Genomic DNA, 72089 nt, shown 5'->3' on the forward strand with positions numbered 1-72089 from the left:
CACCCCGGAGTCTCCAGAGAGCCGCCCTCGGGCCTCGGGGGCTCCCGCCCATGTCCTAGTGAAGGCGCCATGCTCCGCGCTGGTGGAAGACCAGAATACTAGACTAGGCGCCAGACGCGGCCATTTGCTTTTAACCTCTTTTCTGTAGCCCTGTTTTCTGGCTTGGATTTAAGTTTGAAGTTGAATTTTCATTGGTATGCGCGGGGGGTGTCTTTCTCGTTCGTGCGATTTCTTGCGATCTGGTTCCTTGCCTTGATTCGGAGTTCGCACCTGCTGCCTCCCCCTCGCGAGCGGGGGCTGGGCGCGGTGCATGCACGCTGCGCGCACATCCTGCCATGGCTAGCGCTTGCTTCTCGCAAGGCCTTCTCGAACGGATTGGCAGGCTCCTCAGAAGCTCACGACCTCACGAGCCGGTTCGGACCTTGTCCTGACTAAGGTAAATTACAGCGGCAAGCTCGTGGCGGAACTCGCGGGCTCATGAAAACACTTCTCCAGCTTGGCCTAAGGAGTAGAAGCAGTAATCTGTTTACATGAGGGGCTCCCCCTCTCAAAATGCTCATACAACTTCCAGGGCCGTGCCCGAGCTTTCGCATGTAGGGTCAACGACAAGGAAGCACGGGCTCAATCGGACATGTCGCTCACTGCGTCCTCCGGGTCGCTCTCAGACGCGTCGTTGGCATCGCTGTCACCGTCGCTGGCATCACCGCCACCATCGCCGGCGCCGCCCTCACCATCGTCGACCACGTCACCTTCATCCGCCGTGACCACCACCGCGTCGTCCTCGGAGGTGAAGGCCCTGACTAGAGCATCCACATTGTCTTCCACCCAGCGCGCCAGGTCGCCCCGGATGGCCTCGGGTACAGGGGCAATGGTGGCGTCAAAATCGAAGTCGGGGTAGATGTTCTGGAGGTGGCTGAAGACGCGGGAGAACACGCGCCCGAGCAGGCCATGGCTCCTCTCTTCAACAAGCTCGCGAGCCCTCTCGGATCGATTCTCCAGGCGTGTCACCACATCGGTGAAAAAGCGGAGGTGACTGGCATAATCGTTCGCGTGGGGATGAGGGGCATGTTCGTTGCAGATGGTGCCCAGCGCCACGTTGGCTCTGATCCTAAGGCCTTGGAGCATGGGGGCGTGCACGCGCTCCAGCGTCTGCCGTCGAAGCGCTTCCTCCCTGCTCTGCTGCGCGAAGGACTCGGCGCTGGCGACCGGTTGCTGAAGAGAAAGCAGCTCGGCACGGGCGGAGGCCAGCTCAGCCTGCACTGAGACCAGGGTGGCTGCGGCGGCTTTCTCGCGCTGTTCCGCCTCAGCCAGCCCTGACCTGAGGGCAGAAGTCCTGCCCACAGCTTCGGCTTCCATGAGCTTCAGCTTCAAGTCGAACCTACCAACAAGGACTACGCGGGCCTTGGCCACCCGGCGGTCGACCTCCTCCTGAGCCTTGGCCTCGCGTGCACCAACGGCATCCTCTGCTTGGGCGACCTGGCGCTCCCTCGTCTCCAACCGCTCGAGCTCGAGGCTGCGCTCTGTGGCCTCCAGCAGCAGTGCTTCCTCACGCCTCAAGATCTCCTCCTCGTCGGACGGAGCACCCTTCATCGACGCTAAGGCAACTTTGCGCGCCTCCACCTGCTGCTCCAAGGAGGCGCTCAAGGCCAGGAGCTCCTACATGCGCTCCTCGGCGATCGTGCGGCGACAGTCTGCTTCCCTGGCCTCCTCCAAGGCTCGGGCGCTAGCCTCGTGCGAGGTTGCTAGGGATGCCCCGGCCTTCGCATTAGCATGCTCACGCTGAAGGCGCCTGAAGTTGATAGCCACCTTCACTTGATGCCACTCCTCCACTAGCCGAAGACCCTCGGCTTCAAGGCGCGCGTCAACATCCACGAGTTCTTCGCCGAGCCGGCTCATCGCGCCCATCGTCTCCTGAAAGAGCTCGTGGCGGACGACACCCCGCTCGTGCGCAAACTTAAGCGCGCGACCGGGTCCGTCCTCCACCGCGGGGGTTGCTGACGGGATCTGAAGCGGCTCACCCCCTTTCAGCAGGGGGCTAGGGGCTGGCGCCTCCCGGGTCGCCGACCGGGCTTCGGCGGGGGCCCGGATGGGTTGAGGCCTGTTGCTCAGGGAAGAAGCCAGGATCGAAGCCATCCAGCTACCGTCCATAACCAGAGGAGGAGCCCTTGGCACGCTTGCCGCACCCCAGGCGAGGCCATGAAGGAGAGACGGCAAAGGCGCGGGCTCGAGGCGCCAAGCTAGCGTGTCTGCCTCTCCGGCCGTCCTCGCGGCAGGGGCGGCAAGCCGGCCTGGGGCGCTCAAGGTCAGTGGGGGATTCGAGGCAGGAGGAGGTTGCTTCTCGGGAGACCTCGCGGCCTTAGTAGAAGGGACCCTGAGAAGCCACCGTCAGGAGGGGAAGCAGCACTCGAGAAATTACAAAGATAAGGTACTCACTCGTCTATGGCGATATACTTCCTCTGCTTCAATGGCCGGAAGGCATTACTGCTGCAGCTTGGAGACCCTTTCCTCTTGCGGAGCGCATCGAAGTCCAGACGGAGCCGGCCGAAGCGTGGGACGCGGCAACCAGCGCAGGGCGCGGCTGGTGAGGCACCCGAGGGGACGACCTCGGGAGTGCTGGGCTGAGGGGAGCCCTCGGGTCCCGCCCGATGGTGACCTGCTGAGACCTTGGAGGCTTCGGCCTCAGGAGCAATGGAGTACGTCGCCCCCTCAGCTGTCACCCCAGGGCAAGAGTCACGGGCTCCCGGGGATGGCACCTCGGGGACCTCGAGCGGTGTTGACGCCTCAGCACCTGCGCCTCCGGCCTCTAGCGGTACTCGCTCCCCTGCATCCACTCCTGGGGTGAGTTCGGCGCCGGCGGCAAGGAGGGGGACCACGGAGACAGGGTTCTCGTGGGGCCCTTCAAGGCCGACTGGACGCAGCCCCCATTCATCAAAGGGGGGCATCTGCCCCGCGAAGTCCACCCTGTTTGAGCAGCAGTACAAAGACAGCCCTCCAGCGGCATATCGGCTGGCGAGTCGCCCGTCACGACCGCGAGCACCGTTCTTCGTGCCTCGGGCGGAAGCCCCGACTCCTGAAGCCTCATGCGATCCTGGCCGCCGGACAGGGCCCACTGTCGGTTCAATATCCGGCGTATCTCATAGTAGGGGTCCTAAGCTAGGCGTCTTGGAACGATGGTAAGATGGACACGGGATTTTACCTAGCTTCGGGCTCTCTCGAGGAGATAATACCCTACATGTTGCTTTTGATTGTTTTCATATTGGTGTAGTACAGAGTACATGTATCTACCACGAGATGGTAGTAATGAATATGAGATTTTCTATTGACTAGCCTGGCCTCGGTTTATATATGCACCGTAGGCCGAGGGTTTAGAGAAGTCCTTGTCTTGGGCGCCAAGTCTTGTGGAATCCTCCTTGTATGAGGCATGGGCTGTCCGAATTGGCCCAATAATGAACGGCCATGGGGGTCCTCGGCCCGATCCAGCTGGTCGGAAGACGACGTGGTGAGTACCCCCTAGTCCAGGACACCGTCAGTAGCCCCCTGAACCGGTCTTCAAGTTGGGGACGCTCCTCGATTCTTCCGAACTGTTCTTCATCTTTGGTCGTCGGTCTTGAAAACTGGTTCAACAAATCTTCCCATCTTCGATCTTGAGGATCACCGAAGTGAATCCGAAGAGTTTACACGTCGGGTATCCGAGGAGCCCCTTTAAGTACTCGGCCTTTATCAATGCCTTGTTATTTTTTACACCACACCTCGAGTTTGAAGTTGTTCCCGTGCGGCGATGTCCTCTTGCATCCAAGCTCCAACGCCGGATTGCATTCAAGGTATCTTTTGCAGCCGAGCACCAACGCCGGACCGCTTCCAAGCTCCAACGCCGAAATGTATCCAAGCTCCAACGTCGGACTGTATCTGAAGGGTCTTGTTATAGCCGAGCTCCAATGCTGGACTGCATCCGAGCTCCGGCGCCTGCCTGTATCCGAGCTCCAACGCCGGACTATATCTGAGGTGTCATAGATCACCTTGGTTCAAAAAAGTTGAAGGAGTTTAGCCGAGCTTAATGCCAGAAATGCCCTGTATGGAGCCAGCCACTGGCGCCCGAGCTTTATGCCAGACTGCTTCCGAGGTGGTGCACCACGCCGACTGCGGGCTGATTTTTGTGAATATTTTTTATTGGTGCAATTTATTCTCTGCCGAGATATATAGCCAGTAGCCCTCAAGGTGTGTATCGGTCTAAAACCCGAGATGCACCTGAAGGATGACATAAGACCGCTAATCCCAGTAGCCCCTGATACTCAAGTTGATTCACAAAATCAGCCTGAGGATCAACTCCTACCTCGGCAGAATACTTTGGGACACAAAAAGCGGTGTGCAAACTCCTCGAGACTCAGGTTGGGTGCGGCCGACCAAGCTGAGGATCATAATCTCCTCGAAAACTATATTGCACTTTAAATTTTCTGCATTGGATTTTCAATGCAGTAGCCCCCGAAGGATCAACTCCTACCTCGGCAGAATACTTCGGGACACAAAAAGCGGTGTGCAAACTCCTCGAGACTCAGGTTGGGTGCGGCCGACCAAGCTGAGGATCATAATCTCCTCGAAAACTATATTGCACTTTAAATTTTCTGCATTGGATTTTCAATGCAGTAGCCCCCGAGCCACTAGTCGGGTAGCAACACCAGATCAGGGGATCGATGTGCCCCTTTAATATTAGTGAATGATAAGCCCGAAGCCCAGTAGCCCCCGAGCCGTAATGCGGGCACGGGTGGCCGAATTAAGGATCGATATCCAGAGTAAAATCACAAATTATGTGTAATGATTCTATGTATCCAAGTACTTTACATCATTAATGCCCGGATCCGCATTGTACAAAACTTTGTTGACCGACCATCGGCTTCAACCTCCTCGGCCAGAAGCCGGGGAGTGTTTGTCCCACTTTATAAATCCTTTATGAGGGCAAAGATTTACGGCAAACAAGGCAATCTGGTCATACGATTTTATAAACAAAGGTACACGGAGAGATATGTTATATTACTTTTTAACGTAAGAAACATCTTCCAAAGAAAATAGTCCTGCTATCGGTTCCTTTCTTTGGGTTGTCATGCCAACCATGATCATGAAACCTCACCTCCGATCAATGCAGGAGAAAAATATTGAGGATTTAGTTCGGGGAAAGTTCCCGAACTCTAAGGTCTGAATGGACCAAAATTTTCACTTCCATCGTTGCCGACCAATTATATCCTTTAAGATTGCTAGCTTTCTGCTTCACCCAGTCTGAGGTACTAACCTGGATAACCCGGTAGTAACAATCATAGAGGTGCTCCCTTTACTGCCTAGCCGAACAATCGGGAACGTAGGGGTAAGCACAGGAGCCAGGCAACCCAGCTTGGCGAAAATCTTAAGTCAAATTGATGCATATTTATGGCTTTATAACGATGATTGCGGAAGGCGGCCCTCGTATATTAAATACAAACACCGATGATATGTTTATTTTGACTCCGTTCCGACCGTTTATCAGTTGAAAGTGGCCCATCGTCGGCTTCGACCCCCTTGTAGATACTACGCAGGGTGTTGTCACAATAACAAAACAACCCTTAGCCGATTCCCGAAGGCGGTTGTGTTAGCAAAAACGAGGCAATCAGATATGCGGGCTTTATAACTTTCACTCAGTCATAGGAGCTTAAAGTTGGGAGGCCAGTTACTAGCCCCCGGTTAGTGTTCGGCGACAGTCGAGGTCAAGCCGTAAACACATCGGCCAATGGTATGAACGGACCGTCATTTAACACGGGGTGACCTCTATCAATCTTTATAGTTTAATACAGTCATCGGATCGCGGACCAGTTTACGCTTATTGTGACAGTCAGTTTTTGGCTTTCTTCACTGAGGCGCTTAACCATGCTAGCTGGAAACACAATTGCAGTGGTTCTCCCTTTGCACACCTAGCCGAACAAAGCGGAACGTAGGAGGCAAGCACAGGAGCCGGGAAACCCAACTATTGACCAAAGACGTAATTCGAAACCGATGCATATATAGCAATATCCGAGAATGTTTTTGCTGAATCTCTAAAGGTGTCCGGCGTTGCACTGCGAGACTTATGCTGGAAACACACAAATAGTTTAAAAGTGCCATAGGCTTGGAAAACCAAAAAACTTCAATAAAAACTTGACGTGCGAACTAGATCAAGTGTTTGGTGCCAATCCGAAAATTGGTCTTTAGAAAAAGAAAAAAAATTGTGCTTCTATCGTGCTTTAACATGACACATCCTATCTCAAGACTTCAAGCGGGTCAGCCTACGGCTTCAACCTCCTATCCCAAAGGCGGAGTACTTCTCGTTAGGCCAGTTTAGCAAACTAAACTCTAGCGGCTTTGAGAGAGAAATTAGGCTCCCCAGCAATTGACCACATACTCGCATTAAAAAAAGGAGTGATAGGAAAAGACTTTGCAATGACTAAGAAGAAGAACACTTATTATAAAACGGCTCATATAAATTTAAGAGCCCCCAAGTGATTTGGGTAAAAGAATTTTATGTATAATGATTGTATGTACCGAAGTACTTATATCATATCTGTGTTCACCCGAACTTTAAACGCGTCTTAACCAACCGTCGGCTTCTCCCTCTTCGGTCAAGGGCCAAAAAGTGTTATGTACTCCACCCGTCGAGAATATCGACGGTGTTTCCGATAACCAGGCAATCAGGCCATTAGGCTATAATAGACAAAGCGCGCTCAGGGAACTTATGCTATATTACTGACGAAGTGTAAGAAGCATCTTCGAAGAAAATAGTACCCCCGCCGATACCTTTCTTCGGTTGCTCATTGTTACTATGAGACTTGTGCAATAGATTTTTTGTACTCATGAGTTCCGTTGTGTGCCGAGCATGATTGAAAACAATAAGAGCGCTAGCTTTCGGCTTCACCCAGTCTGAGGTCCGAGCTCGGATGACCCGACCGTGACAATCGCAGAGGTGCTCCCTTTACTCCCTAGCCGAACAATCGGGAATGTAGGGGGTAAACACAGGAGCAAGGCAACCCAGCTTGCGGAACACTTAAGTCAACATGGTGCATATTGTGGCATATTACACGAACAAGGAATGAAGCCATACAAGTATAATCATATGCAAGAGGAAAGGCTTCATAAAGGAAGCCCCCAAGTAAATGGGGTATTTGAATTTGTGTGTCACAAACAAAGTTTTGACAAGGAAGTTTTTCACAAACAACTTTTTGCCAAAAAAGTATAATGCTTGGTCAAACCGAACAAAATTTAAAACTGAAAGTTTTCGAGCATGAAAGCAACTTAGCTGGTTAATGTGCTCGGTGTTGATGACGCGATTCGGGCTTGTGGCGGGACGAAGACGCCCATTGATCTATGATAGATCCGACAAGGTTCGCAGTCCTCGGCATGGCGGAGGTCCCAGCCCCCAAGCCTGAGGTGTCTGAGCAAGGAGTTCGGCACTTCGGAGTAGTGACACGGCTCGGCCGATGTGGTGAGGTGAAGCCCCTCACTACTAGGAAAAGGGCTATAGATGGAGTGGCCACTAATGGCGCACCAGACACGTGGTGCGCCATTGCTATATAGCAGTGGCGCACCATGTGCTGGTGCGCCATTAGTGTGAAAGACTGGCGCACCAGCCACACGGTGCGCCATTAGTAACAAAATTTTTTATTTTTATTTTTCCAAACATACTAATGGCGCACCAGGGCACAGTGCGCCATTACTAGTTCTAACTAGTAATGGCGCACCAGCCAGATAGTGCGCCACTACCAAATTGTTTTTATTTTTTATTCTTTTGCAAAACTACTAATGGCGCACCACCAGCAGGTGCGCCATTAGTAACCAGGGTTACTAATGGCGCATTAGGTGGTGGTGCGCCATTAGTAACCTGGGACGAGCTAGATATTTTGGACAGCCACACCTACCCACTCACTTTCCCCACTTCATTCTCTCCACCTCCTACTCCAAGCTTGTCTCGGCTGCCTCCTCCTCCTCACCTCATTTGCACCATAAATTCATCCAAATTAAGTGGTTAAATTACCTTTTTTTGATAGGTAAGTAAGGGGGAAGCTATCTTTATGTTGTTCTCCCTCTCGAACAACGTGCACATGCACTTTTTATGGCCTAGCTAGATCTATGTATGTTTGTGGTGTTGCATATATGTTTGTGTTTGCAGGTACCGGTATTTGAAATGCGATAGTTGCCAATATTTTGCCGGAATGTTGATTCATTTCCGTTTCGGCGAGAATTTTGGCACTATGCATTCTTTTTGGTCCTATTTTTAGGGAAAGTCATGCCAAATTTTTTCTTGGTTCTAAAATATCGTTTTGCTCTACCCCGCAGGCGACCATGGTCCGCACGATGACCGAAGGCATCGTGAATAGGTTTTTGAGCTCCGCGAAGGCCGAGATGCTTGAAAAGAACGAGACGGAGATAAGATGTCCGTGTCGAAGATGCAAGCTGAAGAGCCTTATTGCGGACCCGGATTCCGGGCAGGTGCGGGACCACCTGCTCTTGCGTGGTTTCATGGATGGCTATCAGTGGCAAGGTGATGAAGATGACTACGAAGTCGTCCATGGGGGTCGGGCAAGAAATGAGGATGGGCAGCAAGACAACCACCGCGGCTCGGGCGGGCGAGAAGACGAAGAATCTCCAGGACATGATCACGACGGTGATGCTGTACACAGTCATCATGTAGAAGATCCCGGACATGATGATGAGGAAGATGCAGGAGCAGACGGAGGGCATGATCATGAAGATGAAGATGCTGGCGGAGCAGACGACGATGGACCATCGATGGGCTGGGTGTAGGACCCTCATATTCAAGAGCTGCTTCTCAAGCAGACGGATAATGCAAGAGCTGCCGCCCGAGAGAAAGCCAAGCTGGATCAACTGGAGATAGACGTGGTTACTCCATTGTATGAAGGATGCAGGCCCGAGGATACCCGCCTGAAAGTAACGCTCATGGCTCTGGAGATGAAGGTAAAACACAAAATGACCGACGCATGCTTCGACGAGAACATGTCATTCTGGCACGAACGTCTTCCCAAGGGGAACAAGTGCCCGACCAGTTTCGAGGAGGCGAAGAAAATCGTGTGTCCTCTGGATTTACCGCACGTGAAATACCATGTGTGCATGAACAATTGCATCATTTATCGGGACGAGCACGCGGAGTCTACCATATGTCCGGTGTGCGGCGTCACTCGATACAAGAAGAGGAAGAAAGCTCCCCGAAAAGTGGTGTGGTACTTTCTGATCACTCCTCGTCTGTAGCGGTATTTCGCGGACCCTAAGGTAGCAAAGCTCCTGCGTTGGCACGCGGATAGGGAGTAGAAGAAGCGAGAAGATGACGCAAAAGACAAGATGCTGAGTCACCCTAAGGATGGGAGCCAGTGGCAAGCGTTGAACTTCGAACAACCAGAATTTGGGAAGGATCCAAGGAACATCGTGCTGGGCGCGAGCACCGATGGACTCAATCCGTTTGGCAGCCAGAGAAGCACACATAGCACCTGTCCTGTGTTTGTGTGGATGTACAACCTTCCCCCTGGTTGTGCATGAAGAGGAAGTACATTCACATGAGTATGCTAATTGAAGGGCCGAAACAACCAGGGAACGACATCAATATGTATCTGGGGCTGCTGAAAGAGGAGCTAGACACGCTGTGGAAAACGCCAGCCAATACGTGGAACGCCGGAGAGAAAGAATATTTCCCTATGAGAGCCGCACTGCTCACGACGGTGCACGACTATCTCGGTTACGGATATCTCGCGGGGCAGGTGGTCCACGGATTTTCTAGATGCGTCAGGTGCATGGATGACACAACGTATCGCCAGCTAGATAGAGATCCCGGGTCTTCGAAAACCGTGTTCATGGGACATCGAAGGTGGCTTCGCGACGATGACCCGTGGAGGAGACGCAAGGATCTGTTCGATGGTGAAACCGAACCTCGAAGACGCCCGCGTACGAGGAGCGGCGAGGAAATAGACGAGCTGTTGCAAAATTGAAAAGATTGCCCACTGCCGGGAAAGAAGCAAAAGGCGCCAGAGCCAGGAAAGAAGCGAAAGGCGCCAGAGCCACTGCTGAAGGTATGGAAAACGAGGTCTGTTTTCTGGGACTTGCCGTACTGGAAGATCCACCGTGTGCCTCACAGCCTTGATGTCGTGCATATCACGAAGAACGTGTGCGAGAGTCTGCTTGGTACCCTGCTCAACATGCCAGAGAGGACCAAAGATGGGCTGAAAGCAAGGGCAGACTTGAAATCAATGGGCATCAGGGAGGAGCTTCACGCTAATGATGATGATGATGATGATGAGGCGAAGCAGGACACAGAAAGTCGTCGCAAAGGCAAAAAGGCCAAGAAGACCGGAAATGACTTCCCTCCCGCGTGCTTCACTCTAAGTCAGGAGGAGACCGATCAGTTTTTCACCTGCCTCGTGGGAGTAAAACTTCCTTATGGTTACGCGGGGAAGATAAGCAGATACCTAGACTTAGCGAAGCAGAAGTTCAGCGGGATGAAGTCTCACGACTGTCACGTGCTGATGACGCAGATACTTCCAGTTGCAATCCGTGGGATCATGGACGCGCACGTCCGTGAAACGCTATTTGGCCTATGCAACTTTTTCGACGTCATCTCTCAGAAGTCGGTTGGCGTGAGGCAACTCAGAAGGCTACAGGAAGAGATCGTGGTGATACTATGCGAGCTTGAGATGTACTTCCTCCCGCATTCTTCGACGTTATGGTGCATCTGCTGGTCCATATCGTGGAGGATTTCATCCAACTCGGGCCGACGTTCCTGCACAGCATGATGCCGTTCGAAAGGATGAATGGTGTCATCAAAGGATACGTTCGCAACATGTCACGTCCAGAGGAAAGCATAGCCAGGGGCTTTCTGACCGAAGAGTGCATCTCCTACTGCACGAATTATCTAGGCATCGAGAACCCCGTTGGTCTGCCCGTCAACAGGCACCTCGGCAGGCTCGCTGGATGGGGTCACCGTGAGGGTCGCCGCGAAATGCATGTCGACTTCGATGGTCGACTCACCGACTTTGAAAGAGCAAACCTAGTCGCGCTACAACACATAGACATGGTCGATCCTTGGGTGGTACAGCACAAAACGTTTATTGAGAAGACGTACAATGACCGAGGCCAACAGAGGACGGACAGAGATATAATCAAAGAGCACAACTCATGTTTCACGCGTTGGTTCAAGCAGAAGCTTCTGTCGTACCCTTTACATGAGGATTCTTCCGCGGAAGAACAACTCATATTCGCCTTGTCATAGGGCGCCGAGCACAACCTGATGACGTATGAGGCGTACGATATCAACGGCTACACATTCTACACCGAGGACAAGGACATGAAGAGCGATGGTTATCAGAACTCCGGGGTAACGATGGAATCCTACACCGGTAACGACAAGGACAGATACTACGGAAGGATCGAGGAGATCTGGGAGCTGAGCTACGCTGGAGAGAAGGTCCCGATGTTCCGTGTCAGATGGGCCAAGAGCGTCATAAAAGAAGACCGGTATGTCACCACCATGGTTATACCCGAAGCCAAATCCAAGACCGCAGGCGCGAACGTCACCACGAAAAATGAGCCATGGGTACTGGCTTCCCAAGTGGACCAATGCTTCTTCATTACCGACCCGTCAAAGCCCAGTCGTGTTGTCGTGAGGAGAGGCAAAAGGAAGATCATCGGAATGGATGGAGTTGCCAATGAGCAAGACTTCGACAAGTACGGCGACCCGAAGATGGAACATGACGACGACGATGAAGTATCAGCATACACCACAAGAAGAAGCAGGACCACCCTACCTAAAGGACGTCCGTTCAAGAGAAGAACTCCATTTACGAAAAATAAGGGCAAGAAGATTGTGAACAGATAGCTAGCTAAGAACTCCATTTCTCGATTGTATTTTGACATATTGAAATGATATTTCTTCTGTTCTAGTGTCCTCATGAATATTTATTCATGTTTATTATTAATATTTTTTGAACTCATGAATATTTTTAAATTTCATGGGCACTTTTTGAATTCATGAATATTTTTTAAATTTGATGATATTTTTTCATATTCAATATGAAAAAATATTGAATATTCATGAGGTCGACACTCGATCTCGATCCCCCTCCATCTCGATCGCTATCCCCCCCTCGCCGCCGAGCACCGCCCCACCCTCCCCCGCTCCACCGCCGCCGCCGACCCCCCGCACCCTCCCTGCTCCACCGCCGCCGCCGACCCCCCGCACCCTCCCCGGCCCGCTCCACCGTCACAAATGAATGCAACTAAAATTGCAAAAAAAAATTGATTATATTTTCAAATAATAAATTTGATGATTTTTTTCATATTCATAAATATTATTACTGTTTTTATAAAAAAATATTACAGTTTCATATTCATATTCATTTTCTAAAAAATTATTACATCCAACAAAAAATAATAATAAAAAAGTTTACTAATGGCGCACCTGTGGCTGGTGCGCCATTGCTACATAAAAAAAAGTTTACTAATGGCGCACCGATCGTGGGTGCGCCATTGCTATATATAAAAACATTCTAATGGCGCACCGCTTCGTGGTGCGCCATTAGAATGTTTCCCCCTATAGCTAATTCCTCCCTCTCCCTCGCCAGTTCCCCTTCGTCCCTCTCCCTCGCCAAGATCCACCCGCGCCTCGCCGCTCCTTCGCCGCACTGCCCCAGCACGTACGTCCCCTCCCTCCCTTCCCCCATCCCCCGACCCACTGCGCCGCCTCCTCGACGCGCCGCTGCCCGCAGCCTCCTCGACGTCGGTGTTCTCCTACGGCAGCCTGCCGTTCTCCCACAGGTGATTCCTCCCCTCTCCTCCCCTCCCCCTTCCCCCTAGGTTTTCTTGCCTCCTCCCACCATGGCTACCTCCGGCGAGCACGACGCTGCACCAACGCCGACCTAGCTCCCGGGCTCCGCCGCCCCCACCCACCCCCTCCCTCGCCTTCGCCGCACCCACCCACCCCCTCCCTCGCCTTCGCTTCCCCTCGCCCTCTCCCCCAGAGCCCAGAAAGCCGCCAGACCGCAACCGCCGCCGCAGCCATCCAAGGTTTTCTGCTTGATTTTAGTTATCAGCATACTTGTAGTTAGGGATCCCCTCCTGTTATTTTTTTGATGAGATGCTTAAGGCAGCTAGTGGGTTCTGTTGTTATCAATCTTAAGGCAGCTAGTTTTTGTAAATCTAGTCTGAAACTAGTAGAGCTCTTGGTGATTTGCAAATTCAGTTTAAATAAAAATTTGGTACATGACTGCTGATCATGTATGAAACATGTTGCTACTGGATGAGCACAAGAACTACTGTTATATTGCTTGTTTTTTATTTGATGATTCTTAAATTGTTTTCTGAAGATTGCTGAAGAGCACAACTTTCTGATCTTTGAAGACTGCAAATTCACTGACATTGGGAACACAGTAACTACGCAATAGGAAGGGTGAGAGCAGAGTAAAAATAAACCACCTATTAAGTTTCTTTATTTTATATTTACTGGCATAAGATAACTAGGGCTTGATGTATGGAGGCTTGTCTACTTGCTGCTAATACAACATAATATTTGATATGAGCAGGGTGAACAACCTTCAGGTCCTGGGAATCTACTCAAGGCTACACAGTTGCTGTAAGTACTCCATTTTCTAAAGCTTATCACATAGTACTAGCATTTTCTTCCGGTGCAAAAGAAAAGGGCTGTTGTTTGTCTTTTGTATAAAATGAACTGAAAACACTTAGATACTTATTAATGTTTCCTAACACGAATACTTCCTGTAAAGTTGATTTTATAAAGATGTGTGATCTTTGTTTCTGAGACTGAAAGTGCTTCTATCTCAAAAAAAGTAGAAGCAAAAAATTAAAAGTGCTCATTCTAGTGGCAGGCACAGCTCTTGTCACTTGTGACCATTGCTGCTGGGAGCTTGATGGCATCTTGCCGCACGCCCTTCCCTTTTAATGCAGCTCCTTAGAGATCTACACCACCTTGTATACTATTCAGAGAAATGTATAACACTTATGTACCCAAATTGTATTTGTTTTCTGTGTACCCAAATATGTACCACCTTGTATACACCACCTTGTATAGAGGTACCCAAATTGTATAGAGGTACCCAAATATGTACCCAAATTTTTTGATGGTTTTTGTTTTCTGTGTTACTGACAAAAATGCATTTTCTGAATTTTTGCTGTCAAAAACTGTATGTGCAATCTCCAGAACAATTATGCTTATGCTGAGAACTTCATGTATGTGAAAAATGCCATAGGTGCTGTGTTGTGTGATTCTTCATGCTCATGTGAAAACTGTATGTGCAATCTCCAAATGTGAAAAACTGTATGTGCTGTCATAGGTGCTGTGCTGTCAAAAACTGTATGTGCAATCTCCAGAACAATCATGCTTATGTGAAAACTATATGTGCAATCTCCAAATGTATCATCATAATGTAGGTGCTGTGTTGTGTGATTCTTCATGCTGAGAACTTCAGCCTTTTCAACTTGCTGCTGTATCATCATAATCTAGGACTTGTGATGCTGCTGCTGTACCCCGAGAGGCCCTTGAGTTTGCCGGAATGTCGATTAACTTCCGTTCCGGCAAATTCGGGTACTCCATATGTCCTATTTTCAGCAAAGGTCATGCTGAAATTTTCCGTGAATTTTAGCATGACTTTGCTAAAAATAGGACATATGGGGTACTTGCGATTAATGCATGGGCCGGGGTATCTTAGTACTTAATTAAGTAGGATCAACTGCCCCTTTATTCTTGCTGCATTAAACCATAGGTGGCAATAGAGCCAAGTGATTAGGCCCAACTTAGAATTCTCCTTCCCAGCTTAGCTTTTAGGATGCCTCGGTGTCGATGAGAACCTAAATGATGTACGCTTAGGCTTTTAGGGTGCCTCGGCGTCGACAAACCCTAAATGATAAAAGCTTAGCTTTTAGGATGCCTCGGTGTCGACAAACCCTAAATGATGAGACCATGATCTTGTTCCTTGACAATAACCAACTTTTTGACCAAACTTTTTTTCCTATTTAGAGCAAAACATGGCCCACAACGATGAGGCCGGCGGTTCGGGCGGCAAGCAATTCTGGGAGCTATCCCAGGAGATGGAGGAAGAACCTCACCGCTATGAGGACGCCGCCGCGGAAGACACCGATCCTGATTACACAACCCCTAGTGGCGTCGGGGATGACACCACTGATGGTGCCGCCGAGGATCCCACCACTGATGATGGCGGCGCACACACAGATGGCAGCCAACCGAAGAGGCAACGGAAGGACCGGCGCCCGAACGTGCTCGGCACCGTCAAGGAGGAATTTACTGAAGTGAACTCCGACAGGCATCCAACGGCCCCCAAACATGTATTCAAGGGGTACTCGGTTCAGCTCGGGTGCATTCTCCGGAGCACCGTCTCGATCAACACCGAGAACCTAAGTCATAAGGACCGAGGGAATTTGCGTAGCCTCCTCTTCACGAAGCTGCACAAACGATACAAGTTCCCCGTTGAGTTTGCAAACACACGCCTCTCAGGGAATAAAGTGAACAGTGCCGCCCTCACGAGGATGAGCACGGCCCTGTCTACATGGAGAAGCACGGTGAAGGCAATGATTGAAAAAGGTGATAGTTATGAGAAGATCAAGGCGAAATATCCTTTGATGAGCGAAGATGACTACAAGGAGTTCAAGATCAAGTGCGAGAGCAGCGCAACCTCCGAATCAAGTCAGTGGGGGAAAGAAATGCGGGAGTTGAACTTAGGGGTCCACCAACTCGGTCCCGGCGGTTACAGAGTGGCGGAGCCTATATGGGACAAGGAGGACGCGGAGCGTGCCGAGCAAGGCCTACCGCCCCGCTTCGAGAAATTACGTGACAAGCAGACCAGGAACTTTGTCAGGGGCCGGTACAAGGAGGACCCGGTAACAAAGGAGCTTACCACGGATCCGAAGACCAGGGCGCTTGAGCTTGTTCTGGTAAGGAATACACCCCCGCGTAATTAGCTCCATATGGTTGCATTCTAATTAATGAAGCCAAATTTCTAAATGGTTCATATTCCTTCCGCAGGAGGCTGAAAGCAGTAGCGCGGGGTCGTCTCAGAGCTCCCCTTTTGACACCCCTTTAAATAGGGCGTTGAACGTAATGAAAAACAAGGATAAGCTCAGTAAGCCGTCGTCAGCTGGTCGTGTGGCCGGCAAAGGCTTGTCCACCAAATGGTCATCATACTATACCGCTGGTGGGCGAAAGGAGAAAAAGACCAGCTCGGAAAGCCAGTCGCGCGAGGTTCAAGAACTCAAGGCACAAGTGGCGCGGATTTCGGAGATTGTCCAAGAGCAAGTGTAACAACAACTGGGAACGACGCTCACCGCCATTGTGCCTACCTTGATTCAGGGGCTGACGACGTGGATTGCGGGCAGCCAACAGGGGCCTCCCCCGGTTCCCAGCTTCACGGCCAGCAACTCGCACAACGCGCAGGCGACGCCATTGGTGTCTCCGGCGGAGGCGGTATTCATGTCTCCGGCACCGGCACGGGCATTGGACCTTAATGCACCCGGGTGTACGCCGGCCGGCACCTCGCCAGCAAGCGGCCCCTCCGTCAGTTGCACGCGCACGCCCGCCGTTGGCGGTGCCTCGACATTAGCCGAGCTCGACGGCATCACGGTAACTAAGCCTCTCGGCCGATGACTTCATCTCCTTGCCTTTGACTGGGCATCCCTGATGCCCTACATGTTTTCGCAGGGTGCCATCGATGTTCCTTGCACTCTCCTGCACTTCGTGGGCGGCGAGTTGGTCGATGTCTCCAAGGGCAGAATCGTTCAACCGGGCAACCGCGTGTTCCACGGTAATCCGATGCCACCCACCTTGTATAGGGTTGAACTAGTTCGGGTGCTGCCAGGCTGCGACGAGTTGTTACCTCCGATTCGACCCGCTGGGGCCGACGAAGATGATGTGATGACCCTCAGCGCCTGTGTAAGCTGGCCCCTGCTTTGGCCGAAGAGCCAGATTCGTTTGGGGGCGGGGGAAACCACCCCACAGACAAGACCGTCAGTCGTGCCAGCGCCAAGCCATGGCAAGAACGCCGCAACGCTACCGGACATGCCGGACATCCCTATGGCACAGGATCCGGACATGCATATGGCACAGGATCCGGACGACGACGACAACGACGGCGGTACATTTTCCAACGTTGATAAGTACTTTGCCGAACATGGGTACGGTGACGAGTTCTGCGGGCCTCCTTCTCAAGAACCCAACCCTGAAAAGGACGACCGCGATCTAGCTGGTACGGCGGAGAAACCCAATTGCAACAGGCGTCGTCTGGCGTTCAGTTCTCAGGAGACGCCTCCAGCTGCCGCCTTCACCGAGCCTCAGATAGCTGAGGTGCCAAATATTATCAGCCCCAACACGCTCAAGAAGGCGGTCTGTGAGCAGAACTCGATCCCATTACAGCAGATCAGGAAGAAGGGACGGAAACGAAAGACTAACAAGGGCGCCAGTGCGAGCCAGCCGGCACCGAGTACGATCCGTGCTCAGGACGGGCCACCTTCACCTAAGGATATCTCGAGGAGGGTGCATGTGGCGGGTAGGCCGATGCTATCGACAAATATGCTCAATGCTGCAACCGGTGCTATGCGGAGTCTCCATGACAGTGTTCTTTCTTTGGAGAAGCGGCGTCTCAGAGAGAATGATGTGGCATACCCGGTTTTCGTGGCCAAGGTGCCAGAGGGCAAGGGCTTTGTGGATAGCGCCGTCGGGGGTACGATCGTCCTGCGGTTTGATGACATCTTTGCTATGCTTAACCTTCATCCGCTGCACTACACCTTCGTTCGGCTGTTCTCGCTGAGTATGGAGATGCGGATCATTAGAGACAAGACCCCGGACATTGTGATAGTCGACCCCTTCTACATGTGTGCCAAGATCTTGGGCAGCGCTGGGGACCGGCAAGTCGCGAGTTCACACCTCGAAGGCGTCATTCTGGCAAACCCAGATAAGGATAACTTCCTCGTGCCTTACTTTCCCGAGTAAGTCATCTCCTAACCGCCCCGTAACATATGATTTCTTAGATTTCGATCGTTCTTTTTTTTCTAACATTCTGTGTTCTGTGCAGTGACACACATTGCACACTCATCCTCTTAAGCCCGAAATATTCCATGGCCACGTATTTCGACCCTGACTGTGACCCCAAGATGGACTACACAAATATCAAGAAAGTTCTTGATGATGCTCTCCCTGGCTACGCCGCATCTGGAGGCACCTTTAAGAGGCCATCTCGTAGGTACGGCAGGCATGTGTTCACCCACAATACGACGTTCCCCTGCGTCAAGCAGCCGCCTAGCGGTCAGAAGGATGCCTACTACGCCCTCCATCACATGTGGGCGATCGTACGGGACCATAATCACCTTCTGCTACCAAATAATCTCAAAGATTGGGCCGCAAGCTTGGCGGCAATCTAGGACGCGGACATCCGACAAGAATTCTTTCGCATCCAGTCGGAGTTTGCAGAAATCATCCATCAAGATGTCCTTCGTACCTCGGGGCAGTTCTACCTCAAATTTCAACCGTCCAACAGCGAGATAGACACAACGCTACAAATGCAGGCTGACAACGCCCGCGACTTCATGACCATCACGACTGACGGCGGCTTCATCCACGCTCCGGTCCCATGAGTCGAGTCGAAAGTAGTGATGCTATGTGTAGTTCTGAAACATTGATTAGCTCTTGTTGTAATTAAACTTTAATGAACTTGTATGTATCTTTGGTTTGGACAGTCGTTCAACTTAGATGTAATCGATGCTATTTATTAGTAGGACCATGAATCGTGCTATTAATGTCTTGCTTTTCTCTTCCGATCCTTTTGTTGCATACTTATATATTGCTTATGTATTGTCTGTTGTTTGGCTAGTGCATAGAGATGCCGTCGTATGTCGTGTACAAGGGTAAGGTTCCCGGAGTCTACGACGACTGGGAGGAGTGTCGGAGACAGGTTCACCGTTTCAGCGGTAACAGTTACAAAGGATACACCACTAGGGCGGAGGCGGAATCTAGATACGCGCGCTATCTAGCGGGAGAGAGGAGGGAGCGTTGGAGGAACCGGATGAAGACCAGTTTCATCGCGATGATGCTCATCGTGATGACCGCAGCTCTCTTCTATGTGATGGTAGTTTAGATGATCGATATCAACTTGTAACGTGAAGACAAACTCGCTACTCGCGGTCTCAAGACTTGTAATGTTCTATCTTTGTTCGGTCTTTTGAATTCGGAGACTAATATGATGAATTGTATTCGGAGACTAATCTTCTATTGTATTCGATGAATCTGCTGTTGCTGTTTGGTGCTGCTTATATTCTGTCCAATAATACATTTTGTAATAAGTGCAAAAATCAGAAAAGAAAAAAAATCCCTAATATACATACTAATGGCGCATCACACCACAGTGCGCCATTAGTATGCCAAAGGATACTAATGGCGCATCACTACGCAGTGCGCCATTAGTATGCCAAAGGATACTAATGGCGCATCACCACGCGGTGCGCCATTAGTATGGCTAGGCACATGGGTAAATATGGCCCCCTGGGAGGCTTACTAATGGCGCACCGTGGCCTATACTAATGGTGCACTGCCTGGTGCGCCATTAGTATACCAGATACTAATGGCGCACTAGTGGTGCGCCATTAGTAAAAAATACTAGTGGCGTGGTGCTAGTGGCGCACCAGTAGTGCGCCATTAGTAGGCAAAACTGGTGCGCCACTAGTAAGCCTTTTCTAGTAGTGCCTAGTCTAGCCGAGCTGGCGGAGTAGGTCGGCAAGGTGACAATGAAGCCCCCACGCCCGTCGACCTGTTCGGCATGGTGGACGTCAGTTCGATGAAGCGACGACGCTGCGCGGCCGATGTGGCGAGATGAAGTTCTCGGTCCAGTTAACATGGCGAAGCTGTGATCGGCGGATGCCCAAGTCTTGAGCAGGTCGGCTGGTGATGCCGAAGTGACCGCGTAACGCAGTCAAAATCGATTACCTGCACACATAAAATAGTGCAAGCAAAAAAACAATAATAATTGAAAGAAAAATTGCATAATTAATATATGCGAAGCGAATCATGAGGCAAGTTTGGCCTGTGCGCTGGGGTTGGTTCGACGGAGTGGCAGCGCGGACCCGTCGATGCAGGTCGGCATGCGCAGGGCGACAACATCGGCCTGGTATGATCCGAACTCATTGTGCGGAGGTGTCGGCCGGTACGGTGGCTGTCAGCCTAATCCGCATGTAGCAATTGTTGTGAAAGAGAAGCCCCCGAAGTACTCATGCAACTTCATGTGGAAGGTACAACGTAAGGTGCTTGTCGCATCAATCCAATGTCGATGGACGCGAAACAACTGGTAGTGCTAATTGCATCAGGGAAGCACATGAAAGTGAAACCATTAGTGAAAGTGTAGACGGCCTCCAAACTTAAGTAAATGATGGAGAAAAGAAAGATCAAATCTCCCGGTGACTGCGCTAAGACTGGTCAGACCGACGCCCTGCAAAAATAATGCAGCACAAAGAAACAGAAAATATTCTCTGTATAACAATTTTGCGTACCAAACAAATGGTTAGAAAAAATTAAACATGTTTGGCGAACGACGAATGCAGTATATAGTATATACCAAAGCAAATAAAAGAAAACGGTGCGTACGAAACAAACAAACACGAACTAGTTCAATGAAAAGTTTCACCTTGATCCTTACGTGAAGTAGTATTTTAGATTACTACAATCCAGCCACGTCTAGGGCACGGGCTCCAAAACTAGTAGTGACTTAGGTTAGTACTAGTTGTCAATTACGTGAAGGTTTAGTGTAGCTCCAGGTCTATGCACTTTTTTTGGAAAGAGTAGGAGAAGACCAGCGGCCGAGCAGGAGATGAATTAAAAAAAAAGAAGGAAAACGAATCTCCCTGATGTATGTGTTCCACAGCTGTTTGATCGGCCGATGGGTGTTGTTGCCGTGCATGAGCAGCACTCAGGGTCGCTCCTCGGCTAGGGCACCGCTTGATGGATTATTGCATGCGGTCCCGTCTCTTCAACACCTCCATGGCGCGCGAGAATGACAGCGGAGCTCGGACCTGGTGTACTACTGGTCCCCGAACACTTTTTATGATCTCGATTTAACTGTGTACAGTGTATCCAAAGGCAGCAACCATAATTTTGCAAGAAAGATAGTTTACGCGAAACAGATCTAACTGAAAAGATATCACCTGATCATCTCATCGATCCGTGGTGATCGCCCAGCAGGCTCTCAATGAAAGCACCAATGTCGGTTCAATATCCCGCGTATCTCGTAGTAGTGGTCCTAAGCTAGGCGTCTTGGAACAATGGTAACATGGACACGGGATTTTACCCAGCTTCGGGCTCTCTCGAGGAGATAATACCCTAAATGCTGCTTTTGATTGTTTTCATATTGCACTAGTGCAGAACCGGGCTTTAGCGCCGGTTAGTAAGGGCCTTTAGTGCCGGTTCTGCAACCGGCACTAAAGAGTGGAGACTAAAGCCACCCCCCCTTTACTACCGGTTCGGCACGAACAGGCGCTAAAGTGCCACCACGTGGCACGATGGCACGAGCCAGGCCCGGGTGCTGGTAGACCATTAGTACCGGTTGGTAGCACCAACCGGTACTAAATGTTTTTGGGGGGGGGGGTGGTTTTAATTTTTATTTTTCCATTAATTTTGTGTTTTCCATTTAATTCTTTTTTGTTTGCTGGTATTTTACGATACTACATACTGTACACGTTATGCATATATATAAATATATTTTCTCGTAGAACCGATCATATATATATATATATATATATATATATATATATATATATATATATATATATAATCGAATGTCTCACAACCACCATTAATTATTCACAAATACACATGTATATATATACAATTTCTGCTACATGTTGCCTTGGTGCCTTCGGAGCACAATGACAAGTGGTTCATGGGGGCGGTAGCGGGTAATAGTATTCTCCTTTGGGATCTATGACCTGGTCGAGCAAAAATCCCGCTATTTCCTCTTGAAGTGCTCGTATGCGCTCTGTTGGTAGGAGCTGGTCCCGCACGTCTTTGAACTATTAAGAAGGAGATCAATATGCATGTGTATTAGTTGTGTGACTAGATATCGACAATCATGTAAGATTTGTGAATAGTGTTCTGGCAAACGTACCTATTGCTGTCTATCAGATTTGCTCCTTTCGGACGCCATCATGCGAATGTTCTCGCAAACGTACTTTCGGACGCCATCATGCGAATGTTCTCGCAAACGTAGTATGCACACACTTCAGTCCCCGGCGCCTGCTTCAGGGCCTTTACGAGAATAGAATTTAATCAGATATTAATTAATCAAGCATGTTAATTAATTAATGGTATTGAAACAAGAATTAAAGAGATGGTAGCTAGCTAGCTAGTACTACTTAATTACTTACCTTGGGTCGATACCAAATTAGCTTTTGTTGCCGTTTTTCTGGAGTCACCTTGATGTACTTTGCCCAAGCCCTGCCCGTCGGCAAAGAAAAATTAATAAAGGGGTTATTAAAAATAGTTCATATCAGGAAATGACGAACTAAATAGGCCGAGATATAGTTAATAATGATTAAAATTACCGGTTGACTATCCCCTTCACGATGCTGTAGTCACTATCTTTTTTAAGTAGTGAGTTCAGTACTTCAACTTTTCCTTCGTCAACTTTAATGTCTAACAAGATCCAGTGGAACCTGCATGCGCATACGTTTGCATGTATAAATTAAGCGGACATGTGCATAACACTAATCAACTATAACCCTAGACCCTATACACTTATTAACATCTAGCTAGTAAGCAAAAACAGAATTTGTAGTACAAGACAGTGTGACTCACTCGAAGTTGTAAGGAAGTAGTATATCTTCATTGCTATTGAGCCGCTTCAAGAACTCTAGCATGTTTTTCTCTACATCTTATCTACACCATTCCAATTTCCATGTGTATTCATTAACGGTATTTGGGTCAATGAACCCAATGCCATAGCGTCCAGCTTTTTTCATTTCATACATCTTCATCCTGCATAATACCACAGAAAAGAATATATAGTGAGGATATATAATTACAGGTAATTAATGATCAATCAATGAGCACTAGAGCTAGCTTGAGACTTAAATTACAGAAAGAAATCACTTACAGACAATAGCAACTGACGATAGATTTGTCGAGTGCATCTTGATTGAATAACTGAAATAGTTCTGAATACTCAACGGACAGAGCTTTCTTATTGAAGTAATGATCTTCCTCGACTTGCACCATGAGGGACTCTCGATTGGAAATCTTGGTAATTTTCATGTACCAATCATGCAATTCATACATTCTCGTTGGGAGGTTCTTGACCTCCTCGGGCTCGACCAAAGGTTGGCCCCGGACATATTTCTGTTTTATTTCCTCCTCTCTAAGCGGAGACATGGGCTTGATATCGAGGAGTTGTCCAACAGTGATCTTGAGCATTTCAGCCTGCATTATATGCTCCTCGGTTATTACCACATCGCCCAGCTCGGGAACGTAAACGGTTTGCCCACAATAATATTGGGCGCACGTACTCTCATGTGTTGTTGGCACAACAAGCGGGGGGATCGATTGCGCCGCCTGTTCTCCCAGCTGGGGAACGGTTTTCCCGCATTTTTTGACAGCTGCTTGTTGGCTCGAGCTCGCTTCTTTCTGTAGTCGTGCTCGATGTGCCTTCCTGATTTGGCGCTCATAGTCTGAGTCAACAGGCTTGGGAGCTGGTGGTCTAGCCATACGAATGAAGTGGTCAATCTTTTCCTCAGGTACTTTCTCCCTCGGCGGCGTTGCTGGTTTCGGTCCAAAATGGGCGTCCACTTCGGCCCGCACTATGGCATCGTTTTGCTCCTCGGTCATGTCGTAAGGCCTCTGAGGAAGAGCAGCGAGGCTGCTTGGACCATATTTATTTCGCTTGTCTCCGCCTGTACTTCCTGTACTACCTCGACTCGTACCGCTACGCACCATAGCTGCGGCGTGTCTCTTCTGCGATTGCTTAGGCGGCGGAGACGGCTGACGTGGCTTAGTTGGAGCAGGAGGAGTGGCCTGACGCTGTGCCGGACTTGAAGCAGGAGGTGTGGCCTGACACGGTGTCGGACTTGAAGCAGGAGGTGTGGCCTGACGCTGTGCCGGACTTGAAGCAGGAGGTGTGGCCTCACACGGTGTCGGACTTGAAACAGGAGGAGTGGCCTGACGCTGTGCCGAACTTGAAGCAGGAGTCTGCTCACGTGTTCGTGGACTTGGAGGAGCGGGAGTCTGCTGACACAGTCGCGGACTTCGAGGAGGAGTCGGCAGATGCGGTGTCAGTGGACTTCGAAAGATGATGCAATCCTTTCTCCATAGGATGATACGATGTATGGCCTCTCCCAGTGTGTGCTCGTCGTCACCTCCAGGAATGTCAAGCTGTAGCCCCGAATATGGGTCCACCACCTCATCAACCAAGACACGAGCATAGCCCGCTGGAATCAGGGCGCACTGGAAGGTTGCTTCGGGGGTAATTGTAAAAGCAACGGCGTCCGCCACCTTCATGGATATGTTCTTCATTTTGAAGTGTAGCTCACAGTTAGTGTTCTCTATGATGTCATCCACAGGTTATGTATCCAGCAGTGCGTCGCCTGGGGCGGAACCAACGCTGCTTCTCGGCATGGATGGACGGTGCTATCCAATGCTGGATGATCATCCGCTTGCTGCTGCCGCTGCTGAGACCCCCTTTCCTAGCTAAGTGAGTCGATCTGCTGCTGCTGCTACTACTAGAATTTGAGTGCCAAGTCCGCGTGCCTTGCTTCTAGGCCTTGAAGGCGTTCCGCGTCCTGCTTCCTCTGCTCCTCCTCCAGCTTCTTCTTCTTCTCCTCCTCCATCTTCTTTCTTGCACGGGTCCTATAGTCATCGTTCCATTCCGAAAAGCCCTCATACCAGGGAATAACGCCCTTGCCTCGTGTTCTTCCCGGGTGTTCAGGATTTCCCAGGGCACGCGTAAGCTCGTCGTTCTCTCTGTTGGGCGTGAACACCCCCTTTCGAGCATCTTCTATTGCGTCAAGTAACTTTTGTTCTGCTCCTTTTAGACTTGCCTTCTTCGAAACCGGGCATGTCTTCAGGTCCAACGCCCCCCATGCGCATAGAACCAAGTTCTGCACCTGGGGGGCCAGCTCCTAGTAACCGGAGTGACCCCTGCATCCTCCATCTCTTGCTCAGACTTATCCCACTTAGGCATTGCCACCGCGTAGCCACCTGGACCCAGCCTATGGAATTGCGTCTTTTTTGCGGCATTGGCCTTGTTTTTTCTCGACCGTTCCTTAGATAATTATGATTCCTTGAATTTCATGAAAGCGGGCCGGTGTTCTCTTTGCTTCTCCAGTGTTCCCTTGAATTCTGGAGTCTTCCTTTCTGCAGCGAGGTAGTTGGCCCATACAGTTTTCTTGTGGGTGTTGAATGTAATTGCCATCTTCTTAAGAGCAGCGTCCTTGACTTTCTGCACATCTGCATCAGTGAAATAATCTGGTAGGGTGAAATGTTCCATCAGAGATTCCCAAAGCTTTTGTTTTGCTCTGTCGTCGACCCAAGTAACATCTGGGCGTTTAGTTTTTGGCCCTTTCCATTCTTGAATGGAGATCGGGAGTTGGTCCTTCACAAGAACTCCGCACTGACGAACGAACTTGTTCGCAATGTTCTTAGGCGTGAGGGGTTCGCCACTAGCTTTGATGGAATCGATGTTGTACTTTACACCCTCCTTCAACTTTTTGCCCGGGCCGCGCTTTGTCCTGCTGTCTGTAGAAGCAGATTTGCTCGATCCGAAGGGCTGAAAGAAGAAAGATCGATTTGTTAATATATCTTCAAATAAAAAAACATGTGATGATCACTACATGCCTGCTTATATAAATATACCTCGCCGGTAGTCTTTGTTATTTCAAGATCAACATTGTATTCGTCATCATAATCATTGGCTGTGTCATCATAATCATAATCATAGTTCATGACTTCATCAGCTCGGTCGTCGAGATCGAATATCTTATCATCACCCTCCCCGGTATTGTTCAGATATTGGGAGCCGTCATTTGCTTCATTCAGATCATCTGGCCTGTTAGGGCTGCGTATGATCTCGAACAGGGCCTCTTCTCCCTCTCTGCCGGTATTGTCCGCCATAGCTTTTATTTAACTAATACAGAAGAAATATAAAACAATTTAGTATTCAAATTACAATGCATGGATGCAATCAATAAGGAAAAACTGAATCATATAGTACATAATATGCATCGTCTCGAATAATATATAATCTCGAATACATCGTCTCGAGTAATATATAATCTCGAATACATCACTGGCTAGGTAGCTAATAAAGATCGAATACTATAGATGAATCTAGGCCACTCGCGGTTCCTGGGGCGCGGGCGGTGGACACGCAAAGACAAGGAACCATCACAGGATCCTATCTCCGGTCATCTGCCCAAAGAACCTGCCAGGTATTGGAGAACCTGACGTCCATAGCAGCCATGTAGCGATGGACGTGCTCGTCCTCCTCCCTGACACGACGACGCACCACCTCCGGTGGGGCCGGCTCCCTCTGCACCGAATGTGGCCCACGCGAATGCCACCAAAGGAGATCAGGGTCGACGACGGGACCCGAGGCCGGGTTCCTCACCAAGCGGCGCGCCCCTCCAGGTAGCACCTCCCAGTGCCAGCCTGGCGGAGCCCAGTCCCGGACATGGGTCAGCCGGACGTCGTGGCGAACGGGTCGAGGATGCGGGCCGGGCATCGTCGAGAACAAATACTATATGCCCGCAAAAAGTAACTTTTTAAATGATTGGATTGTGATAACTAAAATTCTATATGCAAATTCCAACAATTTGACATTAATCTAATTCATCTAGCTAAAACTAACTCTAAAATTTCTAACATTTCTATATATATAACTAACATTTCTAATATTTCTATAACTAAAAAATAGAAAAATTGCTAACATTTCTATAAATATTTCTATAACTAAAAAATAGAAAAATTGCTAACATTTCTATAAATATTTCTATAACTAAAAAACAGAAAAATTTATAACATTTCTATATAACTAACATTTCTAATATTTCTATAACTAAAAAACAGAAAAATTGCTAACATTTCTATAACAATGTGTGTGTGTGGACATGGCGGCCGGGGCAGTAGCTCACCGGCGAGGCGCGACGACGGGGACGGAGATGGGCGGTGACGACGGGGATGGGGACGGGGCGGCACGACGGGGACGAGGACGGGCCGGGCGGGGACGACGGGAGGACGGGGCGGGGCGCGACAACGGGGACGGGGACGGCGACGGACGGCGACGGGGACGGCGACGGGGATGGTGTCGGACGGCGACGGGGGCGGCGACGAGGGGCGGCAGCGAGGGGTGGCGGCGACGGGGCAGAGGAGAAAGAAGCAGAGGGAGAGATGAGAAACTGATTTTTTTACGTGTTTTCTTATATAGAACAACCTTTAGTACCGGTTGAAGCCACCAACCGGTACTAAAGGTCTGTTTTGGCCAGGCCAAGCGGCGGGAAGCGCACACCCTTTAGTACCGGGTGGTGGCTCCAACCGGTACTAAAGACCCCCCTTAAGTACCGGTTTGAGCCACCACCCGGTACTAAAGGGGGTGCGCTGGCGCAGGTGCGGTGCGTCATGTTTAGTCCCACCTCGCTAGCCGAGGGGCGTCCGCACTGGTTTATAAGCCCCAGTGCGGTAGCTCTCTCGAGCTCCTCTCCAAAGCAGGCCTACTGGGCCTAAATGTTCTGTGCTGCCCTGTGGGCCTACTAGGCCTTTGCGGGCGTGCATCCTGGCCCAACAACAGGTTGGGTTTCTAGTCGTATGTAGGCCGCTGTGGTGCAGTAGGCGGGCTTTTTTATTTTCTTATTTTTTTGCTTTATTTATTTTTGTTTTATTTATTTTTGAGTTGTTTTTTGCTGTATTTAGAGTTTCTTTGTGAATATTTTTGCTTTAGGTACAAAAAATTACAAACTCTCTATTAGTGCCGGTAGTTTACAAATTTGAATAGTTTACATTTTGAATTATTTGAAATTTGTGTGAATCACTAGTTTGTGAATAACTTAACTTTGAAAATAGATTTTTCAGTGATTCTTTTTTCTTATGTTTAATATTAGTGTGTTTTATCATTATATTCAATTTGGTAATGCTTAGGTTATTTAAAAAATGAAATGCCTATGTAACGGATGAGTTTTCGTCCGAAACACTGATACTTCGAAAGAGATTGTCCATTTTGTACACGAAGTGCATCCAGTTTTTGCGGTAACCCTCTCTACTTTTTTTGCACATGCTATGTGGGTGAAATTATGATACCATGCCAACTTACAACCTTTTCTGAGTTCATTTGAAATGCTTTTCAATTTCTGGGTCATTTAGCTGAAAAATTAGTAAATGCATGAAAGAATTTGTTTGCACATAAAATTTCTTCGTGTTTCAAATGCCAAAACATATAACTACCCTAACTATCACACAGATTCCCTCCTGGGTGTGAAACACAGAAGAAAGTGATGATAGTGAAGCCGATCACATCCCAGATCTTTGGGTGTGAAACTTTTTCTTCGCGTGTGTCCTTTTGCGCCGTTGCCATGGAAAATCTTCATCATTTAACTAGATGCTCGGGTCAATATTCACTGTGAATGGAGCAATTTTATCAAACTTTTCATAATTTTCTGACATGTCTGTCTTTTCATCCACTCCCACGATGTTTCTCTTCCCAGAAAGAACTATGTGGCGCTTTGGCTCATCGTATGATGCATTTGCTTCCTTATCTTTTCTTTTTCTCGGCTTAGTAGTGAAGGAAATATGCCCTAGAGGCAATAATAAAGTTATTATTTATTTCCTTATATCATGATAAATGTTTATTATTCATGCTAGAATTGTATTAACCGGAAACATAATACATGTGTGAATACATAGACAAACAGAGTGTCACTAGTATGCCTCTACTTGACTAGCTCGTTGATCAAAGATGGTTATGTTTCCTAGCCATAGACATGAGTTGTCATTTGATTAACGGGATCACATCATTAGGAGAATGATGTGATTGACTTGACCCATTCCGTTAGCTTAGCACTCAATCGTTTAGTATGTTGCTATTGCTTTCTTCATGACTTATACATGTTCCTATGACTATGAGATTATGCAACTCCCGTTTACCGGAGGAACACTTTGTGCGCTACCAAACGTCACAACGTAACTGGGTGATTATAAAGGTGCTCTACAAGTGTCTCCAAATGTACTTGTTGGGTTGGCGTATTTCGAGATTAGGATTTGTCACTCCGATTGTCGGAGAGGTATCTCTGGGCCCACTCAGTAATACACATCACTATAAGCCTTTCAAGCATTTTGACTAATGAGTTAGTTGCGGGATGATGTATTACGGAACGAGTAAAGAGACTTGCCGGTAACGAGATTGAACTAGGTATCGAGATACCGACGATCGAATCTCGGGCAAGTAACATACCGATGACAAAGGGAACAACGTATGTTGTTATGCGGTCTGACCGATAAAGATCTTCGTAGAATATGTGGGAACCAATATGAGCATCCAGGTTCCGCTATTGGTTATTGACCGGAGAGGTGTCTCGGTCATGTCTACATAGTTCTCGAACCCGTAGGGTCCGCACGCTTAACGTTACGATGATAGTTATATTATGAGTTTATATGTTTTGATGTACCGAAGGTTGTTCGGAGTCCCGGATGTAATTACGGACATGACGAGGAGTCTCGAAATGGTCGAGACATAAAGATTGATATATTGGAAGCCTATGTTTGGACATCGGAAGTGTTCCGGGTGAAATCGGGATTTTTCCGGAGTACCGGGAGGTTACCGGAACCCCCCGGTAACTTAATGGGCCTTAGTGGGCCTAGGTGGAAGAGAGGAGAGGAGGCCAGGGCAGGGCCGCGCGCCCCTCCCCCCAGTCCGAATAGGAAAAGGAGAGGGGGCGGCGCCCCCCTTCCTTCCTCCCCTCCACCTCTTCCCCCTTCCTCTCCTAGTCCAACATGGAAAAGGGGGGAGTCCTACTCCCGGTAGGAGTAGGACTCCTCCTGGCGCGCCTCTCCTCCCTTGGCCGACGGCCTCCCCCTTGCACCTTTATATACGGGGGCAGGGGGCACCTCTTGACACACAATTGATCAACGATCTTTTAGCCGTGTGCGGTGCCCCCCTCCACCATATTACACCTCGATAATATCGTAGCGGTGCTTAGGCGAAGCCCTGCGTCGGTAGAACATCATCATCGTCACCACGCCGTCGTGCTGCCGAAACTCTCCCTCAACACTCGGCTGGATCGGAGTTTGAGGGACGTCATCGAGCTGAACGTGTGCTGAACTCGGAGGTGCCGTGCGTTCGGTACTTGATCGGTCGGATCGTGAAGACGTATGACTACATCAACCGCGTTGTATTAAACGCTTCCGCTATCGGTCTACGAGGGTACGTGGACAACACTCTCCCCTCTCGTTGCTATGCATCACCATGATCTTGCGTGTGCATAGAATTTTTTTGAAATTACTACGTTCCCCAACAGTGGCATCCGAGCCTGGTTTTATGCGTTGATGTTATGCACGAGTAGAACACAAGTGAGTTGTGGGCGATATAAGTCATACTGCTTACCAACATGTCATACTTTGGTTCGGCGATACTGTGAGATGAAGCGGCCCGGACCGACATTACGCGTACGCTTACGCGAGACTGGTTTCACCGTTGCGAGCACTCGTTGCTTAAAGGTGACTGGCGGGTGTCTGTCTCTCTCACTTTAGTTGAACCGAGTGTGGCTACGCCCGGTCCTTGCGAAGGTTAAAACAGCACCAACTTGACAAACTATCGTTGTGGTTTTGATGCGTAGGTAAGAACGGTTCTTGCTAAGCCCGTAGCAGCCACGTAAAACTTGCAACAACAAAGTAGAGGACGTCTAACTTGTTTTTGCAGGGCATGTTGTGATGTGATATGGTCAAAACGTGATGCTAGATTTTATTGTATGAGATGATCATGTTTTGTAACCGAGTTATCGGCAACTGGCAGGAGCCATATGGTTGTCGCTTTATTGTATGCAATGCAATCGCCATGTAATTGTTTTACTTTATCACTAAGCGATAGCGATAGTCGTAAAAGCAATAGTTGGCGAGACGACAACGATGCTACGATGGAGATCAAGGTGTCGCGCCGGTGACGATGGTGATCATGACGGTGCTTCGGAGATGGAGATCACAAGCACAAGATGATGATGGCCATATCATATCACTTATATTGATTGCATGTGATGTTTATCTTTTATGCATCTTATCTTGCTTTGATTGACGGTAGCATTATAAGATGATCTCTCACTAAAATTTCAAGATAAAAGTGTTCGCCCTGAGTATGCACCGTTGCGAAAGTTCTTCGTGCTGAGACACCACGTGATGATCGGGTGTGATAGGCTCTACGTTCAAATACAACTGGTGCAAAACAGTTGCACACGCGGAGTACTCAGGTCAAACTTGACGAGCCTAGCATATGCAGATATGGCCTCGGAACACGGAGACCGAAAGGTCGAGCGTGAATCATATAGTAGATATGATCAACATAGTGATGTTCACCATTGAAACTACTCCATCTCACGTGATGATCGGACATGGTTTAGTTGATTTGGATCACGTAATCACTTAGATGATTAGAGAGATGTCTATCTAAGTGGGAGTTCTTAAGTAATATGATTAATAGAACTTAAATTTATCATGAACTTAGTACCTGATAGTATCTTGCTTGTCTATGTTAATTGTAGATAGATGGCCCGTGCTGTTGTTCCGTTGAATTTTAATGCGTTCCTTGAGAAAGCAAAGTTGAAAGATGATGGTAGCAATTACACGGACTGGGTCCGTAACTTGAGGATTATCCTCATTGCTGCACAGAAGAATTACGTCCTGGAAGCACCGCTGGGTGCCAGGCCTGCTGCAAGAGCAACACCAGAAGTTATGAACGTCTGGCAGAGCAAAGCTGATGACTACTCGATAGTTCAGTGTGCCATGCTTTACGGCTTAGAACCGGGTCTTCAACGACGTTTTGAACGTCATGGGGCATATGAGATGTTCCAGGAGTTGAAGTTAATATTTCAAGCAAATGCCCGGATTGAGAGATATGAAGTCTCCAATAAGTTCTACAGCTGCAAGATGGAAGAGAATAGTTCTGTCAGTGAGCATATACTCAAAATGTCTGGGTATAATAATCACTTGATTCAACTGGGAGTTAATCTTCCAGATGATAGCATCATTGACAGAATTCTTCAATCACTGCCACCAAGCTACAAGAGCTTCGTGATGAACTATAACATGCAAGGGATGAATAAGACAATTCCCGAGCTCTTCGCAAATCTAAAGGCAGCGGAGGTAGAAATCACAAAGGAGCATCAAGTGTTGATGGTCAATAAGACCACTAGTTTCAAGAAAAAGGGCAAAGGGAAGAAGAAGGGGAACTTCAAGAAGAACAGCAAGCAAGTTGCTGTTCAGGAGAAGAAACCCAAGTCTGGACCTAAGCCTGAGACTGAGTGCTTCTACTGCAAGCAGACTGGTCACTGGAAGCGGAACTGCCCCAAGTATTTGGCGGATAAGAAGGATGGCAAGGTGAACAAAGGTATATGTGATATACATGTTATTGATGTGTACCTTACTAATGCTCGCAGTAGCACCTGGGTATTTGATACTGGTTTTGTTGCTAATATTTGCAACTCGAAACAGGGGCTACGGATTAAGCGAAGATTGGTTAAGGACGAGGTGACGATGCGCGTGGGAAATGGTTCCAAAGTCGATGTGATCGCCGTCGGCACACTACCTCTACATCTACCTTCGGGATTAGTATTAGACCTAAATAATTGTTATTTGGTGCCAGCGTTGAGCATGAACATTATATCTGGATCTTGTTTGATGCGAGACGGTTATTCATTTAAATCAGAGAATAATGGTTGTTCTATTTATATGAATAATATCTTTTATGGTCATGCACCCTTGAAGAGTGGTCTATTTTTAATGAATCTCGATAGTAGTGACACACATATTCATAATGTCGAAGCCAAAAGATGCAGAGTTGATAATGATAGTGCAACTTATTTGTGGCACTGCCGTTTAGGTCATATCGGTGTAAAGCCCATGAAGAAACTCCATACCGATGGACTTTTGGAACCACTTGATTATGAATCACTTGGTACTTGTGAATCGTGCCTCATGGGCAAGATGACTAAAACACCGTTCTCCGGAACTATGGAGAGAGCAACAGATTTATTGGAAATCATACATACAAATGTATGTGGTCCGATGAATATTGAGGCTCGTGGCGGATATCGTTATTTTCTCACCTTCACAGATGATTTGAGCAGATATGGGCATATCTACTTAATGAAACATAAGTCTGAAACATTTGAAAAGTTCAAAGAATTTCAGAGTGAAGTTGAAAATCATCGTAACAAGAAAATAAAATTTCTACAATCTGATCGTGGAGGACAATATTTGAGTTACGAGTTTGGCCTACATTTGAAACAATGCGGAATAGTTTCGCAACTCACGCCACCCGGAACACCACAACGTAATGGTGTGTCCGAACGTCGTAATCGTACTTTACTAGATATGGTGCGATCTATGATGTCTCTTACTGATTTACCGCTATCGTTTTGGGGTTATGCTTTAGAGACGGCTGCATTCACTCTAAATAGGGCACCATCAAAATCCGTTGAAATGACACCTTATGAACTATGGTTTGGCAAGAAACCAAAGTTGTCATATCTTCAAGTTTGGGGTTGCGATGCTTATGTGAAGAAACTTCAACCTGATAAGCTCGAACCTAAATCGGAGAAATGTGTCTTCATAGGATACCCAAAGGAGATTGTTGGGTACACCTTCTATCACAGATCCGAAGGCAAGACATTCGTTGCTAAGAATGGATCCTTTCTAGAGAAGGAGTTTCTCTCAAAAGAAGTGAGTGGGAGGAAAGTAGAACTTGATGAGGTAACTGTACCTGCTCCCTTATTGGAAAGTAGATCATCATAGAAATCAGTTTCTGCGACACCTACACCAATTAGTGAGGAAGTTAATGATAATTATCATGAAACTTCAGATCAAGTTATTACTGAACCTCGTAGGTCAACCAGATTAAGATCCACACCAGAGTGGTACGGTAATCCTGTTCTGGAGGTTATGTTACTAGACCATGACGAACCTACGAACTATGAAGAAGCGATGGTGAGCCTAGATTCCGCAAAATGGCTTGAGGCCATGAAATCCGAGATGGGATCCATGTATGAGAACAAAGTATGGACTTTGGTTGACTTGCCCGATGATTGGCAAGCCATTGAAAATAAATGGATCTTCAAGAAGAAGACTGACGCTGACGGTAATGTTACTGTCTATAAAGCTCGACTTGTTGCGAAAGGGTTTCGACAAGTTCAAGGGATTGACTACGATGAGACCTTCTCACCCGTAGCGATGCTTAAGTCTGTCCGAATCATGTTAGCAATTGCCGCATTTTATGATTATGAAATTTGGCAAATGGATGTCAAAACTGCATTCCTGAATGGATTTCTGGAAGAAGAGTTGTATATGATGCAACCGGAAGGTTTTGTCGATCCAAAGGGAGCTAACAAAGTGTGCAAGCTCTAGCGATCCATTTATGGACTGGTGCAAGCCTCTCGGAGTTGGAATAAACGCTTTGATAGTGTGATCAAAGCATTTGGTTTTATACAGACTTTTGGAGAAGCCTGTATTTACAAGAAAGTGAGTGGGAGCTCAGTAGCATTTCTGATATTATATGTGGATGACATATTGCTGATTGGAAATGATATAGAATTTCTGGGTAGCATAAAGGGATACTTGAATAAGAGTTTTATGAAAGACCTCGGTGAAGCTGCATATATATTAGGCATCAAGATCTATAGAGATAGATCAAGACGCTTAATTGGACTTTCACAAAGCACATACCTTGACAAAGTTTTGAAGAAGTTCAAAATGGATCAAGCAAAGAAAGGGTTCTTGCCTATACTACAAGGTGTGAGATTGAGTAAGACTCAATGCCCGACCACTGCAGAAGATAGAGAGAAGATGAAAGATGTTCCCTATGCTTCAGCCATAGGCTCTATCATGTATGCAATGCTGTGTACCAGACCTGATGTGTGCCTTGCTATAAGTTTAGCAGGGAGGTACCAAAGTAATCCAGGAGTGGATCACTGGACAGCGGTCAAGAACATCCTGAAATACCTGAAAAGAACTAAGGATATGTTTCTCGTTTATGGAGGTGACAAAGAGCTCATCGTAAATGGTTACGTTGATGCAAGCTTTGACACTGATCCGGATGATTCTAAATCGCAAACCGGATACGTGTTTACATTGAACGGTGGAGCTGTCAGTTGGTGCAGTTCTAAGCAAAGTGTCGTGGCGGGATCTACGTGTGAAGCAGAGTACATAGCTGCTTCGGAAGCAGCGAATGAAGGAGTCTGGATGAAGGAGTTCATATCCGATCTAGGTGTCATACCTAGTGCATCGGGACCAATGAAAATCTTTTGTGACAATACTGGTATAATTGCCTTAGCAAAGGAATCCAGATTTCACAAAAGAACCAAGCACATCAAAAGACGCTTCAATTCCATCCGGGATTTAGTCCAGGTGGGAGACATAGAAATTTGCAAGATACATACGGACCTGAATGTTGCAGACCCGTTGACTAAGCCTCTTCCACGAGCAAAACATGATCAGCACCAAGACTCCATGGGTGTAAGGATCATTATTGTGTAATCTAGATTATTGACTCTAGTGCAAGTGGGAGACTGAAGGAAATATGCCCTAGAGGCAATAATAAAGTTATTATTTATTTCCTTATATCATGATAAATGTTTATTATTCATGCTAGAATTGTATTAACCGGAAACATAATACATGTGTGAATACATAGACAAACAGAGTGTCACTAGTATGCCTCTACTTGACTAGCTCGTTGATCAAAGATGGTTATGTTTCCTAGCCATAGACATGAGTTGTCATTTGATTAACGGGATCACATCATTAGGAGAATGATGTGATTGACTTGACCCATTCCGTTAGCTTAGCACTCGATCGTTTAGTATGTTGCTATTGCTTTCTTCATGACTTATACATGTTCCTATGACTATGAGATTATGCAACTCCCGTTTACCGGAGGAACACTTTGTGTGCTACCAAACGTCACAACGTAACTGGGTGATTATAAAGGTGCTCTACAAGTGTCTCCAAAGGTACTTGTTGGGTTGGCGTATTTCGAGATTAGGATTTGTCACTCCGATTGTCGGAGAGGTATCTCTGGGCCCACTCAGTAATACACATCACTATAAGCCTTGCAAGCATTTTGACTAATGAGTTAGTTGCGGGATGATGTATTACGGAACGAGTAAAGAGACTTGCCGGTAACGAGATTGAACTAGGTATCGAGATACCGACGATCGAATCTCGGGCAAGTAACATACCGATGACAAAGGGAACAACGTATGTTGTTATGCGGTCTGACCGATAAAGATCTTCGTAGAATATGTGGGAACCAATATGAGCATCCAGGTTCCGCTATTGGTTATTGACCGGAGAGGTGTCTCGATCATGTCTACATAGTTCTCGAACCCGTAGGGTCCGCACGCTTAACGTTACGATGATAGTTATATTATGAGTTTATATGTTTTGATGTACCGAAGGTTGTTCGGAGTCGCGGATGTGATCACGGACATGACGAGGAGTCTCGTAATGGTCGAGACATAAAGATTGATATATTGGAAGCATATGTTTGGACGTCGGAAGTGTTCCGGGTGAAATCGGTTTTTTTCCGGAGTACCGGGAGGTCAACGGAACCCCCCGGTAACTTAATGGGCCTTAGTGGACCTAGGTGGAAGAGAGGAGAGGAGGCCAGGGCAGGGCGCGCGCCCCTGCCCCCCAGTCCGAATAGGACAAGGAGAGGGGGGCGGCGCCCCCCTTTCCTTCCTCCCCTCCACGTCTTCCCCCTTCCTCTCCTAGTCCAACATGGAAAAGGGGGGGGGGAGTCCTACTCCCGGTAGGAGTAGGACTCCTCCTGGCGCGCCTCTCCTCCCTTGGCCGGCGGCCTCCCCCTTGCACCTTTATATATGGGGGCAGGGGGGCACCTCTTGACACACAATTGATCAACGATCTTTTAGCCGTGTGTGGTGCCCCCTCCACCATATTACACCTCGATAATATCGTAGCGGTGCTTAGGCGAAGCCCTGCGTCGGTAGAACATCATCATCGTCACCATGCCGTCGTGCTGACGAAACTCTCCCTCAACACTCGGCTGGATCGGAGTTCGAGGGACGTCATCGAGCTGAACGTGTGCTGAACTCAGAGGTGCCGTGCGTTCGGTACTTGATCGGTCGGATCGTGAAGACGTACGGCTACATCAACCGCGTTGTATTAAACGCTTCCGCTATCGGTCTACGAGGGTACGTGGACAACACTCTCCCCTCTCGTTGCTATGCATCACCATGATCTTGCGTGTGCGTAGAATTTTTTTGAAATTACTACGTTCCCCAATAGGTAGACATATCCTTCACATAGAAAACCTGTGCCACATCATTAGCTAGGACGAATGGTTCGTCTGCATACGCAAGATTGTTGAGATCCACTGTTGTCATTCCATACTGCGGGTCTTCCGTTACCCGCCTCGTGTCATATTGACCCATTTGCACCGAAACAAAGGTACCTTCAAACCACGTCCATAGTCAAGTTCCCATATCTCCTCTATGTAACCATAATATGTTTCCTTTCCCGTCTTGGTTGTTGCATCAAAGCGGACACCACTGTTTTGGTTGGTGCTCTTCTTATCTTGGGCGATCGTGTAAAATGTATTACCATTTATCTCGTACCCTTTGAAAGTCATTATATTCGAAGATGGTAACTGGGACAGCGAGTACAGGTTATCTTCAATAGAGGCGTCATGCATGGTACGTGTCTGCAACCAGCCGGCGAAACTCCTTGTTTGTTCACGTGTAATCCAGTCATCAGACCGCTCCGGGTGTTTGGAGGGTAGAAAATTCTTGTGTTCGTCCATATACAGAGCCACCAAGGCGGAATTCTGTAGAACTGTGTAGTGTGCTTCATTGAGAGAATGTCCGTCCATACATATTTTTTGATTCCCTCCTAGCGTGCCTTTTCCATCCAGTCTGCCCTTATGCCGCGATTCAGGAACACCAATCAGCTTAAGGTCAGGAATAAAGTCAATACAAAACTCAATGACCTCCTCATTTTCATGGCCCTTGGAGATGCTTCCTTCTGGCCTAGCACGGTTATGAACATATTTCTTTAAGACTCCCATGAACCTCTCAAAGGGGAACATATTGTGTAGAAATACAGGACCCAAAACGTTAATCTCTTCGCATAGGTGAACTAGGACGTGCGTCATGATGTTGAAGAAGGATGGTGGGAACACCAACTCGAAACTGACAAGACATTGCACCAAATCATTCTCTAACCTTGGTATGATTTCCGGATCGATTACCTTCTGAGAGATTGCATTGAGGAATGCACATAGCTTCACAATGGCTAATCGAACGTTATCCGGTAGAAGCCCCCTCAATGCAACCGGAAGCAGTTGCGTCATAATCACGTGGCAGTCATGAGACTTTAGGTTCTGGAACTTTTTCTCTGCCATGTTTATTATTCCCTTTATATTCGACGAGAAGCCAGACGGTACCTTAATACTGAGCAGGCATTCAAAGAAGATTCCCTTCTCTTCTTTGGTAAGAGCGTAGCTGGCATGACCCTGATGTATGCCGTCTTTTCCATGCATATGTTGCTGGTCCTCCCGTGCCTCAGGTGTATCTTTTGTCTTCCCATACACGCCCAAGAAGGCAAGCAGGGTCACGCAAAGATTCTTCGTCACGTGCATCACGTCGATTGCAGAGCGGACCTCTAGGTCTTTCCAATAGGGCAGGTCCCAAAATATAGATTTCTTCTTCGACATGGGTGCGCGTCCGTTAGCGTCATTCGGAACAGGTTGTCCACCAGGACCCTTTCCAAAGACTACCTTCAAATCCTTGACCATATCATGTACATCAGCACCAGTACGGTGGCGAGGCTTCGTCCGGTGATCCGCCTCACCTTTGAAATGCTTGCCTTTCTTTCTTACGGGATGCCTGCTCGAAAGAAATTGATGATGTCCCAGGTACACATTCTTCCTACAATTGTCCAAATATATACTGTCGGTATCATCCAAACAGTGCGTGCATGCGCGGTATCCCTTGTTTGTCTGTCCTGAAAGGTTACTGAGAGCAGGCCAATCATTGATGGTCACGAACAGCAAGGCCTTTAGGTCAAATTCTTCCCCCATGTGCTCATCCCACACACGTACACCTGTTCCATTCCACAGCTGTAAGAGTTCTTCAACTAATGGCCTTAGGTACACATCAATGTCGTTGCTGGGTTGCTTAGGGCCTTGGATGAGCACTGGCATCATAATGAACTTCCGCTTCATGCACAACCAAGGAGGAAGGTTATACAAACATAGAGTCATAGGCCAGGTGCTATGGTTGCTGCTCTGTCCCCCAAAATGATTAATGCCATCTGCGCTTAGACCAAACCATATGTTCCTTGCGTCATCTGCAAACTCCTTCCCGTACTTTCTCTCGATTTTTCTCCACTTCGACCCGTCAGCGGGTACTCTCAACTTTCCGTCTTTCTTACGGTCTTCTCTGTGCCATCGCATCGCCCCGGCATGCTCTTTGTTTTGGAACAAACGTTTCAACCGTGGTATTATAGGAGCATACCACATCACCTTGGCAGGAATGTTCTTCCTGGGGCGCTCGCCCTCGACATCACCAGGGTCATCACGCCTAATCTTATAGCGCAATGCACTGCATACCGGGCAAGCGTTCAAATCCTCGTACTCACCGCGGTAGAGGATGCAGTCATTAGGGCATGCATGTATCTTCTGCACCTCTAACCCTAGAGGGCAGACAGCCTTCTTTGCTTCGTACGTACTCTTGGGCAATTCGTTGTCCTTTGGAAGCATATTCTTTATCATTACCAGCAACTTTCCAAATCCCTTGTCAGATACACCATTCTCTGCCTTCCATTGCAGCAATTCCAGTGTGGTGTCCAACTTTTTCTTGTCAGCTTCACAATTCGGGTACAACAATTTCTTGTGATCCTCTAACATGCGCTGCAACTTCTTCTTCTCCAAATCACTTGCGCAGTTTCTCTTTGCATCAGCAATGGCCCGACCTAGATCATCAGCGGGCTCATCTGATGCCTCTTCTTCAACTTCTTCCCGCATTGCCGGCTCAGCTTCTTCCCCCATTGTTGTATCATCGTATTCAGGGAACCCATGGCCAGGATAGCTGCCGTCGTCCTCTTCTTCTTCATTGTCTTCCATCATAACCCCTCTTTCTCCGTGCTTGGTCCAAACATTATAGTGGGGCATGAAACCGCACTTAAACAGGTGGACGTGAATAGTTCTTGACGTAGAGTAATTGTGATCATTCTTACAGAATAAACATGGACAAGGCATAAAACCATCCGCCCGCTTGTTTCCCTCAGCCGCAAGCAGAAAAGTTTGCACGCCATTAATGAACTCGGGAGAGCATCGGTCATCGTACATCCATTGTCGGCTCATCTTCATTACACAACACCGAAAAGACCAAATTAATACAAGTTCATACATAAAGTTCATACAAGACTTAAATGCAACAAACAAATAACTCTCTAACTAAAGCATTTAAATGCAACAACAAATGCGATCAAGATCGCAACTAAGGTATCAATTGATCCAACAGCATAATGATACCAAGCCTCACTATCAATGGCGTATTTTCTAATCTTTCTAATCTTCAAGCGCATTTTCTCCATCTTGATCTTGTGATCATCGACGACATCGGCAACATGCAACTCCAATTCCATCTTCTCCCCCTCAATTCTTTTCAATTTTTCTTTCAAATACTCGTTTTCTCTTTCAACTAAATTTAACCTCTCGACAATATGGTCGGTTGGAATTTCCGGTTCACAAACCTCCTAGACAAAAATATCCATGTCAACTTGATGGGCATAATTTGTCATAAACACGAAATGCAACAACTAGTTTTAAAAGAGAATATACCACATCCGAATCATAACAAGGACGAGGTCCGATGGGGACGGATATCAAAACCATGGCACTATGTATAACAAACAACGTATGGGTAAGATAATTATACGAGTAACTATATATCCAAATCACACAAACATAAATTTAGTAATGTAAAACATTCATGAACAAGAGGCTCACCACAAGGTGGTGCCGGCGACGGAACGGTGCGGGCGATCGACTGTGGTTACGACGGAGATTTAGAAGGCACTAAGTAAACCACACCTACATATGCAAACTAAGTGTTATTTTTGACCTCAAATTGCATATCAATCAAATACTAGCACATATATTTCCTCCCAAATTACTAAACTCATAAATTAATCACTATACAAAACATTGCAAGAGCTAATCTAGCAATGAGAGATGAAAGGACAAAGTTGCTAACCTTTGTGATCATTTGAATGGATGGGGGCCTTCAAATCTTGACAAATTTTGGGCAAAATGTGTGATGAGCTCGAGAGGAAGAGGGGAAGAACAGAGAGGAGAGGGGAAAGGGGAAGAACAGAGAGAGCTCGAGTGGATGAAGGGTTTATGTAGGACGTCATTTAGCACCGGTTTGTGCCACGAACCGGTACTAAAGGTGCTGGAGGGGCCCCGGACTGACAACATCCTGCCACCACTCACTTTAGTACCGGTCCGTGGCACGAACCGGTGCTAATGGTCGGCCACGAACCGGTACTAATGAAAGCGGCCGGCTAGCCGTTGGAACCGGCACTAATGCACACATTAGTGCCGGCTCAAAAGCAAACCGGCACTAATGTGCTTGACATTTGACCCTTTTTCTACTAGTGTTGGTGTAGTACAGAGTACATGTATCTACCATGAGATGGTAGTAATGAATATGAGATTGTCTATTGACTAGCCTGGCCTCGGTTTATATATGCACCGTAGGCCTAGGGTTTAGAGGAGTCCTTGTCTTGGGCGCCAAGTCTTGTGGAATCCTCCTTGTATGCGGCATGGGCTGTCCGGTGACGGGGGTTCTCGGCCTGATCCAGCTGGTCGGGAGACGACATGGTGAGTACCCCCTAGTCCAGGACACCGTCACCCACATCGGCCGGGAATGGCGCTGGAGTGGGGCAACGCGGCGACGGAGGAACTCCTTCATCACCATGGGTGCAGTCACGTCGAGATCTTTCAGCCTCTTCAACCGGAGCCAGACGAAGGCAAGGCGGGGGTCAGCGAGCTTCTTGTGGCTCCAGCCGGAGCTGGGAACAGCGGGCGCCAAGGGGAGCGAGAGCAAGGGGCTGAGCACACCAACGTCCACAAACACCCACCGTGTCCGAAACTCACTTGAGGATGGAGGAAGCTCAAAATCAATCCCCAAGCCAGCCGTCGCAGCCACGGCTTAGAATCTCAAGCATCCCGAGCACTGCCGAGGGCTAGTCAGGTGCAGCGAGAATAAATGGCGCAGTAGGGCCACGGAAGGGGGAATGCCCACCATTGCCTCGTAGACGAAAGCGAAAACGGCAAGAAGGGAGACTGGTTGGGGGTCCAGGTGCAGCATATGGATCTGATAATGGGAGAGTACGGCGTTGAAGAAGGCGGAGAAGGGAGGAACTAGGCCAGCCCATAGGGCGTCAATGAAGAATTGGACCTCGATGGTTGTCCTGTCGACGGAGGCGCGGGATGATGGCCAGGCCGCTGTCCTCCCCATTCATTGAAGTCAGTGGCGAGCGCAGGGCGCACCTTGTCCATGGCTTCCTGGTTGAGCACCAACGACCGGCCCACGGCGGGTTCAGCGCCCGGGAGTGGCCCGGCTAAAGACTGAGACTTCTTCTTTCCCTTCTCCGTTCACCGGGGTGCCATGGAAACAAGGAGGGCCGAGCTCGGGATAGATTGGAAGAGGAGGTTATTGTTTCGAAAGGGCTGGAGGGTTGGAGGAGCGCGTCACTAGCAATGGGGGGATAACCGTGTAAGTCACGGTGGCCGCCTAGCCAAGCGGATATCAAGGCTGTGTGGGGAAGCGGAGCGCCCACGTCCCATCAACCGCCACGCGTCAACCAAGGCCGCAGGCTGTTGGGGCCCGCGGCGCTCCGCACTTGCCATTTGGCTTCGCCTAAAGCCAAGTCCGAGCGCGCCTTGGGCCCGGGGGCTACTGTCGGCGTCCTGGGAACGGGGGTCCCCAGACTTGCCTGCCTGCGACCCATGGCGTGGCTCCACCAGCGGCCCTGAACGACCCATCTTCACCAGCAAACACTCATGTCCCTCACGAGGGGCCAAGCCTCGCGAGGCGGACGACGCAAGACCTTCCCGAGGGCGGCCTCACCAGGCTGGCTCACGAGGGCGGAGAGATCAAGGCAAGGGGCACCTCACGAGGTTCCTGTGACGCAAGCCATGAAGACCATGGCCAGGCAGGCGCCAGGCGCACGCCAGCGTGCGCAGTGTCCTCGTTTCCTCTTTGGTGCTAAAGAGGCAAGCGCAGGCGAGGAGTCCTAAGGCATCAGGCAAAGGTTTCCATATCGGTGCAACAAGACCAAGACCAGCAGGACGGAGGTCACCATGGATCCCAAGACGGCGTCACCACCAGAGCCTTTGGCAGGCGAAGACCACCTTTAGTCAGGATAACTTGCACTAGTTGTCTCCCTTCGAATTTGGCCGCTGTGGCATCCCTTCCCGCTCAATATTTGGGAAGAGGACCAGGGCCTCTATAAATAGGACTAGCCACCACAGTAGGAGGGGGGACGGATCGAACGGATCATTCAAACCACTCACACACACACAAGTTCACCAAGCACAGGAGCACCGCTCCTCAGGAGGCTGTTCTTCCCTTGTAGCTATTCATCCTCAGCCCAAAAGGCAATTCACCACACCACACTGGAGTAGGGTATTACACCACATCGGTGGCCCAAACCAGTATAAACTCTTGTGTCTCTCATTCTTTGGGTTCGTCGAGCTAGGCCTTGTGATTGTTGTGAGAGCGAGCTAGGGAGAGAGAGATCTTCATGCGCACCCCAGTGTTCGAACCACAAGGGTTTGCCGGAACCTGAAATCCGACAGGGTGCATAGCGTAAGTACGCAGGTGCCGCTGGCGGTTCATATCTGAAGGACACGTGGCCTGCATGCAACTTATTGGAAGTTGTTCCATGTTCCCACGCACGCCTAGATTGTCGGGTGGTCGTTCTGGATTCTCCGGTATTCAGGCAAAAGGGATATGGCATGGAAAACAGATTTAAATGTTTGTCTCTGTGTCTTCTGCTGACAAGGACTCAGTGAAGACATTTGACAGGTTTCAACAGAATGCATATGACTTAGATAGATAGAATTTGAGGTAGAAGCACAGAAGGGGTTAGGGTCCGATCACATTCACTTAGGTCAGCAAAATTCAAGTATGAAGACATAGCTATAAGTGAATGTTGTAGAGGATAGAACACACATATGTATGTATGTGTCTATATATATATATATATATATATATACCAGTCTAAGACCAACTCAACAATTGCGAAGATAAACCATTAGGTCAAATCAATGTTGAAGAAAAACCAAATGCGAAGACTATGCAATCGTGACGCCAAATGAAAACTTCAAGAAGATTTTGGTGGTGGCGTTACCCACCGTATAGGAAGTATTAGACCCAGACACGGCACACAATTATCGTGGCGCTCCGAAGTCAAATTCCGTGTTAATGTATTCACACTTAGAGTGTATGTCTTCATTGATTGAAGATATACGTTACTTCGTGTGTTGCACATCTAAGTCATCAACATGCATAAGCGTTAGGATGTGTGTCCAATTACAGGACATTTGAGGATTCTAAGATATTTAGCTCACACCGCAACTTGCAAAACCTTTTCTCATCCAAGGGCTTTGTGAAGATATCTGCCAATTGCTCTTCAGTGTTGACGTGAATGATATCAATATCTTCCTTCATGACATGATCTCTGAGAAAGTGATGATGGATCTGAATGTGCTTTTTCTTCGAGTGCTGAACTGGGTTGTTGGCAATCTTGATGGCGCTTTCATTGTCACAGTAGAGTGGCACATGCTTCAGGTGGATGCCATAGTCCTTGAGAGTTTGCTTCATCCATAGAAGCTAGGCGCAGCAAGATCCAACAGCAATGTATTCAGATTCAGCAGTAGAGAGGGATACGCAGTTCTGCTTCTTTGAAGACCAACAGACAAGAGATCGTCCAAGAAAGTGACATGTGCCTGATGTGGACTTGCGATCAACCTTGTCACCAGCATAATCAGCATCTGAGAATCCAACTAGATCTAACTCTGAGCCCTTTGGATACCATAATCCTAGAGTTGGGGTGTAAGCTAAATATCGAAGAATTCGCTTCACAGCTAAGTGATGCGATTCCTTTGGTGTCGCTTCGAATCGAGCACACATGCAAACGCTAAGCACGATATCTGGCCTAGATGCACATAAATAGAGTAAAGAACCAATCATGGAGCGGTATACCTTTTGATCGAACTCTTTACCATTGTCGTCGGGGCCCAATTGACCACCATCTCCTGCATCTAAAGAGACCCTGATCTGGAGATTTTGGCCACTCCAAGAGTTCCCTAAATGCATTTGGCATTCTGTCGAACACCTGGTGTGCACAGTCTGTTTTGGCATGAGTTCTTTGTTTGCACTGTGGACTTGCTCCAATGACCCAACAACCCTGTCCACTAAGCTCCTAGCCACCCCTACCCTTGTTCTGTTCTTTGCCAGCCTCACCCAAGCTCTCTAGAACGCGCCGGCATTGCGTTGCACACCTGCCGTGCGTGCTCTGGGCGCGCCCAGAGCGCACGTTTTGCACGCGCGCGCACTGAGCCGACATGCCGCACTGCCGCCCTCGACGCGACCCGTCCCTGGCCCCTACTGCGTCGCTGAACCGCGCACTAGCCACTCCCTGCTCCACGGCATCTCTGGCGCCCTGCGGCGCCGCTGGCAGCGCCCTTGGAGGCACGCCGGCGTCGGCAGCGGCCTCAGCCATGTTCGGCACCGCCCAAGCCACACCAGTGCGCCAGCTTCCCCTGGGAATAGCTCGTGCTTATCCTCATGCTCGTCGGAACGCGTTCGTTGCCGCCACGACGCCCTGCAGCTACAGAAACGGCTGTCGCCGGTGATCTTATCTGCAGCCGCCGCGGTCCTACCTCGTGCGCCTATACAAAGGGTCCCCGAGCTCGTTCAAGGCTTCAGACGACATCAGACCCTCCCCGTAGAGCTTCCCGCGCAGTGGATCGACCCGTAGTAGCCATCTTCCTCAACTCCGGCCAGTTCGGCCGCCGCTAAGCTCCGGTGCGATTCGTCGCAACCAGCCACCCTTCCGCCCAGGCAACGCCACCAGTAGTTTTCTCTAGTCCATGCGGAGCTACCCAACTACCCAAGCTCGATCGGAGATCACCGGAGCCCAAAAAGCACTTCGCCACCGTAGCCTTCTCCGCCGCGGAGCTCGCTGCCGGCGATTTCTTCCACCTCCGACGGCCCAGCGACCACCCAGAGGACCGCCTCGGTCTGGCCGTTTCATCCCCGCCCTTGGATGCCCGTGAGGCGCTGCCGTTCGTCGACGGCGATCGCCGGAGCCCCGCTCCCATCGGGTAGAAGAGAGGAGAAGGAGGGAAGAACGGTCAAACCTGACCAGTGGGCCCTCTGGACCCACTGTCAGTGACCCGCGCAGCCGTCCTCTCTCTGTTTAAGTGAAGGCGCATAACTCCCGAGTGCGTCTCCTCTGCTGCGAAAGCGTATTTCTTCTGAATCGTTTTCTTTTCTGGTTTTTATTTAAAAACAGAGTTTGACCAGACTTTGACCAGCTATAACTTTTAAAATAAAACTCCAAATGAATTGATTCTTTTTCCTACCTCTCTAAAATTTCATCTAGTTTATTTTAAGATTTATTTCAAAAATATTTGAGACAACTTTTGGTACTGTGTTTGAAATATTTGTTATTTGTATATTTTGCAAAATAGGATTTTGGAGAAAAGGGAAAGCTTCCAAAAAGTGCATCCTTTGCATACTCTTGAAGGCAAGCATTTCTGAACTCTGGCATAATGTTTTGTTGTGGTGTTCTGATTCGATCACAACACCTTTTGACTTGGAGTATGCGTTTGCCTTATGTATCGATATAGTCTCGTACATGAGTACACTTTGGAGTTGCTTTGTGGTCAGCAATGGATACACTAATGATTTGGATCATACTCGTGAGCTTCTCATGCATACCGGTAGGAAGCCGGGAAAGTCGTGGTCTTGGGTAGACACGAGCTTGTCCCTAGTCCCTCGTCGAGACGAGTATGCCCGGTATGGCATGGTGAGGCTTGAGGGTTGGTGATTTATTTCATTAATGATAATATTGTTGGAGGATACTTGGACCACCTGAGTCGGTTGTAGACCGAGTCTTGATCAATCGCTTCCTTATTTGTTGGTACCACCACTTGTCCCTGCAGTGGATAGGGTATGGTTCATTAGGTTGTCAACCCCTTTCCAAAGCACACACCGTACAGAGAGGCCATGGTGGAAGATACCGGGTGCATCCGGTAGGCAGGCCACCTGGTCCGGGGGCATGGGTGTTTCCGGTTGGGACCGAGAGGGGGGGGGCACCCCCTTAGAGCGCGCGAATAGAAATTTGATCCCATGCTACGTCGAGGTTGTAGCCTCCCCACTTAGAGTTTTGCTTGGCCGGTGTCGTGGGTGATTCCAGACACCGGTGAGTTAAGCTGGTGTGTGCAGGTCAGGCGTGTTTTCAATTAAAAGACCGTAGACGGAATTAGTCCCGATGGACTAAGTAAACCCGTTACTCGTGGGAAAATGGTACTCCCTCTGCAGAGGATATATCCTGTTGGATAGTCATGTTCTTGAGTAAGGACCACAGTCTGAGTTGAGTCTAGTAACGGTATTCGGATGGAGAACGGTTTAACTAGAGCTCAGTGACGGTATTCGGATGGAGACACGGCTAACTAGATCATAGTGACGGTATTCGGATGGAGATACGGCTTGACTAAATTATCGGTTTTCGGATGGAGAAACGACTAAGCTAAATATTATTCATGATTATGGCACATATGGATTATGATCTTTATTATTTTGGACTAACCATTTATATTATGTATTTTTATTGAGTATCCCTGGGATGGTTCTACCTCCTGGATATTCACTGTGATTATTCTTTTATAAGCCCTTTCTGTGGTGTCGCTCAGACGCCCGACTGTGGCATGCTTGTTGTTCATTTATTCTTTATAAGCCCTTTATGTGGTGTCGCTCAGACGCCCGACTGCGGCATTATTATTCTTGCAGTTTCTGCTCGATGAGTCATTCAGACCCTCGTTTGGCACCAGTATTATTATTCTTGCAGTTTCCTCTCGAGGAGTCATTCAGACCCTCGTTTGGCACCAGTATTACTATCCTTGCAGTTTCCGCTCGAGGAGTCATTCAGACCCTCGTTTGGCACCCAGTACTTTACTTTGGATTAATTTTTTTAACCACATGTGTGCATCTTGGTTTTTCGTACTTTTCGTGACAGATGAGTGATCACATAATAATCCGGAGCTTGTTTGATATATTATACCCGTGTTCTTAATGTTTGCGAGTACATTCAAACGTACTCACTGGCTTGTCCCAGGCTATTGTCTTGGCCAGATTCTTTGCTAGGAGATAAGCATCGCGGTGACAACCTCGGAGCCTACGTGTTGACGATAGCAGCCTCGCGAAGATAGGAGTTATCCTGGTCAGCTGTTCTTGTGGGAAATGGAGTCCCATAGACGCAGATGTATCTAACCGCTTCCGCCCTCAACCATTAGAAACCAAATGTTGTACTCGTAGGCCACAATGGTCTTGTACTATATATTTTTGTCCTTTGCTTGGAATTCTTGTATCGAGTTGGTGCCTCATCAGCTAACAGTAATCCTGGGGCTGGTGAGCACAAAGGCCGTTTTTCTGGGAAATTATTATCCCAAAAATCCGGTCGTGACAGACTTGGTATCAGAGCCAGGCTGACCATTGGCTAATCCTATCTTAGCCAGGTCAATAACCTAGGTTAACCCAAACCACCAGACCTTAGCCTAACCCCGGTCAAGCTTCTCGCGTAAGATAGCCCCACAGTGACCCGACGCCCTTTTCGGCGGACGGTGCCCAACCTATCAGCCTAGCCCGTCGATCACGCGCCAGTGACCGACACCCAACCAGTCTCTATCGCAAGCGTGCGGAGGAAGACTCCGTCCCCTTTCCCTATAAAAAGGGTAAGCTAGCCTCGATCACAGCACAGCCTCTTTCCCCCAAACCCAGCCACGATGCCTGGTCCCATTGTTCACAATGAGACCACAGCGACCAACCTTGGAGGTTTTGTGACCGTGCTCGCAAACCTCACCCGCCGTGCCTATGCGTTAGAAGAGCCTCCTGAGTATGTTGTGTACCAGGGACCCATGTACGGTGAGAGCCGTCAGTACTGGGCCACTGTGCACATCTACGGTAGGGGTCTGTCGCCAGAACGCCCCTACAGGTTCACTGGAAGGACAACTTCCTTTGAGCCACAAGCCATCCAACTGGCAGCCCGAGAAGCTATAGTTCAACTCCGGCACTTGTCGCCCAGAGTTAACTGTCGGTCGTTCTACTACTACCCCAGTCGTGACGGGTATGGTAGGCCGCCCCAAGTTGCCAACGGAGACCACGAGACAGATCCTGCGCTGTTGCATCTGGTGCGCTATGTAAGCGCACTAGAGCAGCTGTTCAATCAGGTCACTCTTGATCTGATCGCAGCTCGTGGAGAACTGGTTCGCCGAGCCCCGGCGAGGAGAGAAGTGGAGCCCGACGCCGACAACCCAGTCGTGCTGTTCGGACACCCAATCGATCCCTTGAGGTCTGCGCCAGCCCTCAACCAGAGTGCTTTGGTGACCCCAGAAGCGCTTCGTCGCCTTTTGGGAACCCATTCCAACGGGATTGTGGCCAACAACCCCCGCGATGGTCATCACCATTTCCCCGACCCTGCAGCACCTCAGCCTCAGCCAGCAAATACCGACGGTGAGAACCGTGGAGAAGCATCGGCGGCCGCAAGGCCAGCGCACTTAGACATTAACGTAGTAGACTAAGTCGCCCGAGTTGTATCGAGCCTTAGTTTTCCTACGCTTTGTAATGGTGTGGCCTTGTATCGCTTTTATTGCATGAGGTCTGTTTGAGCGCTCCTATTTTTGGAGTAGTAGCTATGCATGTGTACGTTAGCGTACAGATGCATTTTTAAATTTCGGGCGCTACTACCCAGACCAACCTCGACGGCACCCACAGTAATGCGTCACTTTTATGTGATGTGTATATCTGTGGCTTTGACCCGAGTACAGGATCGACAGCCAGTTACCCTTCACCCCGGTAGATAACCCAGCCCCGGTGCTATATAAAGGCCACTCCGTGACCTTGCCGAGCACCCCTCACCTTTGTGCGCAGCACTCACAGCCATTCCTTGCCATGTCGACCCCCAGTATTTATCTGAGAACCCCAGACGCAACCCCGGGCAGTTTTGTCAGATTATTGTGGGACTTTACCTGCAGTACTATGAGTGCCACCCGTCCACCCCAGTACGAGTTGCTCAAATCGAGGATCACACCTTCCACCTGGAAATATTAGGCAGTGGTGCACATCCCTCCCGCATACCCAAACCAAGACCCAACGAAAGTCTCCTTCATGGGGAAATCCATGCCGACTCCGCATATGGCTATAGAAGCTGCTGCGTACGAGGCGCTCACTCGTCTTCGATTCGCAGTACCCTATGCCAGCGAGCGAGGATACTATTATTTTCCGAGTCGTGCAGCACCCGGAGAAGTTGCATCTTTTCCCGGTGGGCGCATTGAGAGAGATCCAGTACTGGCCAACCTTGCCCAGTACGTCATCGCTCAGGAGCGTTTAACTCAGCGAGTAATGGGTTATCTCCAGAGCCTCGCTGATTTAAATCCTCGGATCGCCATTGGCAGACCACTGAGGCCTGACCAAGAAGGGCGCATTCATCGACTGGTCAACCCGCTCCCCCCGATAGAAGAAGAGTGTGCCCTAGTGCTAGATGCGTTTTCTCAGGACTCTGTCTTTTTGCCGTTTTCCTTGTAAATGCCTCCGATGTATTTATTGTCCCGGTACTTGTATTTATGTGTTGCAGCATGTTCGTAAAATTTTTGTGCGACGGATCCGACTTTCTTTAGTTCCTGTTATGTGAGCAGTTTTGCTGCTGTTAGTTTTGTTTTAAATTATTTTTCTCTCGCAACATGTTTTTGAGGAGATTTCTTTCCCCGAGTCACCGCTGCATATTTTTCTTCACGACACAGATTTTTATTCGCGCTACATCGTTACAGCAAGCTCTCAGCAACCACCACTAGACCTTGAGCACTATTACAAATCCTCGAGCACATTTTTGCGCCTATCTAACCACACTCGAGGACACCACAGTCTCAGTGAGGGAGATTTGTGAGTGACCATTCGGGCACGAGTTGCCCCAGCACCCCGACGGCAGTCAGCCCCGAGGCCGCGCCTAATCCACGTGATCGCCGCCACCGCGAAGAGCTAACACTCGTGCGGCAGCATCCCGACGATCATCCAGGATCATCGCGCACAGGAGCACAGAGAACCCCAGCAACACCGCCAAGCCTCCACACACCAGGACCACATACCAGTCCGGCGTTGCCTCCGCCATTAGAGCCTCGGCTTGAGCTCCTGCCAGCAGCTATGAAGGAGAAGGAAGGAGAAGCAGAAGCGAGGCCAGGTGTGAGGAACAAGAGAGGACCACCGCGATCATTTTATAGCCCGAGATCGGTGTACGGTGGGCGAGGTCCACCAGCGCCACTCGCCGCTCGACCGCCGGTGTTCGGGGATGAGCCCGTGAGGAGTGCCGACAGCGCCCTGGCCCGCGAGGTGAGTGCACGCTGCACCGGCAGCTAGCACGCCGCGCACTACCACGGTACGGCCTCGATGCCCTACGAGCTAGGCATCGCCGGTGGAGGAAGCGCGGGAGAGCGCGCGAGAGAGAAGAGAGAGCCAGAGGTAGGAGAAGAGGCCGACAGTGGGCCCTGGGTCCACCTGTCAGCCAAAGAGAGCACTGTGCTCTCGGGTGCGACCAGCGTATTTTTAGTAATTTAGAATTTATTCTAAATTACTGTATCTGCGTAGAAATATATCGTTTTCCCTAACCGTGGATTTTTCCACACTACGCCAGTGTAAAACACTGTGGTTTTACATCACTTGTTGCCCTCTCACTGTAGCCGTTTTGTTTTTATGCAAATTGAAGGATTCCTTTGATAAAAACAAATTGCATTTTTTAAACAATTTTTGTTCAAAACAGTTTTTAACAAATCTCGAGGACAAGATTTTTCTTAAGGGGGTAGTGTTGTGACACCCAAAAATTCTGGCCTTGTTTTTATTTATAAAAGTGTTGCCAGGAAATAAAACTTTTTCATTTGTCAAGATTTACCCTTTTGTTATTGTGGAATTTTTACTTCAAGTGGAAAAAAAACTCTCAAAGAGTGTGGTTGAACTTGAATACTCTCCATGATAAAACAACTTCTTTATCAGTGGATTTAAATTTGCATTAATTTGTTTTCTCAGAGTTTTATTCATTTAAAATGATTTCTATTGCATTTGGAGCCTGTTTTGCACTACAACCTTTTGACAAATGCATTCAAAATTTTCCACCAAAATTTGGGGATGACATGTGATGTTTCCACATCACTTTTATGCAAAAATACCTTTTGGCCATTGGAGATTTTGAGCTCTACACCAACTTTTCCAATCTGGTCCAGTAGGCACTTTTGCACTACAACCCATTTAAATATTTCTTTAAAAATTCTTCCAAGTGTTTGGAGATGTCAGTGGATGCATACAGTTCATCTTCAAGCAAAAACCCAGTGATGTTCTTTGGAAAATTTGAGTGGACCAACCTCTTTTGCATTCTGGTCCAACTTGGTGATTTGTACCGCAACCTTATTTTTCTTTGCTCTAGCAACCCTGAGCTTTTTCCTACTTGTAGCCCTCCCTTCAAAACTCTTAAGTCCAGGAGATTGGACTCATTGGAGGTTTTGAAGTACATGCTTTAAACCCTTCTGTTTTCTGTCCAAAACTGGAGTTTTGCAAAACTTGCACTAACAAGTTTCTGGTTTTGCCCAAGTGATCTTACCACCATCTCCTGCATCTAAATAGACCCTGATCTGGAGATTTTGGCCACTCCAAGAGTTGCCTAAATGCATTTGGCATTCTGTCAACACCTGGTGTGCACAGTCTGTTTTGGCATGAGTTCTTTGTTTGCACTGTGGACTTGCTCCAATGACCCAACAACCCTGTCCACTGAGCTCCTAGCCACCCCTACCCTTGTTCTGTTCTTTGCCAGCCTCACCCAAGCTCTCTAGAATGCGCCGGCATTGCGTCGCACACCTGCCGTGCGTGCTCTGGGTGCGCCCAGAGCGCACGTTTTGCACGCGCGCGCACTGAGCCGACACGCCGCACTGCCGCGCTCGACGTGACCCGTCCCTGGCCCCTACTGCGTCGCTGAACCGCGCACTAGCCGCTCCCTCCTCCACGGCATCTCTGGCGCCCTGCGGCGCCGCTGGCAGCGCCATTGGCGGCACGCCGGCGTCGGCAGCGGCCTCTGCCATGTTCGGCACCGCCCAAGCCACACCAGCGCGCCAGCTGCCCCTGGGAATAGCTCGTGCTTATCCTCATGCTCGTCGGAACGCGTTCGTCGCCGCCACGACGCCCTGCAGCTACAGAAACGGCTGTCGCCGGCGATCTTATCTGCAGCCGCCGCAGTCCTACCTCGTGCGCCTATATAAAGGGTCCCCGAGCTCGTTCAAGGCTTCAGACGACATCAGACCCTCCCCGTAGAGCTTCCCGCGCAGTGGATCGACCCGTAGTGGCCATCTTCCTCAACTCCAGCCAGTTCGGCCGCCGCTAAGCTCCGGTGCGATTCGTCGCAACCAGCCACCCTTCCGCCCAGGCAACGCCACCAGTAGTTTCCTCTAGTCCATGCGGAGCTACCCAACTACCCAAGCTCGATCGGAGATCACCGGAGCCCAAAAAGCACTTCGCCACCGTAGCCTTCTCCGCCGCGGAGCTCGCCGCCGGCGATTTCTTCCATGTCCGACGGCCCAGCGACCACCCAGAGGACCGCCTCGGTCTGGCCGTTCCATCCCCGCCCTTGGATGCCCGTGAGGCGCTGCCGTTCGTCGACAGCGATCGCCAGAGCCCCGCTCCCGTCGGGTAGAAGAGAGGAGAAGGAGGGAAGAACGGTCAAACCTGACCAGTGGGCCCTCTGGACCCACTGTCAGTGACCCGCGCGGCCGTCCTCTCTCTGTTTAAGTGAAGGCGCATAACTCCCGAGTGCGTCTCCTCTGCTGCGAAAGCGTATTTCTTCTGAATCGTTTTCTTTTCTGGTTTTTATTTAAAAACAGAGTTTGACCAGACTTTGACCAGCTATAACTTTTAAAATCAAACTCCAAATGAATTGATTCTTTTTCCTACCTCTCTAAAATTTCATCTAGTTTATTTTAAGATTTATTTCAAAAATATTTGAGACAACTTTTGGTACTGTGTTTGAAATATTTGTTATTTGTATATTTTGCAAAATAGGATTTTGGAGAAAAGGGAAAGCTTCCAAAAAGTGCATCCTTTGCATACTCTTGAAGGCAAGAATTTCTGAACTCTGGCATAATATTTTGTTGTGGTGTTCTGATTCGATCACAACACCTTTTGACTTGGAGTATGCGTTTGCCTTATGTATCGATATAGTCTTGTACATGAGTACACTTTGGAGTTGCTTTGTGGTCAGCAATGGATACACTAATGATTTGGATCATACTCGTGAGCTTCTCATGCATACCGGTAGGAAGCCAGGAAAGTCGTGGTCTTGGGTAGACACGAGCTTGTCCCTAGTCCCTCGTCGAGACGAGTATGCCCGGTATGGCATGGTGAGGCTTGAGGGTTGGTGATTTATTTCATTAATGATAATATTGTTGGAGGATACTTGGACCACCTGAGTCGGTTGTAGACCGAGTCTTGATCAATAGCTTCCTTATTTGTTGGTACCACCACTTGTCCCTGCAGTGGATAGGGTATGGTTCAGTAGGTTGTCAACCCCTTTCCAAAGCACACACCGTACAGAGAGGCCATGGTGGAAGATACCGGGTGCATCCGGTAGGCAGGCCACCTAGTCCGGGGGCATGGGTGTTTCCTGTTGGGACCGAGAGGGGGGGGCACCCCCTTAGAGCGCGCGAATAGAAATTTGATCCCATGCTACGTCGAGGTTGTAGCCTCCCCACTTAGAGTTTTGCTTGGCCGGTGTCGTGGGTGATTCCAGACACCGGTGAGTTAAGCTGGTGTGTGCAGGTCAGGCGTGTTTTCAATTAAAAGACCGTAGACGGAATTAGTCCCGATGGACTAAGTAAACCCGTTACTCGTGGGAAAATGGTACTCCCTCTGCAGAGGATATATCCTGTTGGATAGTCATGTTCTTGAGTAAGGACCACAGTCTGAGTTGAGTCTAGTAACGGTATTCGGATGGAGAACGGTTTAACTAGAGCTCAGTGACGGTATTCGGATGGAGACACGGCTAACTAGATCATAGTGACGGTATTCGGATGGAGATACGGCTTGACTAAATTATCGGTTTTCGGATGGAGAAACGACTAAGCTAAATATTATTCATGATTATGGCACATATGGATTATGATCTTTATTATTTTGGACTAACCATTTATATTATGTATTTTTATTGAGTATCCCTGGGATGGTTCTACCTCCTGGATATTCACTGTGATTATTCTTTTATAAGCCCTTTCTGTGGTGTCGCTCAGACGCCCGACTGTGGCATGCTTGTTGTTCATTTATTCTTTATAAGCCCTTTATGTGGTGTCGCTCAGACGCCCGACTGCGGCATTATTATTCTTGCAGTTTCTGCTCGAGGAGTCATTCAGACCCTCGTTTGGCACCAGTATTATTATTCTTGCAGTTTCCTCTCGAGGAGTCATTCAGACCCTCGTTTGGCACCAGTATTATTATTCTTGCAGTTTCCTCTCGAGGAGTCATTCAGACCCTCGTTTGGCACCAGTATTACTATCCTTGCAGTTTCCGCTCGAGGAGTCATTCAGACCCTCGTTTGGCACCCAGTACTTTACTTTGGATTAATTTTTTTTAATTACATGTGTGCATCTTGGTTTTTCGTACTTTTCGTGACAGACGAGTGATCACATAATAATTCGGAGCTTGTTTGATATATTATACCCGTGTTCTTAATGTTTGCGAGTACATTCAAACGTACTCACTGGCTTGTCCCAGGCTATTGTCTTGGCCAGATTCTTTGCTGTGAGATAAGCATCGCGGTGACAACCTCGGAGCCTACGTGTTGACGATAGCAGCCTCGCGAAGATAGGAGTTATCCTGGTCAGCTGTTCTTGTGGGAAATGGAGTCCCATAGACGCAGATGTATCTAACCGCTTCCGCTTTCAACCATTAGAAACCAAATGTTGTACTCCTAGGCCACAATGGTCTTGTACTACATATTTTTGTCCTTTGCTTGGAATTCTTGTATCGAGTTGGTGCCTCATCAGCTAACAGTAATCCTGGGGCTGGTGAGCACAAAGGCCGTTTTTCTTGGAAATTATTATCCCAAAAATCCGGTCGTGACAATTGCTCTGCTGACGGATTTGAAGACCGAGGAAGAATTTCATCTCACCCATCATGCACATCTGATATTGCTCTTGCATCATATGCCCAAACTCATCACTGTATCTCTTGTCAGTGCAGCTAAAGATAATGTCATCCACATAGATTTGGCACACAAACAGTTCACCATCATATGTCTTCGTGAAGAGAATGGGATCCAGGTAACCAGGTTTGAAGCCCTTGCTCTTCAGGAAGTCTTTGAGTGTGTCATACCAAGCGCGAGGGGCTTGTTTGAGGCCATACAGTGCCTTGTTGAGCTTGTATACCATGTCAGGATGCTTTGGGTCTTCAAAACTAGGTGGTTGTGCAACACACACTTCTTCTTCAATTTTGCCGTTGAGAAAGGCACTCTTTACATCCATTTGGTAAAGAAGGATGGTGTGATGGTTGGCATAGGTTAGCAGTATGCGAATGGCTTCAAGCCTAGCCACCGGAGCAAATGTTTCATCGAAGTCAATCCCTTCAACTTGAGTGTAACCTTGGGCAACGAGACGAGCCTTGTTTCTGACGACCTGACCATGCTCATCTTGTTTGTTGCGATAGATCCATTTAATGCCAATGATATTGTGTTTGCGAGGATCAGGACGTTTTACTAGTTCCCAAACATTGTTCAGCTCGAACTGTTGAAGCTCTTCTTGCATAGCTTGAATCCATTCAGGTTCCATGAAGGCTTCATCAACTTTCTTGGGTTCAGATATAGAGACAAATGCAAAGTGCCCACAGAAATTTGCTAGCTGTGTTGCTCTTGAACAAGTGAGTGGACCGGGTGCATTGATGCTATCGATTATCTTCTCAATATGTACTTCATTTGCAACAGGAGGATGAACTAGACGAAGATTTTACTCTTGCTGATCACTGTCTTCATCTTCAGCATTGACTTCAGGCTGAGCAGTGTCTTCGGGTTGATTAGGTGCAGAAATGATGATTTCCTCTTCAGCCTGTGCCTCTGAAGGTATGATTTCTCCAGTACCCATAAGCTTGATAGATTCACTAGGTGATGCTTCATCTAGCACATTTGGCAGGTGCTCTCTTTGCGAGCCGTTAGTCTCATCGAACCGCACATCCACAGTTTCAACCACTTTATAGTGAAAGAGGTTAAAGACTCTGTAGGAGTGCGAATCATTTCCGTAGCCAAGCATAAAACCTTCTTGTGCTTTCGGTGCCAATTTTGAAGTGTGATGTGGATCCTTAATCTAGCACCTAGCACCAAATACTCTGAAGTAACTGACGTTTGGCTTCTTACCAGTCAGGAGCTCATAGGATGTCTTCTTCAGAAGCTTCTGAAGATAAACACGATTGATGATGTGGCACGCAGTATCAATGGCTTCTGGCCAGAACTTCCTTGGTGTCTTGTACTCATCAAGCATCGTCTGTGCCATCTCAATGAGGGTTCTGTTCTTGCGCTCCATGGTGCCATTCTGCTGAGGTGTGTATGGAGCTGAGAACTCATGTGTGATGCCCAATGTATAAAGATAAGTGTTGAGGCCGGTGTTCTTGAATTATGTGCTATTGTCACTTCTGATGTGCTTGATCTTGCTGTCATAGTTGGTCATGGCACGATTGGCTAAACGCCTGAAGACATCCTACACTTCATTCTTATAGAGGATTATGTGCACCCATGTATATCTTTAATAATCATCAACAATAACGAAGCCATAGAGGCAAGCAGTGGTAGTATGGGTAGAGTAATGAGTAGGGCCAAATAAGTCCATGTGAAGCAGCTCGAAGGGACGAGTCGTCGTCATGATTGTCTTTGAGGGATGCTTGGCCTAGTCATGTTTCCAACTTCGTAGGCACCACATAGATGATCCTTCTTGAACTTGACGCCCTCGATGCCTACGACATGCTTCTTCGCGAGAGTGTACAGGTTCCTCATGCCAGCATGCGCTAGCCTCCGATGCCAGAGCTAGAACTCTGAAGCTTTTGCTAGAAGACATACGGCCAACTGAGGTCCTGCTGAGAAATCTACCATATATAGATCGTCTTTTCGATACCCTTCAAAGACTAGAGATTTGTCAGATTCCATAAGCAGAAGGCAACGATATTTTCCAAATATCACAATCATGTTTAGATCACAAAGCATTGAGACAGACATTAAGTTGAAACAAAGGGATTCAACAAGCATCACTTTATCCACGTGCTGATCCTTTGAGATTGCAACTCTACCTAGACCCAATACCTTGCTTTTACCAGTGTCAGCAAATGTGATGTGACTCTTGTCAGATGGACGTCGGGTTGAATCCATGAGAAGAATTCAATCACCAGTCATGTGGTTAGTGCATCCACTGTCCATAATCCATTCTGAAGCTTTTGGTGTCATACCCTACAGTGCAGTTTGGGGGATAGGCTTCACCAAGGGTATTGTGAAGCATAAACATTTGACGAACAAGCGGATTATGAAAGTTCAGATCTTGGTTAGGATAAATAGGATGTTTGTCAAGAAATCCAGGGACGAAATACATAGTAAGACCATTTTGAAATTTTATCTTGCGTCCCACAAGATGTTTTAGGTCGCCAACATAAGCATTAGAAGACTTTGATTTCCGGCTGGAGACCTTTCCCTGCAAAAGAGAGTTAATTTTTCTTAACCACCCACATCTTCAGGGGTGGCTTAGAAGCAATGAGTCTAAGTGCAGCATCTGGGAACTTCGGCTTTGGAGCCCTAGCAAATAGCCTTGCAGGAGGTGCATAATACTCATAAGAATAAGCAGAAAAGTTCTTGGTCTTATGAACATAGCGGTTTGACGAAACACGCTCATATTCATAAGTCTGAGTATGGTTTCCCTGCAAAACATTGGCGTTAGGGTGACTCTGGTGAGTCCTCTGTCTGTATGAAGCCTTAGGACCATATGAAGCCTTTGGTCTTGGGTTTGTCTTCTTCCCAAGTGGTGTCATGATGACATTCACAGGAAGTTTCTCAAGACAACTTTTGGGCACCCGGATCTTCTTCAAAGGTGATCCCTTCCTGCAGTTAGTACCAATATACCTGGCAAACACTTCACCATTCTGATTCTTGAACAATTTATAGTTTGCATCAAAGGATTCATCAATGATAATCGGGTTAGCACAAGCGAAGCCAGATAGAGTAGATGGATCCACTGAAGGACCCTTTGCAACAACCCATGTGGTTTTGGGGAACTGCTCAGGCTTCCAGTAAGAACCATCAACATTCATTTTCCTCTGGAACCCAACACCCTCTTTCCTAGGGTTTCGGTTCATAATCTGTTTCTTGAGGACATCACATAGTGTCTGATGCCTTTGAGACTTTTGTACATTCCTGTTTCAAGCAATGTCTTCAACCTGGCATTCTCATCAGCAATAGTAGTGGTATCCTCAGCAGAGGGGTTAGTTACCACATCAGCAGTTGAAGATATTGCAACAGTAGCAGCAGTAGAACATTCAGCAACAGAGACAGCATTATCACGCTCAAAGCATTTTAGACATGGTGGTTCAAACCCTTCCTGAGCGGAACTGATCTGCTGAGCGAGGAGTGACTCGTTCTCCTTTTGAGGACCTTCATGAGTCGCTCTCAAGTTCTCAAGGTCTTGCTTCCTTTGAAGATAATCATAGGAGAGCTTTTCATGAGTAGTTGAGAGCGTTTCATGACGACTTTCAAGTTCCTCGTACTTAACATGAAGATTTTTAATGTCTTCAATTAAGGACTGAGTTCGGATCATTTCCGCGTCCAACAAGGCATCACTTTTGTCTAGCAACTTTTGAATATGTTCCATAGCAGTTTGTTGTTCAGTTGCAATTTTAGCAAGTGTTTTGTAGCTAGGTTTAGATTCACATTCAGAGTCATCTTCACGAGATGTTTGAAAGTAAGCATCGCGTGAGTTTACCTTGGCACCTCGTGCCATGAAGCAGTAGGTGGGAGCAGAGTCATCCTCATTATTAGCATCAACGTTGGTGACGAGGCCATTGTCTTCAGTGTTGAAGATGGACTTAGGGACATTGGCTGAAGCTAGAGCCAGGCTTGCCATGTAGGAGATATGCCCTAGAGGCAATAATAAATGATATTATTTATCTCCAAGTTCATAATTATGTTTATGTTCCATGCTATAACTGCAATGATTCTCGAGTCTGCTATATCCACGAGGCTCGGAGGGAGACTCATATGCACGTGTGGAATAATAAACGGTAAGAACTATTCCTAGTCTGGCCTCTAAGACTAGCTCAAGTGTTGCATGATGGTTCTGTTTTCCTGATCATGGGCATGTCTATGCCATCGACTTTGAGGGCACAATGTTAAGAGAACATTTGTGTTGAATCGACCCGGATTGGTGTTATGCTATGAGATTCATTCGTCACAAGTTAATGGTACATAACACAGAGATGGTTAACGTTTGCATGATTCCTTAGACCATGAGAGTATCGAGTTTCTTCATGCTTGCTTCATGAACTTTGGGGTTTGTTAAACGTCATCCGTAAATGGGTGGCTATTACGGCGGCTTACGGGTTCATGGAAAAGTTTGTCAAGTAACTTGATAGCTCAATATTGGGATTTGCTCCTCCGGCGATGGAGAGATATTCTCGGGCCCTCTCGGTGTTACGGTATCCGTAATCGTCTGGCCAGACACCTTGTGATTTGATCACTGGGATGCCGGAACACGAAAACGAGAAAAGAGAACAAAACCGGTAACGAGGTAACTTGCATGGTGGACAAATTGTTCGTCCATGGGGATGCAATAAATCTCACCTTGGGTGTTTGTGACATATCGCGAAGCAACATGAATAGCTCACTGCAACTGGAGGTTCACTCGAATATTTATTCGTGTGGGTATAGGGGTCAATATGGGTGTCCACGGCTCCTATGTTGATCATTGGTCGGAAGGGGTTTCGGGTCATGTCTATACTTCACCGAACCTATAGGGTCACACACTTAAGGGTCATCTATGTGTTGAATACTAGAAAGGGAGTCTGAGAGAAAATCACCGAAAAAGTTTCGGACATCGTAAAAGTTTCGGACAGCGGAAAAGTTCCATAGAGAAAGGTCATCGGATGGGTTTCGGTGAAACCGAAAATTTGTTTCGTGATATACTATTAAGTCAAATTGGTGTAGGCACATGCCTGATAATTCTTGGAGGGTGCCAGGGTCATTCTGGAAACTTTGTGGAATTTTTCGGGATAAAATCTCGAAATGCTTCGGAGCTGCGGGAACCACTTCAGGTGCTTTTCGCAGATGAAAATCACTAATCCGGAATGATTTTGGAACGCGTTGAAAATTATTTTAGTGGGTACTGGAAATGTTCTAAGCCCACATAAATATTTTCAGTTCGAATGGACGCTGAAAAATGTTGTCGTGAATAGTGAAAGTGCCTTTTGGGATATTTATGGAAATCCACATTTTGGGGCTTTTCCCAAAAGGCTTCTAGAAGGACTTGGGGATCAAGGAACCCCCTTTGGGGGCCCCCCATCAAGGTGGGACGTTGGAGAGTGCAGCTCCTCCATGCCCTTTATGCCCTTTATGTGTGACATAAAGTGTGGGCATTTTGGGTTTTTCATGTGCCCCTACCCCTTGGGTTTTCCTATAAATAGAGGCGGAGAGGCACTCTCCACACTCACTCTTTCTCACATAAGAGTGCCATTGCAATGATCTGGCTTCTCTCTCCCTCCCCGTGAAATAGTTTTGTAGAGCCGAAAGTCTGTCTGGGTTCCGGTGGGAACTAGTTCTGGACGGCGAAGCCCTGCCGGATAGATGACACTGTATGTGTGCAACTCTGTAGAGAGATCGTAGTTTCGGTCTTAGCTCAAGAGTGCCTCCCGAAGGGCCGTCCGTGTGACCATCCGAGTTTCAAAGGTCCTCCCGAAGGGCTGTCCGTGTGACCGTCCGAGTTTCAAAGGTCCTCCCGAAGGGCTGTCTGAGCGACCGTCCGAGTTTCGAAGGTCCTCCCGAAGGGCTATCCGCGACACCGTCCGGGGGACTATCCGACCACCTCCCGGAGGGCTGTCCGAGGGGCAGATGAGGGCATACATCCTCGTGGGTGGGAGGTTGTAAATACTAGCTCCGGGGATCTGCACCGCCGATCGTCATCGACTCTACTTCCCGCTGCGCTATGAGTCGGTAACGAAAAAGATCAAACCTTGTATGCAGTCTCCATAGTGGTCCTCGGCTGGTGCGTATGTCAGAAATTTTTTGTTTTCTGCTACGCTACCCTACAGTGGCATCATGAGCCGTGCTATGCGTAGATGCAGGTTGCGATCTTGAATACATAGAGATGTATGGGTGTTGCACCATATAATTAGGTAATAGATGAGTTCTATTACTAAAAATTATTCGTGCGGGTAGCAGATGAAATCTGTTACCCGATGTTCTTGTTGCTTCCCTTGAATTTGCATAATGCTGATCTTGACGGCATGGTGGAATCTCACAAAGTTCTGGCACTCTGCGATCCTTTCATGCTGCTCCTGAGTATGCTGATTGATAGATCAACGAAGTGCCAACAGTTCTTTGGGTTCCACCATAGTTAAAGAAAGATGGATGTTTCGCAGACGAAAGGGCAATGCAGATATGATCTGCACGGGGGTCATGCGTATGACAAAGTTTAGTATGGGTTCTAGATTTTATTATCTTGTGCTTCATACACCCTGCCAAGTTAATCTAGCGACTTGAATTATCATACTTGATGATTGTCGGGGGTTGGGTGCGACATATGCCAATGGATGGCTTATCATGGTGGGAGCGAGTAGAATGTCACCGGTGCCTGGAAGCGGGATGAGGCGTAGACACGAACGCCGGCGTACTTTACCCAGGTTCGAGGCTCTCCTGGGAGATAACACCCCTAGTCCTGCTCTGCGGGGTCTTCGCATGATCACTAAGGCACTAGTGAGTACAATGGTGCTCCTCGAGCTGTATGCAAGAGGTAGGAGAAGGCAAGGCTTGCTCTCCTCTCCCCCTAGGTGTTGGTCTAATTCTAACAGGTTCCAACCCTTTGCATGGGTGCCTGGGGGGTTTATATAGGCCTACCCCCCAGGGGTACAATAGTAATCTAGCTGGGTATAGACCCGGATGTCAGTCTCTCTGGTCGTCGGCTTCTCCGCCGACTGTTGGGGCCCGCCGCTTGGTGGGCCACGCCGACTGGTCTGGTACGGAGCCGACAGGCCGCCCCCGCCGCTTGCGGGTCTTGCCGGCGGCTGATTACTGTAGCCGTGACGCTAATGACGATTGCTTGGTCAGGAGAGCGTGGCTACAGTCCCGCCGCCTGGCAGGAGATCACTGTAGCCACTCCGCGTCTTATCTGGTTAATGGCGTGTAGGGCCCGGGGAAGGAGCGGGCTGCTTGCTGGGAGCCGGCTTCCCTCGGGTCCGACTGGTGAGGCTTCCGCCGTCTTCCGGGCTCTCGCCGACCGGAGGGCCCGCCGTCTTCGGGCCGTACCGACAGGCAGTCGTGGGAGCAGGGCTCCGCCTGACAGGGGTGATGTCAAGGGCGAGGTGGCAACAGCGTCGCGCCGGGCGGAGATCTCCCCCCGTATGGGGCACTGTGGCCATGCCCGGCCCTGGATACGGGGGTGGTGGGCTATACTGCAGCCTCACCCTGTATTGCCATCTTAATGGGGGCGCAGACTTTTGAGGGCGCCATGGGCCGACTGCTAGGAGTCGGACTCTCTGGAGGCCGCCTGCTAGGAGTCGGCCCGTCTTGGAGCCGCCTTCCGGTAGTCGGCCGTTCGGCCAGCTCGCCGCTAGAGGGCGGCGCTCTATCTTGACGTCTTGAGGGGCGCAGCCGGCCCCGATGTCTTGAAAGATTCTGGGGCTCGGGTTAGGCTACCCGTGGCCCATTACTCCGATAGTAGTCCCCGAAATGGTGAGGCGCCGCGGCCGAGGAGCCGAGAAGCCTCAACAGTTTCCCCTCCGGGTGCTATGGGTGGAAGCTTCATCCGACTCACGGCAGGCCGCCTGGGGGAGTCGGCCACGTCTAGTCGGATTTATCTGGAATTTTGAATGTAACGGCGGGAACTAGGTGGCGTGCTAGCTAAGCTTCGAGGCCCACCGCCTGGTGTGGGTGTGCCACGTGGCGCCAGCCGGCCGGGCCAGCCTGCCAGCCCACGCGCGTGATGGGACGCGACTGCGGGCTGGGTCCGCCACCACCGAGTATCGGCACTCGAGCGGATCCGCTGCGGCCGAGGCGGGCGGTTGAGTTTCCCCGTGGAGTTACTGCGCGCAGTAACTCGCGCGGTAAAGGTGAGAGCGTGGGGTCGTGGGCACAGTTAATCCCACGATCCCACGCCCGCCCCCTCGGATTCATAGCCCGCAGGCTATAAGTAGGGGGAGGAGAGGGAGTGGCGGGGCACGCGCGCCCCTCCACCCCGTTCTTGCCTCCTTCTTCTTCCTCTCGCCGCAGCGCCCCTGAGCCACGCCGGAGCGCTGCCGCAGCTTGTCTCCGTCGAGCTCGTCCGCCCCGAGCCCTCTTTGCCTCGCCCATTCTCGGCTCTCTCGCCGCGCCCCTTCTTCGTCGAGCTCTCCATGGCGCGCGAGCGAGGAGGAGACTGGGACGGGTCCAACGTCAACGAGGACCACATCACCTTCCAGGCGCGGGCTACGTGAAGGCGCGTGTGCCGCCGGAAGGGGAGATCTCGCCGACGCCGGGGGAGGGCGAGCGGGTCGTCTTCCGCTCATACTTCATCCGCGGCTTCGGCCTGCCGGCGAGCGGCTTCCTTCGTTCGTTTCTCGAATTCTATCACCTCCAGCCTCATCACCTCACGCCCAACACCGTGATGCTCTTAGCCGCCTTCATCACGCTGTGCGAAGGCTATCTCGGCATCCTCCCCACCATCGAGCTGTGGGGAGCATTCTTCTACACCAAGCTGGGCACCTCCGTCCGGGAGGTGGCTGCCCAGTGTGGTGCCTTCATCGCGGTTCGCCGGCCGTCGCCGAAGAATGCCTTCCCCACCATCAAGCTGCCACAGTCGGTCAAGATGTGACAGCAATCTTACTTCTACGTGGAGAACGTGGACCCAGCCGTCGACTTCATCAACCTGCCGGCTAACGTAGCCGGCCCGCCGGCTGAGCCTATGTCGGACGCGACGGCCGGCATCGTGGGGCCGGGTGGCCCCTATGCGCCGGACCGGGCGGTGAGCGACGTGGACAACCCCGACTTGGGGGCGGCTGCCTTGGAGGACACCACAACAGGTGGCGTCTACGCAGCAGGCGGCTCCGAAGAAGGCGACATTGAGACTTGGCCTGACAACGACGAGGAGGAAGACGAGCCGCGCCCTGCGCGAGGTGCCGGCAGGGCGGACGTGGGCCCCTCCGTCGAGCCGACTGCCCGAGGGGGCACGCGCAAACGTAAGCAAGGCGCTGTCTTGTTTGGCAGCGCGCCGAAGAAGGCCATGAATCCGACCGCCGCAACCAGGCGGAAGGAGGCCGCCGCGAAGGCGGCCAAGTTTCAGAAGCTCCCGAAGGCGCCTCCCATGGTGTCAGCGTAAGCATCTTTTCCTTGAGCTCTTCTATCTTGTCGATTCTTTCTGAACTTCCTTTGCTTTATTTTCTTGATTTAGGGCTCCGCTCTCTCTCGAGAAGTCGGGCGCCGCTTCCATCGTTGGGTCAGCGGAGACCTCTTCCACCACCCGGCGGATCGATCTGGCCGCCGACCTCCGGGAGGCGATGGAGCAAAACGCGCGGGAGGCGCGCGAGGAGCAGGAGGCCACCCGCCTGGAGAAGGCAGAGGCAGACAAGGCGGAGGCCGCCGCTTTGAAGAAGCTGGCGGAGGCCGAGGCTGCTGCCGCGGCGAAGAAGTAGGCCGAGGAAGCCGCGCGCCATCAGTCGGCGATATTCGTCACCCCCCTGAACTCCGCGCCGCCACCACCAGAATTCGTGGCGCCAACTGGGGGAGCCGGCGACGAGCACCCGATCATGGAGAGGGACGGCGGCGATGTCGTTATGCCGGACGTAATCGTGCCCCCGCCGCCGCCTTCTGAGGAGGCGCGAGACAAGCAGCCGCCTGATCCACCGGCGCCGCCAGCTGGAGATGAGGTGGCGACGGACCCAACTCCTGAGGTCCGCACCCCAATGCGCCGCCGGCTCGCAAAGGCGGCTTCGGCGCCACGCCCGCAGGAGACCGCCGCCGCTAGCTCTTCAATCCCGGACGCCGAGGCGACCAGCACCGCGCCCACTGGGTGGGTGCGGGGAGGTGGGACGGGCCCTTTGAACACGGCAATCTTAGACGTCCAAGCCAAGCTTCAGGCCGAGGCCGACGCTCTTAAGCGTTGCAACAATGCGTTCTTGGAGTCGCGAGCCGCCGTCCGGGTATATTTCTTGCTTCTTTGATTTTTATGCTTCTTCGTGGGGGCGCGCCAGCGCACCTACTGGGTGTAGTCCCCGAGTTTCGGGCCGGCTGCTGAGCAGGCGGCTCGAAACTTTAATTGGCAAGCTCCGAGTACTAACATTATCTGATATCTTCATTGCAGGATTATCATAACCTCCGTGCGACTGTCTTCAACTCCAAGGTCCAGGAGCTAACTCAATGGACCGCCGACTTGTCGGAAAGCCGGAGTAAGTCTTTGTTTCTTTCTCTGCGGGGGCGCACTGGTGCACCTGCGGGCTGTAGTCCCCGAGATTCGGGCCGACTGCTGAGCAGTCGGGCCGGATCTCCCTGCCAACTATATCTCTCTTTATTGATTGTTGATGTCCTTTTATTTTTCTACTTTTGCAGAGGCCAACGCCGCCCTGCAGCAGCAGCTGGGGGAAGCCAACACCGCGCTTCGCGCCAAGGAGACGGACTACAGCAAGCTGACCGATGAGCGTGACCGGCTGGTCATGCAACTAGCGGAGCAGGTGGAGCTTCTCAAGAAGGCCCAGAAGGAGACGGAGGACAAGGAGGCCAGTCTCCTAGCTGAGTTCGAGACCGAAAGCTCCGCCTGGACCAACAAGGAGACGATGCTGACTGCCGGATTCGGCGAGATTGAAGACATGGTCGACGGTGAGCCTCCCTCTTTTATTCTTCTTCGAGCTACCGACTTCTGATCAGGCCAGCTCCTTGTTCCTAACTTTGGCTTTTTTCTTCTGTTTGAGCAGACTTCTTTCCCGGTCACTCCGTTGCTGCCAATCGGGCCATCGAGGCCGATCGCGAAGGGCGGAGGGCGGAAGGTGCGGAGATTGCTGCCGACGCCCCCCGAACCCTCAGTGAGCAGCTTCTCAGCATCTAGGTCCGTCTCCAGCCGGCTCATCGGATGTTGCACCGTCTTCAACGTGTCGGCGCCCAGGCGATCGCCGCCCTGTGGCCGGACATGCCGGCACCGCGCACTCCCAGTCGGATTGCCGACTGGCTGGAGGTGGCGGCCGGCCGCCTTAAGGCCTGGAAGGCTCCTCGGCCCGGGTTGGAGCATGTCAGGCCTTGGAGTTCTTCAAGGCGTGGTACCCTGGGTTAAATCTAGCCTAGTTGACCATGTTTCGACTGGAGGCCCAGGAGGAGCTGGCGGTGGGGGAGGATGATCTTGTCAAGCGGGCGGCGGCAATCGCTGAGTACACTAACACCAGCATCTTCATCCCGGAGCGGGCCGAGAACGGTGCCGAGGCACCACCAGAATGGTTCGGGCTGAACCCGGAGGACGGCGAGGACTCGGCTGAGGTGATCGACTCCAGCGGCGAGGAAGAAGACGACGACGACGAGGAAGGTGAAGAGGAGGCGCCAGAGGTCGGAGCGGACGGCCAACCTCAGCTCGACCGCGCCTCCAGCAACGAGCCGCGCCCGAGCGAGCCGGCTGCTACTGAAGGCGGCCAAGCAGAGACTGACCAGCCGGCCGCTCCACCAACCGGCACCACCGACTCCTCCGCTCCACCGAACCCGTCTGCTGCTCCCTAGGCTGGTAGTTTATCTTTTGTTTTACCTGCTTATCACTCTCGACGAACTTGTTAACTTTGCACAATTCCACCCGCGGGGTGTATCTCAAACTTCTGTTGGATGTCGGCCAAGGGCCTTTTGCTATGGAAATATTTTTCAGAGTTCTATCTTTCCTTGCTTGCTGCTCTTTGGCTTTTTTCCTTTACCGCCTTCCCTTGGTTGCCGTCTTGCCAGCTGAACAGCCGCTCTGCGGACTGTGGCTGGGTCAAGTACTTAGCTACTTCCGGGGAGGCAAGTACTTAGCTGTTTTTATAGTTCTTTAGCAAGTTAAATGGAAGCCGGCCGGCTGCTCAACAGCCGGTCGGCGAGGTGGGAAGCCGGCTTGGGCTATGTGCATACTTTGGATCCTTAGCCATTTTTCATGCAGGCACCCTTTCTGCCTTAACTCCTGTCCGCCGTACAGCCGCTCTACGAGCTGCGGCTTCTGACAGGAGAGGGCTCAAGTGCCAACGCATTACTTGTCCGGCTGCAGGAAGCATTAGATAGCACAAGGCGGCGAGTCCCCGGGCCGACTGGTCGAACCCGGTGCTAGACGGACTAATGAAACAACACATTGATAGGCATAATACTTATCATATAGATAAAAGAGGGCAGTCCCCGAGCTCTTCTTGGGGGACCCAGAGTCTTCGTACTTAATACAAAAGTTAGCGTGGTACATACTGCATCAACTGTAAAACCTTCGAAGGAGGTTTGCATTCCATGGTCGCTCCGTCTCGTTGCCGGAGTCATCTCTTTTGCGTGCTCGAGGCTTCTGAGCGTCGATGAGGTAGTAGGAGTCGTTGCCCAACAACTTGCTGATGATGAAGGGGCCTTCCCAAGGTGTCGAGAGCTTGTGCTGGCCGGCTGCTTGCTGGATCAGTCGGAGCACAAGGTCTCCCTCTTGGAAGAATCTTGGCTTGACCTTCCGGTTGTAGTATCGGCGCAGGTTCTGCTGGTAGATGGTGGACCGGCTGAGTGCCAACGGCCGGCCCTCTTCCAGCAGATCGACGCCGTCTTGTCGTGCTTCTTCTGTCTCCTCTTCGATGTACATGGTGACCCGAGGGGAGTCGAACTCTATGTCCGTCAGGATGATGGCTTCGGCACCGTAGACGAGGAAGAAAGGCGTCAAGCCGGTTGACTTGTTCGGAGTTGTGCGCAGGCTCCAGAGGACGGCCGGCAGCTCATCAAGCCAACAGCCGGCCAAACGCTCCAGAGGCTCGACCAGTCGGGGCTTGACGCCGGATAAAATGAGGCCGTTTGCCCGCTCCACTTGGCCGTTTGACTGCGGATGGGCGACAGACGCTAAGTCCAGTCGGATGCCCTGCGTCGCGCAGAAACGGGCCAAGGCTCCTTTGGCAAAGTTTGTGCCATTGTCGGTGATGATGCTGTGTGGTATGCCGCACCGGATGGTGATGTCGGGGATGAAAGTCACAGCAGTCGGACCATTCAATTTTTTGATTGGCTTTGCTTCAATCCACTTGGTGAATTTGTCCACTGCGATGAGCAGATGAGTCATGGCGCCGCGCGCTGTCTTGAATGGTCCCACCATGTCCAGGCCCCAGACGGGAAAGGGCCAGGCAATGGGGATAGTCCTGAGTGCAGAAGCCGGCTGATGTGGCTTCGAGCGGAACTTCTGCACCCTTTGCATTTCTGGACCAAATCTTTGGCATCTTCAAGAGCAGTCGGCCAGAAAAAAGCGTGACGGAAAGCTTTGGCCACGAGTGCTCTTGAAGCGGCGTGGTGACCGCACTCGCCTTGATGGATATCTTTGAGGATTGCTTGGCCTTGCTCCTGCTCTACGCAGCGCTGGTAAACGCTAGTGACACTGCGCCTCACAAGTTCTCTATTGACGATGGTGTATGCTGCTGCCCGGCGTTGCACTTGTCGGGCCGAGATCTCATCAGTCGGCAGTTCTTTGTTCACCAGGAAGTTGAGGATGGGCTGGGCCCATGAAGGTGCTGCAATTTCTTTGACTGCTAGGACTGCTACTTGTACGAGGGCGGTTGGGCCGGGAGGCCGCGGGTTGGAGTCGGCTGCCGCTTGCTGAGTTGCTGTAGTCCCCGGGCCGGGCTCTGAAGTCCCCGGGCCGAGTGCGGCTGCTGTTGTCCCCGGGTCGCCTGTCGAATTCCCCGCACCGGCTGCCGGGGTCCTCGAGTCGGATCCGACTGCCTCAAGGGGAGCCGGCACAAAGATGGAATCCGATTCTGGCGATGGCTTTACAGACGGCTTGAGGAGGCGTTGTAGGGCGACACCCGCTGGTATTGCTTGCCGGGTGGAGCCGATCCGTGCCAAGGCATCAACTTGCTCATTGTCATTTCTTGGCACACGGAGAAACTCACACCCTTCAAAGTATCCACTCAGTTGCTGTACGAGGAAACGGTAGCTCGTCATGTTTGCATCCTTGGCGTCCCAATCACCTGACGACTGCTGGACCACCGAGTCGGAATCTCCATAACACAGGATCCGGCGAATGCCAAGTTCCTTGGCAAGCCGGAGCCCGTGAATGAGTGCTTCGTATTCAGCAACATTGTTGGAGGCGGCAAAGTGAATTTGCAGCGCATATCTAAGCTTGTCGCCTTTGGGAGAGGTGAGGACGATGCCGGCTACCAAACCAGTGCGCATCTTGGAACCATCGAAGTGCATTCGCCAACGGGTGGAGTCAGGCGCTGGCGGCAGGTACTGGGTCTCGGCCCAGTCGACGAGGAAGTCAGCTAGTGCTTGCGAATTGATGGCGGTGCGAGGCTGGTAGTAGATGGTGTAGGGGGCCAAATCTATGGCCCATTCGGCCACTCGGCCTGAGGCATCTCGGCTTCCAATGATCTCAGCAAGGGGAGCAGTGCAAACCACAGTGATTGGGTGCTCTTCGAAGTATGGCTTCAGTTTCTTGGCGGCAAAGTGCACGCCGTAGCACATCTACTGGTAGTGGGGGTAGTTTTGCTTGGAAGCGGACATCACTTCACGCAGGTAATACACCGGCCTTTGGACTGGTAGTGCTTTGCCTTCTTCCTTGCGTTCCACCACTATGACTGTGCTGACCACCCGGCTGGTAGCGGCGATGTAAAGGAGCATGGGCTCCTTAGGAGTCGGAGCCGCTAGAACGGGCGGAGTGGTCAACATCTACTTGTCTGGAGAAAAGCTTCATCCGCCTTGTCGTTCCACTCGAAAAAGTGGTCTTCTTCATGAGCTGGTACAGGGGAAGAGCCTTCTCGCCCAGCTGACTAATGAAACGGCTGATGGATGCCAAGCAGCCGGTGAATTTTTGCACGTCCAGCAGTCGGGTGGGCACTTCCATCCTCTCGATGGCCTTGATCTTCATAGGGTTGCACTCTATGCCGCGCTCTGAGACCAGAAAGCCAAGAAGCTGGCCGGCTGGTACTTCAAAGACGCATTTCTCCGGGTTGAGCTTGATCTGAAATCGGCGCAAATTCTCAAAGGTTTCCTTGAGGTCTTCTAGCAGCGTTCCACGCTTCTCCGTCTTCACCACAACATCATCCACATAGACGTGGGCGTTTCTGCCGAGTTCCTTGAGGAGACACTTTTG

Source organism: Aegilops tauschii, chromosome 5, assembly GCF_002575655.3.
Source record: "Aegilops tauschii subsp. strangulata cultivar AL8/78 chromosome 5, Aet v6.0, whole genome shotgun sequence".
NCBI classification, from domain to species: domain Eukaryota; kingdom Viridiplantae; phylum Streptophyta; class Magnoliopsida; order Poales; family Poaceae; genus Aegilops; species Aegilops tauschii.